Raw genomic sequence first — 72,089 nt, forward strand, 5'->3', positions numbered from 1 at the left:
GAGAGCCATAAAAGCCAAATATTTCTAAATATATTTCATTGAGAGCCATAGAGTATTTTTAACGTATAATACATTAAATATGTCTTACTTTTAATGCGACTTCTGGTGCTGCATGGTTTTGCTGATGGCCTTGTAGTCTGGTTCATACGTGGTGAGGTTGAGCTTCATGCAGGCGTTGAGGCTTCCATCAGTTAAACGTGAGCGTAGGTTGGTCTTAATGTTCCTCATATGCGAGAAAGACTGTTCACATGCATATGTAGAGCCAAACATGGTCAATACGGCAATACTCACACGCTGCATTGTGTGGTATGTCACAGGAAGCTCGTTCCAAGTTTTAAGAATCAGCTGGTCTTCAGGTTGAAGATTTTTAATTTCTGTCCACTTGTGTTCCCTCGCCAGCTCTGCTCGCTGTCGCGCAAGACTTTCCAACTCTCCATTAAGTGACTTGAACTTACTCATCCACATGTCTGATGCCTTCAGGTCAGCAACTTCCAGCTCAAAGTCTCCGATAGAGACCCCGGGGATGCATGTCAGGTCGATTTTGTCCACTGCACACTCATGTGGATGAGTGATGAACTTGAAAAGACCAGTGCGCGCACGAAATTCTCCAAAACGTGCTTTGAATGACTGCAGGAGATTGGACGTAAAGCCAGCTAGCTGCTGGAGATCCAGATGTTGAGTGGAGTCACTTGCTAAGCATGCATCTCTAAATTGTTGCAGTCTTTCAAAGTGCAGAAGACGACCTGTTTCAATGTCCCTGAGAAAGACTTCCAGCTTGCTTTCAAATACAAACACTGCTTGTTGAAGGGATGAGATTGTATTTCCAATACCTTGCATTTTCACATTGAGCTGGTTCAGATGGCCAGTTATGTCCACGAGATAGTGAAACTGCAGGAGCCAGTCAGTGTCGTCTAGCTCAGGATGCTTGACGCCTTTCATTTCAAGAAAAGTCCGGATTTCACTCAGGCAAGCTGCAAAACGGCGGGGCACCTTCCCCCTTGACAACCAACGCACGTTGCTGTGTAAAAGCAGACCGGGATAATGATTCCCAACTTCTTCTAACAGAGCTTTAAACTGGCGATCATTTAAAGCTCGGGCAACAATAAAGTTGACCACTCGAATGACCAGCGACATCACCTCGCCAAGCTCCTGGCCACACGTCTGAGCGCAAAGCGCCTCCTGGTGCAGGATGCAATGAAAACTTAGGATGGCTCTCTTTTCATGTTCACGGAGAAGCGCTACAAATCCTTTGTTCTTCCCCAACACACAGGGTGCACCATCAGTACAGACAGAAATAAGTTTATCCATCGGTAGTTTTTTTTCTTTAGCAAACTCCATGAAAGACATGAATACATCCTCTCCTCTTGTTGTCCCTTTCATTGGCAAAACAGCCAAGCTTTCCTCACGCAGTGTGTCACCTGCAGCATACCTGGCAATGATACTGCACTGAGATAGATGGCTAACGTCTGTTGACTCATCTAACGCGAGAGAAAAGTATGTCCCGGCGTTTATGTCCTTAATTTGTGTTTCCTCGACTTGATTTGCCATCATGATGCTACGATCGTGCACAGTTCTTGCTGACAGGGGCATGTCTTTTATTCGTTTGATTATCTTGTCTTTATTTGGGAAGTCATCAAACAGTTCATTGGCCACATCAAGCATGAATGTTTTGGCATACTCGCCATCTGTGAATGACTTTCCATTCCTTACTATTGCCAAAGCCCCCGCAAAGCTAGCGGAATTCCCGTCACCTTGCTTGGTCCACACACGTAGTTGCTGCTGACTCGTCTGCACTCTCCGCTGTAGCTCCTCGCATGCCCTTTTCCTGCTGTCCCCCGCTGGATATTTCCATGCAAATGAAGCATGGTGCGTATCGAAGTGCCGCTTTATATTTGACCGTTTCATCGATGCTATTTTATCATTGCATATTAGACATACCGCAGATCCTGCTCTCTCCACAAATGCAAATTCCTCTGTCCACGCAGCCTGGAATGCACGGTAATCATCGTCTTTTTTTCTTTTCGCCATCTTTTCCGTTACAAGGGTTGAAGCGGATAAACTAGTTGGCTATCTGATAAAATTGATTTCTTCACCTTTACAATGACCCGGACATGCTCGCGAGCCATTGGTTCCCGACCCGACCCACGGGTGACCCGTGAAATTTATCTTCAAAACTAATTTCTGTTTACTTTAAAATGACACAGTATTATTAAGAGATATCACAAGTATTTTAAAATCAGTTCCAAACTGATTTTTTTGAAAAAAAAAATAATTTTCAACTCAAAATTGTCTGGGAGCCATATGCCGTCACCGGAAGAGCCATATATGGCTCGCGAGCCATAGGTTCCCGACCGCTGCCTTAGAGACAAGTCTCTCTGCAGCCAGTGATTAAAGATTTTTTGGGACTTTTCTATAATAGGGCTGAAGTTTACAGAGCTTCTGGATTGCCTATCTTTAGTGATTTGAATACCGAGGTATGTTACAGAGTCTTTCACAGGAATCCCATGAATTGAGGTCGCCAAACAGTCTTTAACAGGCAAAAGTTCACATTTATTAAGATTAAGGAAAAGTCCAGAGGCTTTCGAGAAGGACTGGATACTGTTGATAGCGACAGAAACTTGCAACGCACACAGCAACGTTTACATGATGTGACGCAAAATGACGACGACGACGCCATGGCGTTGTTCTCCATCGGGCCAACGAACCGCCTAAAACGCGCAGTGTTTTGAGCATCGCACAAAGTAGTCCGTCCGCTCGTACGAACCATTGTGTGTAACTCGTTTTTTTTTTTAAAAGTAATAGGCTTTACAGAGGTCGGTTCTTAAGTATGGGCGTTTGTAAGTCGGGCGTTCGTAACCCGGGGACTACCTGTACCAACACTGAGCCTCATTTGGAAAATGCTCTTGTGCGCAAAGTTGTATTACACATGTGTAGTTTTGTAGCAGGAAGTAAATCCCGATGGTTAGTAATAACTATTTCTCCGACAACTATTTTCTACTTCTTGTGACTAACGATTTCCCAGACCTGCAAAGACATCAGTGCTCTGTTGATGTCTAGATTCAGGACTAGCCCAGGCTCTGCATCTTTTCAATGACAATGGGGGCTAAAAACCCCACAAGTTTTTATGGAAAAATTTGTGCGCAATATCAATTAATGAATGAGTCTTATTGTTCCTATGAAGTAGTTTTCCTTCTTATAGCTTATATAAATTATAGGTGAAGTTGATAGTTAATTTCATTTGACCAAGGGAGGCAAGTCTACTGTAAAAGGTATGGAATAGTATATCATTCAAAAAGGGGTAAACTTGTACATTTATGTTTGTATCTGGAACTAGTTTTCTAAACTTGAGCATTGAAGCTTGTATCTGTAGTTCTGTAAACTTGAGCATTTGGTTTCTGTCAAAAAAATTACATCCTCATCCGTTATCCAAACCTCCAAACTGCTTATCCTGCTCTCAGGTTCGCGGGGATGCTGGAGCCTATCCCAGCAGTCATTGGGCAGCAGGTATGGAGACACCCTGGACAGGCCGCCAGTCCATCACAGGGCTCCAGGTTGAAAAAAAAAAAGTTGAAAAGGTTTTGGCTGCTGTTGCTGTCTGAGCGGCATACAAACTTACTAGCCGATCTCATGACTGGTCCTTCCACATATTGAATGGTGTAATTTGACAGACACTAAGCATTATAAAGTGCCAGATAACAAGCATTAGATTATAAAAAGTGTGCTCTCTATTGCCTTGTACTATCGTTTGTATCTTTAAGAACATATGGAACAGAATACTGTGAAGTGCTAGTCATAGACCAATTTAAAACAGAGTTTGAAACAGTCCGCAGTCTGGTGCCAAAAAGATGGAAAACCCACATGCCGTATAGATGCAGATTGACCACCACGGCATCAATCACGGATACGTAACCATATTGCTAAACCCACAGTAGCCACTCAGACTTGTGAAACCCCTTTGAAATATAATATGCTATATTTTCTTACTGTTGTGTCGAAAAAAATGTTATTATAAGGCAAGCCCACATCCATGTATCACTTGTTTGTAGGGAAAGTAAGTTCTGTTCAGGAGAAGCTGTATCGCTTTGACGTGCAGTTTTACCAACTATTGGCTGGCCACAGCAAATGTAATCGTTGGCTAATAGCTTAAGACAAACTGTCGCTTTTGTGTATTCAACTGCAAATGGTGCATTAAAAAACCCACTTACATGGCGCATTGCTTTTTGGTGGCCGTAATGCAGAAACAGCACCCATTGTTTCAAACCCTCAACATGTAATTGTAAGGGGGATTTCTCGCTCCCCAAGGAATGCAATAAATGGCACCCCTTTTCTGTTTTGTTGGCCTCCAAATTCCCCAGATCTCCGTCCGATCAAGCATCTGTGGGATGCGCTGGGAAAACAAGCCCGATCCATGGAGGCCCCACCTTGCAACTTACAGGACATAAAGGATCTGCTGCTAACATCTTGATGCCAGATACCAGAGGACACCTTCAAAGGACTTGTGGAGTCCATGCTTCAACAGGTCAGAGCTGTTTTGGCAGCAAAAGGGGGGGGCCTATACACTATTAGGCAGGAGGTTTTAATGTTTTGGCGGATCGGTGTACAGCTCAATTTTATGGCGTATCACACAGCACTATTTGTCGATGAATGAAAGAGCATGGAATTACAAAAGTTTTGCACAAGTGTTTATATGCATGCAATCTAATACTACACCCCTGCATTTAATCCTACTGTTAAGAACTTGGTAATGCTCGTTTTTTAAACTGGCAGAGAGGGTAAGACAAAAAATGTTTAGGCTGTAGTCATGACGGTCATTCTTCATTTCAATTTCATAAGAGGTTCACCAAAATACTTAATGCATTCATAAATATGAACATATATATATATACATACATACACACACACACACACAAAATTAAAAATATAATGTAAGTAACATTGATAAAAAATGATCTAAACAGTTTCCTCCCACAGTCCAAAGACACGTAGGTCAGGTGAATAGGCCGTACTAAATTGTCCCTAGGTGTGAATGTGCGTGTGTGTGGGCCCTGTGATGGACTGTCCCCTGTCCAGGATGTCTCTCTGCCTGCCGCTCAGTGACTGCTGGGATAGGCTCCAGCTTCCCGTGACCCTGATTGGGATAAGCGGCTTGGATAATGGATGGCTGGATGGATATAAATATCTATAAATAAAATAGAAAATATAATAAAAAAATATAAATAAAGGAATAGTGACAAAATTAGAAATATTTTACTCAATACATAATCATACAGTATGCCCCCCCCTCTCTTTTTGGGTTGTTCCCTAGTGTCCTCCTCAAGTTCTAGACAGGATAGGAAATCACATCTTCAGATTTGAAAGTTGTGGTGGTAGACGGACATCTCCCCAGAGCATCGATTTGTTTCATGTTTCTTCATCTCCCAGAGCACTACTCTGTCTTTGCAGACTTCGGCAGGGCTCTGAAGGCATGCAGGCCTGTGACACTGGATTTGATGTAGTGTAAAGAAGTCTGTTAAACCCTTGAGTATTGTGCAAAAGTGTTGATTGTTCTTGACATTTTATCTTTCTGTCTGTGTTACATTTTTTATACAGTTGAGAGTTAATGGAACTTTTGTGTTTTTGCTTGAAAGTGTTGATTTACTTTGTTGCAAACAAGCTTTTTCACATTTTTTATGTCTATTCAGTGTCACTGTCGGTCTGTCAGTTGGGATGTTTTAATAGATACATCAAGTTTACTGTGAAGAACATATGCATGGACAGTAGGTTCATGCATTGTGTGACATAATATAGCTCTACTAAAGTGAATTAACCAACAGGTTCAGAGAAAATTGTATTCTGATTTAAATTTCATTCCAGCTTACTGTCACGTGCAATCCTTCAAAATGTTGTCACTTTTCCTCTACAACAAAGTCCTCATCCACCTTAGGGAACAAGATACCCATCTGATTAATAATGTAAAAATGGCCGGTCTACAACATCAACGTTCTGCTGGAGATGCTTGCAATTAGTTAAACCATTGACTTAAATGGAAAGGGCTCGCTCTGCTCTTTGAGGGAGCTATCAAACAGTTCATGCATCAATGAGAGTTCTGTTAAAACTCATCCACCAGCAAAGCAAAATATACTCTCATAGAGATACCAGGATAGATAGATGTAAACATACATGAAAATTGCATCTTAGCAAGGTCAGCCATACCAAGGCTTAAACACAATACAGTGAAGTTTGGGTGGTGGGGAGAGTTGCAGCACCAAAACAGGGTTTATATAAGATACCAGCATAGTTAAAGGTGGAAAGGCTGCAACATGTGCATGTGGGCAGAAAAGGTGTAATGCATAAATTATTGACTGATGTTGTGAATTTTGAATGACGTTAAGAATAGTATGCGTGAGTGTGGTTTAAGGATAGTATTTACATTAAATTTCAATGCAAAACGGCTTCCTGTATACCATGGCGCTCCTGCCAAAAACTGAGATTAGACTGCAGCGTTTTGTTACGCTGCCTGCTCTGGCAGACTTTCCAGACTGGGTGAAATTATTTTGAATGAGCCTAATGATACCAAGCATGCATCTGGCAGCAGATGGTAGAGTGAGTTCAATGCTCTGCTAAAAATAGCACTTCATGTATTCGCTATTATTACTATTAGCAATATTTATACTTGACTAGGCTCGTGCATCCTCAGTGGCTGGGTTGACTTGACTAGGCATGACTAAAAAAGATAATTTTCTAGCTGACCCCCCCACCCCACCCCCGCCTCATCATGATGTTGAAGATGGTGAAATCTTGTCCAGAGCTGCAAAGGTGACTGGTTCCTCTCTGTCCGCAGCTTATGATCATTCCACCCGTTTGAATAAGGCAAGATGCTTCTGAAGCTGGGGCAAGAAACTCCAGTGGAGAGCTTCAAGGTCAACCTCATCATCCGGGTCAAGTAGTTCCTCAGCTTCAAGATCATAGAATATGTAATGGAACCTATTCAGAACATTTTCATAAATATCCCTCCACAGCCTCCCTATTCTGTAAAAAGACAAAAAATAAGTTGTGAGTACATGTGCTTCACTTACGTGTTGAAGCAAGTAGGTGATTTGAGTGAGCATGTTTAAGAAACGTTATTTTGATATTTACTTAAAATCAAACTGCTTGTTTTTCAAAAGAATAATTTCATCTCAAAACAGAAATTTATTCAGAAATATAGCTTTTTAAAAAGATGTTTCTCGTATACCCTAGAACTGCTTGGGCCAACAGCTCATACAAATGAATGGAGAAGGAGAGTCATGTATTCAATCACTTCCACACGCTGCAATGTTAACTGAACTCAACAAATCTACTACTGAATGTTTTGTTGTTAAACAGTAACGTAGCAAAAAGTTAGTACAATTCCGACGATCCAGATTCGGGCGAACAAGGCCTCACATATACTTACGATTATTTGGGGCAATCTCCGTCAGCCCTGCTGCTTTTGAAATACAGGTAGTCCCCGTGTTACGAATGTAAACTACTAATAAGACACGTTAGTCCCTAGCTAACGAGTCTGACCCTTTAGCCGAGCGGTTAGTGATGTGGTGCAGTACACCTCGTATCGAATCGAGCAAGAAAATAACCGGTTACACGAACGTCGGATTTACGAATGCCCATACTTAAGAGCCGACAGCGGTAACGTCTATTATTTTAAAAAATCGAGTTACACACAATGGTTCATACTAACGAACGGATGGACTAATTTGCGCGATGCTCAAAACACGGAGCATTTTAGGCGGTTCATCAGCCCGAGGGAGAACAACGTCACGCCGTCGTCACCATTTTAAGGCGGACTGCATAAACACTGTGTGCGTTGTGTTTTCCCTCAACAATTTCATTCGTTTACCCTCGTAATCGTGGCTTCAACGAGTAATTCTGATACAAGCGATGGTGGTGCATTGAAGAAAAGGAAAATGATCACGGTTGAAGAGAAAGTGGACATAATAAAGCGTTCAGAGAGACGTGTAACGCTCGTCATTTTTTTTTCACTTACCCGGTGCGGTGAGGCGGGGAGGTGAGCTCCGAGCAGGCTCTCGTTTCCGGCGTCAAACGGCCGGCCTCCGCTAGTGAGACGCATCGGGCTGCAGACAAGATGGCGGCCCTCCGTAAGAGGCACCTCCGCAGTTGACAGGACCATCACGTGACCTCCGCGGTTGACAAAAAACCGGATGTTGGTCTTCTTCGTTTTGTTTTTAAAATTGCAATCCGCCATAAAACGGAAAGAAGCAGTAGAAGACACTGCGACAGCGGTAAGAAGATACTTTAAAAGGTTAGTTTTCTTTTCTAAGGTTTTATTCAATGTTGTCTATCAAACTTAATATATCGAAGAATCCTGCGAGCGTAGGTATAACTTACCGATATGGAGAAAATACATTCGAAATGTCAAGTGGCTCTAAGCATTTAACTAACGTTAGCTAGCGATGTTTTGTTGCGTAGTTGTTGCAGGTCATGTAGCTAGCTAAGCACTTTTTAAAATATTTGTGTAAATGAATTAGTTTAATTGAGCTTAAAATGGATACTGTTTGAGGGTCGACGGATTACCCTTCAAAGTCGATTCCAACTGAAACGACATGCAAGCTCTGTTCAGGCAATCCCAAATTGGAGGAAATCTCGCACATCACAGACAAAGCCAGAATAGTTGGCATGAATGGTGTAATCCAAAGTAAGTTAAATGCATCCTTTAGTTTAGTTTATTTAGTTTATAAAAGGACAGTGTGCATGTACATTAATCGTTTGATTAACCATATACAGCTGATTTAATGTCCTAATTTATATCCTTATGTCCATTACAGACATCTCTACTTACAATAGAAGGTGTACTGAATGCCACATGATCTACCGTTATCAGGAATGGACAGATGGTCTGCTTAATTTCAATGACCATGTCATTCTGCAGCTTTGCCTTTACCTGAGGCACAATCTTCAGGTGTGTAAAACTGTGTTAATGACAGACAACACAAGGTGTTATGACCTTCATTTATTCCATATTGACCCAGAAAGATTTCATCAATTGAAAATTGTTCAACTAACTATTGTCGCAAGATTTTCCAAATTCTCTGTAGCCCCTTTTCTGCTAGTACTGTGGTTTCTGCGACACTAATCAAAGTTAAATTGGCAGCCTATTCCACATCTGCAATTTATTTGCCCATTTTTAAAATAAATACATTACCAGGTACAGTGATTGCAGGGAATGATGTTACTAGTTACAGTAGTACTGTGTTTTCAGCATATTTATACCTTCCATTTCAAACCTTTTTCTGTCTTATTTTTTTAACCATAGAATCATGTGTCAATGTCTAGAGTCATCAGCTCTCTGGAGGCTTTGTGTAAACGGTTTCCAGCCACCAACTTAATTTTTCAAGCATACTTCCACTTTGAGGCACTTTGCAACAGAGAATACACATACTCATGTGTAAACTGTGGGTTCTACCCCCCTGCAATGGTTATGGACCTCCACAGAAAAGCAGTGTTCAACTTTGAGCGTAAGTTTTTCCTAAAAGTGCTATTTAGGTAAATCGCTTTTTAACTACCATTTTGTAGGTGCCACATAAACTACAGTGTACTTACTACTCATCCTCAAAGGATATTTTGTGTCTTATGTTGTATTTGGTGATTGCAGTTAGTGAGCTGAAACAACTGAGTGATGACTTCCAAGGTGAACACCACATAGAGGCATTTTGGGAATCGGTCCATCTACACATGATAAGCAGAGGATTTTTTGATGGTGAGTGTTGTGAGGCCAGGTCAGGCCACTCTCCATGGTGCCGAAGGTGGGTCAGCAGTCCAGTGGAGCGCCGATGGGAGATCGGGGCGCCACAGTGTATATAGTTTGGCAAAAGAGTAAAATACACCAGGTCCCATCGGATGTGACTACGTCTCCCCGGAATGAACTGTATTAGATATTTCAATATTTTTGAAATTATGTTTTTGATGCAGACTCTTCACAGAATCCATTTGTTGTCCAACCGGCATATGACAATTGGGCACCATGGATTGGGAGGGAGACGAGGAAAAGCAGCAAAGTACTCAACACGGAGTATGAAAAGGTCCCATTGCAGACATCGAACTAGACATCGAACTAGAATAGGGTCTAATTTGCTTTTCAGATTTCATGTTTTCACCTTTTCAAGGCATGGCAAGGTTTTTGCCCACTGGACAGAGCAGTCCAAAGCTCTACTGAGAGGTGACCTGCCTCCTGTCTTCAAGCTCCCAAGACTCCGGAAACGGACGTTTCAGAAGTCGTCCAGGTCAGATTGAAATTCAATTTAACTACCGGTATAATCGGAACCATTAATAACTAATACATTCAGGTGCTTCAAACACTTTATTAAGTAATGTTGAAAAGTGCATTGTTAAATAAATATATTTTTCAGTCATCATCTGTCTTGTTGCTCTCTTACATTACAGGAACATAATGAGGGCTTAGAACCAGAGGGGGGTAAGTGACATTTGACAAACTTTACAGGACAGCCACAACAAAAAATGACCATACATTGTCATTTGTGTGTTGTGTTTTTCCGATATTTGATGAATTACTCTGGGTTGGTTTAGAATTCACAAGTTGTCCTTTGCCACACATCCCTAGAGGTTCCTTTGCATTACCTGATGACCACTACAGCAAAGATGGCAAAATGTGCAAGAGAAGCCCGCAGCTCTGCCAATGAAAGATTGGTGGACTTCATCACGAAGCTGAAGGGGTCGGACAAACGGCCACTGGTATGATACCAATAATAATAATGCTTATACATAAAAACATTTCTAATAGCAAAAAAGATGATCGAAGCCTGATCTTCTGCAGTGCATTTATTTGACATGGTCTTTGTTTCTATAGGAAATAATCACAGGTGAAGGCAGCTCCAAGTGGCTGGTGAATTGCAGGTCTGCGAAACCAGACAGGGTCTTCACCTACCTGGAAGAAGACGACCAAATTGATGAAGTTTTTAAGCACATCAACTTGGTCCTCAAAGGAGCCACAAAATGTGCACCTTATGTCCCAACGACAGAGTTCCAGAGAGTCAGCTTCGTGTTGGATGTGCTGATGCCTGAGGTGAGGTTTAACTCAACCATCTAGTCTTAGTTACATTGATTTCAATAATTGTCTTGTTTATCCAGTCATCAAAGCCTGTATTAAAGGGCATTCCGCAATTTAGTGAATGGGTTATGCTCGCCCCACCACTAATTTGTATTGTGTTGTAAATATGGGACCCCTTTTAACTGGAGGTTATCTATCTCTACCAGGCCATTGTTCACGCTCTTGTGGCAGTGGACAACCTCTCTAGCTGAGGCAAAGAGAAAATTTAATGCGGGACTATTGTATGATGAAAGGTACAAATGTGTGAATCAGTCTACCACTTTGTGCCTAACATCCCCTAGCTGTGTTAATATTCATGATATACCATGAGTTCTCATGTCCGATCGATTGTATTTCTTATCTCTCCTTTTTTCTGTCTCTCTTCTTTTCCCAGTGTATTCTTTTGTGAAGTGCAAGAATTTAATGATGTTATCAAGATGCAGAAGAGGCAGTAGATCGAGGCCGAGCATTAATATTTTTATTTCTATTTTATTTTATTTATGTTTTGATGTTTTTGTTTATTATTATTATTATGTAAAACCTCAACCACATTCTGCAAAATGCTGAACCTGATGATAACACTGAAAAATAATAAAATAAATTACTTTAATAAAAAAAAAATGTGCGTCTGCCTTGGGGGCCCTCCACCTCGGGGACCCCCACCAAGCCTCTGGTCTCAGATGTTTACCATGTGAAGATGTCAAATGTTGCACACTGTCACATTAATAAAGATTATTGTTATATTTAACCATATTATCAAGATGCAGAAGAGGCAGTGGATCGAGGCCGAGCATAAAGGCAGGGGTGACTTACATGTGTAAATGTATCGTTTAGTGTGTTCATTTTATTCTTTGACATTAACTAGTTTAACAAGCCTGTTCATTGACCGTTATTCGCATCACATAAGCATACGTGAACGTGCTCTTTCACACAATAGCCTTGGTTAAGTTTAGTCTCTACACAATACTGAGGTGCTTTGATAACAACATGTACAAGTATGTGTACTGGTTTATTTACATGGATAGACAACATGAATGTAATGGTTAGAAATGTGCGTCTGCCTCGGGGGCCCTCCATCCAGCCCTCCACCCCGGGGACCCCCACCAAGCCCCTGGTCACAGATGTTTACCATGTGAAGATGTCAAATGTTGTGCGCAATGTCACATTAATAAGATTATTGTTATATTTAACCCAATTTATTCTGTTTGTACATGCATATTAACCCTTAATAGAGTGGGATATCCCACTGTTATTATGGCTAAAACAAATAGTCTCATTGTCATATGTATCTTAGACTGTGTGCACAACTGCACTGGTAATTGTAAGATTTGACTGTATGAGAGGAAATGCCAAATTTCTCAATTGAGTACACCACATTAGGGATCGGCTTGATAGGTTTTGAAGATATTCTACTTTTAGACATTGAATACTACAAGCCTATGTTGACTTAACTACTATTTCACCTAGGCCCTATACTACAAAGCGAGTTTGTGTGCGTTTGTAAGTTTCGGTAGATAGCCGCTTCAGTCTCATTTGTCCCAGTAGTAGATCGGATACAAAAAGTCACTGCCTGAGTGTGTAACAATTATGGTAAGATTTACAGAAGCCCATCGAGGACAAAATAACCTAGACTCTGGCAAACAGATGCCCCTTTGAGCAAACACAGTGAGCACAATACACGGGCTCTGATAACATGGTACCTTATCTAACCACAGTTTAAACACACCCATAAAACCTTCCATTATATATAATGACTGATTAACGAGGGTCGAGTCGTTAGAAAAATGGCCCACATTCTAACCATCCATAGCGAACGTTAGCTGGCATTCGCTAGTGTTGTTGGACGTCTAGCTAACGTAACGCAATTGCTAACATTGTTGGCTAACGTTATCTAGCTAACGTAATGCAATTGTTAGCTTCGTTGTGCCTCTTGCGCATGCTCCTATCAACTGCGGAGGTCACGTGATGGCCCTGTCAACTGCGGAGGTCCGCCATTTTGTCTGCAGCCAGCTACTCTTGGCGCTAGTCGCAACCCGCTTAGTCCATGGGCCAGAGCCCAAAATTTCCTATTTCGGTACACTCAAGGTGGCAAAACTTACTTGTAATTTTTGAAAGGATCCATGTCTGTAGATGATATTTTGGTATGATAACCATTCCTGAGTGGCAGCTGTATCACAGTTATCAGCTCATGAAGTTAACCACCCCCTAAACTAAATTGCATTTTAGATGCTGGTGCATATCCTGGTTTAGCCTCATGGTCAGGACATTTTTCAATGTCCTATAATATTGTCTTTGGTATCATTTTAAAGGGGACCTTCTTAGCTTTCATTCAAGCCCTGTTGTGGATATTTCTCACAAATATAGAGGTCACTTGAGCTCTTCAACCCGTCAATAACACACATCTTTCTGCAATGTTCGCCTAAACTATATACTTTCTTTTAGCCCTGTGGCATCTAGGAATATCAGGGACACAAAACACAAAAACTGGAATACTCACAGGACTGTAAAGATTCAGGAAATGTATAATATACCCATACTATTTCATTGTGTGAGGTGATTGTGAACCTTAAATTAGAAGGGCATTATTACTAAGAAACTAACTAGACCAAAGCCAGTTAGTCCATGGGTCAGACCAGATATCGATATCACCCAAGGTGACACAACTTCACTGGTGCCATTTTATTTGGTACACTAACAGAAGTAAAATAATACATGATAGCTTCCAGAACAGTGGCAGGTGGGAAGTTTGAAACGTAAGAAATGGTTCTTTAAATTTTTTTATACCTATACACATAGTCTCTTTCTCACTTATAAATAATATACTGTAGTTACATTTATGATTATTAATGCATTATTTTATTTATGTTTTAGGTAAAATATATACTACAAACATTTGACTAATAGACGCAAGACGTGAACTGTACATAACTGTTACGACTTACATGCAAATTCAATTTAAGAACAGACTCAAAAACGGAACTCGTTCATAACCCGGGGACTACCTGTAGCCATTATCCTTTCAAATGTTTATTTTTGAGTCTGATTGAAAGTAAACACAGAAACTAGCTGCCTGTAACAGCATTATGGCTAACTGCATAGGGAACTACACCCGAATCTGAATCTCGATAACGGAGCTGCAGAGCAAGCAAGCAAGTTTATTTACATAGCACATTTCATACACAGGGCAATCAGTGTGCTTTACACAAATGAAAACAGAAAAGGAACAAGCATATAAAATATAATTAAAAGAGAGTAAATAAAAAATAGGAACAATCATATATAAAATATAATTAAAGAGTACTACTACTACTACTACTTTCGGCTGCTCCCGTTAGGGGTCGCCACAGCGGATCATCTGTTTCCATTTCTTCCTGTCTTCTGCGTCTTCCTCTGTCACACCAGCCACCTGCATGTCTTCCCTCACCACATCCATAAACCTCCTCTTTGGCCTTCCTCTTCTCCTCTTCCCTGGCAGCTCCATATTCAGCATCCTTCTCCCAATCTACCCAGCATCTCTCCTCCACACATGCCCAAGCCATCTCAATCTTGCCTCTCTTGCTTTGTCTCCAAACCGTCCAACCTGAGCGGTCCCTCTCATATAATCGTTCCTAATCCTGTCCTTCTTCGTTACTCCCAGTGAAAATCTTAGCATCTTCAACTCTGCCACCTCCAGCTCCGCCTACTGTCTTTTCGTCAGTGCCACTGTCTCCAAACCATATAACATAGCTGGTCTCACAACCATCTTGTAAACTTTCCCTTTAACTCTTGCTGATACCTTCTGTCGCAAATCACTCCTGACACACTTCTCCACCCACTCCAACCTGCCTGCACTCTCTTTTTCACCTCTCTACTGCACTCCCCGTTACTTTGGACAGTTGACCCCAAGTATTTAAACTCAAATGCCTTTGTCACCTCCACTCCTTGCATCCTGACCATTCCACTGTCCTCTCTCTCATTCACGCATAGGTATTCCGTCTTGCTCCTACTGACTTTCATTCCTCTTCTCTCCAGTGCATACCTCCACCTCTCCAGGCGCTCCTCAACCTGCACCCTACTCTCGCTACAGATCACAATGTCATCCGCGAACATCATCGTCCATGGAGACTCCTGCCTGATCTTGTCCGTCAACCTGTCCATCACCATTGCAAACAAGAAAGGGCTAAGAGCCGATCCTTGATGTAATCCCACCTCCACCTTGAACCCATCTGTCATTCCAACTGCACACCTCACCATTGTCACACTTCCCTCATACGTATCCTGCACCACTCCTACATACTTCTCTGCAACTCCTGACTTCCTCATACAATACCACACCTCCTCTCTCGGCACTCTGTCATAAGCTTTCTCTAAATCTACAAAGACACAATGCAACTCTTTCTGGCCTTCTCTATACTTCTCAATCAACATTCTCAAAGCAAACATCGCATCTGTGGTGCTCTTTCGTGGCATGAAACCATACTGCTGCTCGCTGATCGTCACCTCTCCTCTTAACCTAGCTTCTATTACTCTTTCCCAAATCTTCATGCTGTGGCTGATCAACTTTATACCTCTGTAGTTGTTACAGTTCTGCACATCGCCCTTGTTCTTGAAAATCGGTACCAGTATGCTTCTTCTCCAGTCCTCAGGCATCCTCTCACTTTCCAGGATTGTGTTAAACAATCTAGTTAAAAACTCCACTGCCATCTCTCCTAAACATCTCCATGCCTCCACAGGTATGTCATCAGGACCAACTGCCTTTCCATTCTTCATCCTCTTCATAGCTGCCCTCACTTCCTCCTTGCTAATCCGCTGAACTTCCTGATTTACTATCCCTACATCATCCAACCTTCTCTCTCTCATTTTCTTCATTCATCAGCCCCTCAAAGTATTCCTTCCACCTTCTTAGCACACTCTCCTCGCTTGTCAGCACATTTCCATCTCTATCCTTGATCGCCCTAACTTGCTGCACATCCTTTGCAGCTTGGTCCCTCTGTCTAGCCAATCGGTACAAGTCCTTTTCTCCTTCCTTAGTGTCTAATCTGTCATACAACTCACCATACGCCTTTTCCTTTGCCTTTGCCACCTCTCTTTTTGCTTTACGCTGCATCTCCTTGTACTCCTGTCTACTTTCTTCATATCTCTTACTATCCCACTTCTTCTTTGCCAACCTTTTCCTCTGTATAATTTGCTGTACTTCCTCATTCCACCACCAAGTCTCCTTGTCTTCCTTCCTCTGTCCTGATGACACACCAAGTACCTTCCTAGCTGTCTCCCTCACTATTTCTGCAGTGGTTGTCCAGCCATCTGGCAACTCTTCACTACCACCCAGTGCCTGTCTTAACTCCTGCCTGAACTCCACACAACAGTCTTCCTTCTTCAACTTCCACCATTTGATCTTCGGCTGTGTCTTCACTCGCTTCCTCTTCTTGGTCTCCAAAGTCATCCTACAGACCACCATCCGATGCTGCCTAGCTACGTTCTCCCCTGTCAACACCTTGCAGTCTCCAATCCCTTTTAGATGGCGCCTTCTACATAAGATATAGTCCACCTGTGTGCACTTTCCTCCACTCTTGTACGTCACCCTGTGTTCCTCCCTCTTCTTGAAATATGTATTCACCACAGCCATTTCCATCCTTTTCGCAAAATCGACCACCATCTGTCCTTCCACATTTCTCTTCTTGACTCCATACCTTCCCATCACCTCCTCATCACCTCTGTTCCCTTCACCAACATGTCCATTTAAGTCGGCTCCAATCACCACTCTCTCCTCCTTGGGTACCCTCTCCACCATGTCGTCCAACTCACTCCAGAATTCTTCTTTTTCATCCATCTCACACCCAACTTGCGGGGCATATGCGCTGATAACATTCAGCAATAAACCTTCAATTTCCAGCTTCATACTCATCACTCTGTCTGACACTCTCTTCACCTCCAGCACGCTCTTGACATACTCTTCCTTCAGAATTACCCCTACCCCATTACTCCTCCCATTCACACCATGGTAGAAGAGTTTGAACCCACCTCCGATACTCCTGGCCTTACTCCCCTTCCACCTGGTCTCTTGCACACACATTATGCCTACCTTTCTTCTTTCCATCATGTCAGCCAGCTCTCTCCCTTTACCAGTCATAGTGCCAACATTCAAAGTTCCAACTCTCACCTCCACATACCTACCCTTCCTCCTCTCTAGCTGCCTCTGGACATGCTTTCCCCCTCTCCTTCTCCTTCGCCCAACAGTAGCATAGTTTCCACCGACACCCTGCTGGTTAACAGTACCGGTGGCGGTCGTTGGTAACCCGGGCCTCGACCGATCCGGTATTTAAGTCTTATTTATGATCCGCATATTTGATTTGGCAAAGATTTTACGCCGGATGCCCTTCCTGACGCAACCCTCCCCATTTGTCCGGGCTTGGGACCGGCACTAAGGATGCACTGGCTTGTGCATCCTCAGTGGCTGGGTTATAATTAAAAGAGTACAAAGTACATAAATGTACTTTGAAACAGTAATTAAAAGAGTAATATAATTAAAAGACAGGTTATATAAAAAGAAAATACAAAGTACAAAAAAAAAGAATAAAAACATAGTCACTTCCCCGCCAGGAGTGACTAGAAATCTACTTCCAGAATTAAAGTGCAGTAGGAATAAGGTGCAAGTTTTAATGCTCAATCATAGGCACAAGAAGAAAAAAAAAGGTTTTTTTTTATTTTTAAATTGCTATATTTGGGGCACATCTAAGATCATCTGGTAGTTTGTTCCCATTGCATGGAAAATGACAGCTAAATGCTGCTTCACCATGTTTGGTTTGGACTCGGCTGAACTAACAGACCTGAGTCCATGGATCTTAGAGCCCTACGCAGTTTATACTCTTCAAGCATGCCAGTGATGGTATTCTGGGCCTACACCATTCAGTTATTTTAGACAGGTAGCAGCACTTTCAAATCTGTTCTGTAACTAACTGGAAGCCAGTGTAGAGATTTCAGAACTGGAGTAATGTGCTCTGTTCTCTTGGTTCTGGTTATAACTCTAGCAGCAGCATTCTGAATAAGTTGCAGCTGTTTAATGGTCTTTTTTGGGAAGACCAGTTAAGAGACCGTCACAGTAATTAATTCTCCTGGAAATAAAAGCATGGATGTGATTCTCTTGATCATTTTGGGATACCAAACCCTTGATTCTAGAAGGCTGCTTTAGTGATTGCTTTGATATGGCTGGTGAATGTGAAATTTGAGTCTATTAAAATGCCAAGATTTCGGACTTGGTCTTTGTTTTTTGGAGCTCGAGACGTGAGTTGTCACTTTATAATAGTTATATTAGTTGCTAAACACAATAATCTCTGTTTTTTTTCCTTCCTTATTTAACTGAAGAAAGTTTTGTCTCATCCAATTATTTATCTGCTCCAAAAGTGACACAGTGAGTCTATTGGGCTGCGGTCATCAGGTGAGAAAGCCACATATATCCGATTATCACCTGCATAACTATGGTAATCCATGTTGTTGCTCTGAAGAATTTGGCCTAAAGGCAGCATATACAGATTAAACAGGAGAAGTCCAAGAACTGTTCCCTGGGGGATTCCGCATGTCACAGCCGCTCTATCAGATTCATAACTGCCAATGGTGACAAAGTAACTCTGGTCTTCTAAATAAGACCTGAACCAATTAAGGACTGCTCCAGAAAGTCCTACCCAATGTTCCAGCCTGTCCAACAGTATTCTGTGATCTACAGTGTCAAATGCTGCACTGAGATCAGGTAAAACCAGAATGGATATTTTACCTGCGTCAATATTCGGCTGTATATCATTATTCAAGCTGTATATCATTAACCAACTGTTACGCCCCTGTAAGGGGGAATATGAAAGGAATGACTACAGAGATGATGTTGCTGCTTCAAGTCCATGAGTTGTAATGGAAAAAAAAATCCAAATATATACTTTTTACATGTTCACCAAAATCCTCAATAAACATTGTATTTTCCCTTTCAGAAACTACACACTTAGAAAAATATAGTTTCTCCCTTTAATAAACTGCACATTTGGAAAATATGAGTATTGTCTCTTTAAGAAACTTCACAATAAGAAAAATCCCAATAGGAATCAATATCAATGTCTTTCGTCACCTTAAACTACACAAAGAAAACACATCAGAAAATATCTGCATTGTACCTTTAACTGAATTAGCAAATTGTCTAAATCTACCTCTTTACTAAGGCCTATGGTCTGCAGTCTTTTGATCTTTCTTTTAATCTTTATTTGTTCTTATCTAGTGTAAAGCATCAGTGGGTTCCTTGAAAGGTGCTATACAAAACTAAGGTGTTATTATTTCTGTCATATGCCAGTGTAAAGAATGAAGAAATAAATGTTAGAAATTGTGGTGAAAGCTGGCAAAAGGAGTGATGCAAGGAACTGTAATCTCAAGATTGTGATATTCCTCCTGTTTAGCAGAGATTTCAACAGTTAAAAATATGTCTCAGACAGATTTAATTAACATGCATTTTCTGGGTTTCTAATAAAGCAAGACTTTCATATTCCATTCATTCCATTATCCAAATCGCTTTTCCTGCTCTCAGGGTCGCAGGGATACTGGAGCCTGTGATGTTCAGTATTAGGGGAATACACTTTTAAGGACAAAGGGAGTTATGGGATAGTAAACAGAGCAGCCACGGGAGCGGGAAGGTAGACGAGAGTCAGTCGGATTATGTGCATGTTATGCATGGAGCGAAATAAACATGCCGAAGTTCCACGGCTAATTCAGAAACGGTGTGTTGAGATATGACACCAGCGTATTTGTATGACTATGTGTTACTGTGTACTATTATTTTGTTTACGACTTTGTTTGTCCACAAGTGGGCGGTGTTGCGCTTGCATGCGCGGATTGATTACGTCACTGAGACGCCGTTCATTTTCTTCATCTCCCCAAACTACCGAATAAACGGAGGCTGCATTTTTCCCTCCAGCAGAAGTTCGGTAGTCAGTACGATTCTTTATAACGGTTTAATAATCTACTTCATCTGCGCAGAGATAGACATAAAGTATTAGTCTAGTCTTCTAACAGGTTATGGGCCCAGATAACGTTGGATTATTTAGTAGTTTGATAAAAGAAGTACACGAAGTGTGATAACCTCGGATGGCGGGATGCGCGCAGGTTAGCAAGGAGTAGCAAGTTAGCAAGTGTGAAGCTAGTTAGCATCGAGAGAAGCTATCGGGAAGCTAACGGAACGCTAAGCTAAGCTAACGCTACCTAGGGAGATGGAGCGAAAGAAGAGCAGGTGGCCCACATTCAACGGACAGGCCGATGAGTATGAACTGTGGGAAGAGCGAATGCTCTGTTGCATGCATGGTGTGGGGCTGAAAACCACCATTCTTACCGAGCCCGCGGGACCTTTGACAGCGGAAGAGCAGGCCCTAGACGAGGAGCGGAACGCGGACGCCTACTGCGCATTGGCGCCTTTATTGGACAACACAAGCTTGGGACTGATCTTCAGAGAAACGAAGAACAACGGTAGAGAGAGTCTACGGGTGTTGCGGGAACATTACATTGGTAAGGGCAGACCCCGGATTGTCACTCTGTATGTAACATTGACTGGGCTAAAGAAAGCTGATAATGAGACGATCACCGAATACATTATCCGAGCTGAACAAATCATTACGGCTCTCAAAGGGGCGGGAGAAGCACCGAGTGAGGGACTAATGATGGCCATGGTGATGAGGGGGTTACCCGAGAGATATAAGCCATTCACTCTAATGGTGACACATGGCGACAGTGAGTTGACATTGGGACAATTTAAGGCCAAATTGAGAAACTTTGAGGCGGCAGAAGATGTAGCTAATGCTACAGCATCGGACGAGACGTCCGAGAGGGTGATGAAGGCCCACGCAGCGCCTAAGAAAAAGCCAGTGAAACGCTGTGAGGGAGAAGATGATCAAACGGTGTGCTGGCGATGCGGTGACAAAGGCCATCGGAAATCGGACTGTTCACCCAGCGTGTGGTGCAGCTTCTGCCGGATCAAGGGTCACACGGACAAAGTGTGCAAGAAGAAGGACCGCGCTGATGGAGCCAGATGTGCACGCGAGCAAGGTGGCGGCGGCGGCGATGGTCACGGAGCAGGTCGAGGTCAGGGACCGGGGAATACTGCGGAAGAAGAGAACTACATCTTCAGAGTGCAGGCTGGAGAGACCAGCTCAGCAGGACCAGGACGACGGCAACAGTTCAAACCAGGAATGATTGTGGACTGTGGGGCTTCTTCCCACATAGTCAATGATAAGAAGAAGTTCAAGAGCTTTGACAGCTCGTTCGAGCCAGAGAAACACTGCATGGAGCTGGGGGACGGTAAGCGCACCTTTGGTGTGGTGCAGGGCAGGGGAGATGCTACGGTATGTCTGCTCGACAGTGAGGGGCGACGGTGTAGAGTGACACTGCGGAACGCACTATATATTCCATCGTACCCCCAAGAGCTCTTCTCTGTGAAGTCTGCGACAGCACACGGAGCCAGTGTGTTCTTTGAAGAGGGCAGAGATGCCCTAATGTCACCGGATGGTACCAGGTTTGACATTTTTGTACAGGGGAAAATGTACTATTTGCACACTGAATGTGTTGTTGAAAAGTGCCATGGGAGCCATGATATAGAAACTTGGCATGAGATAATGGGCCACTGCAACTATGATGATATCATAAAGCTACAGGATATCACTGATGGTATGCATATAAAGGGTAAAGTGTGTAAACCTGACAAAGAGTGTGCAGTATGCATAGAAGGGAAGTTTACCCAAAACAGGAACAGGAAATCTACAGACAAAGCCAAGACACCACTGGAGTTGGTAAACACTGATTTAGCCCGTCCTGTGGCAAACGAGTCCATTAATGGTTTCAGGTACATGCAATCATTTACAGATGTGTGCACAGGGGCTGTGTGTGTTTATTTCTTAAAAACAAAGAGTGACACAGTGCAAGCGACCGAGAAATTTCTGGCAGATGTAGCTCCCTATGGGACAGTGAAATGCATAAGGTCGGATAATGGAACTGAGTTTACAGGCAAGGAGTTTCAAACCCTGTTGAGACGGAACAAAATAAGACATGAGACGTCCTGCCCATACTCTCCCCATCAAAATGGCGTTGCAGAGAGAGAAGGACGCACACTATTCGAGATGGCAAGGTGTATGCTAATAGATAGTGGTCTAACAAAGAGCCTCTGGCATTATGCTGTACAGGAGGCAGCCCACACCAGAAACAGATGCTTCAACAAGCACACAGGCACTACGCCATACACGGCAATGACAGGAAAAAAGTGCAACATGGCTAGAATGCAAAAGTTTGGGATAGAATGCTATGCTTACCAGCAAGACAAGGGAAAGTTAGATTCTAGATGTGAGAGGGGGCGTTTTGTAGGACATGACAAGAACAGCCCGGCCTACCTAGTCAACTACCCTGACCAAGAGAAAGTACAGAAACACAGACTAGTTAAGTTTATACACAAGGCAACTTTTGAAAATTATACTCAGACACCAGGTCTGCACCCAGAAGACTGGGTAAGAGAGAGAAAGTCTGTTGAGACAGCTGCAACTCAGCCTAGAGTACAGACTGACGGTACACAGTCAGCACCCGAGGATGATGACGAGGAGCACCCAAGGGTGACGTCACAAGCCTCAGCCAGTGGGAGGTACCCCCAAAGGGAACGCAACCCTCCGAGATACCTGATTGACTATAGTCAGGGCGACAGTGATGACAGCTCACTCACTACTATAGATTATGCATACAGGGCAGTGTGCGGTGTCCCTCTGACCTTTAAAGAGGCCATGGAATCGCCAGAATCAGAAAAGTGGTCCAGGGTAATGGACGAGGAAATGGAGTCTCTAAGAGACAACAAAACATTCACCCTTACGAAATTGCCAGAGGGCAAGAAAACAGTGGGAGGAAGGTGGGTGTATTCGATAAAGACAGATATAGACGGACACGACAAGTACAAGGCTAGATTTGTAGCAAAGGGATATAGCCAGAGAGCTGGGGTGGATTATGGGGAGACATTCTCGCCAACAGCCAACCTAACAGGTGTTCGAGTGCTTCTACAGAAGGCGGCTCAGTATGACTTGATTTTACACCAGATGGATGTAAAGACGGCCTATCTTCATGCCCCCATAGACTATGACATATACATAGAACAACCTGAGGGTTATATTGAGAAGGGAGAAAAACTAGTGTGTAAACTAGAGAAGTCAATCTATGGCCTCAAGCAGTCTGGCTGCAATTGGAACTTACTGTTACACGAGTGTTTGACAGGTGATGGTTTTACACAAAACCAATCAGACCATTGTGTGTACTCCAAGGAGTCAAAGGAAAGGATTTCATTGGTGTATTGCTCTACAGACGAAATGGTTGCGGATGTAATGATGAAGCCCGCATCCAAGGTAAAACTGAAGACATTTGCTAAGGCAATGTTTGGTGTGTGAAATGTGAGTGGTATGGGTTATACCAAGTTTTATTTTTATTTTTGTTCTATGAATAAGAAAAGGTATACAGTAAGCTCATGATTCATAAGTGGGAGTGTTGAGATATGACACCAGCGTATTTGTATGACTATGTGTTACTGTGTACTATTATTTTGTTTACGACTTTGTTTGTCCACAAGTGGGCGGTGTTGCGCTTGCATGCGCGGATTGATTACGTCACTGAGACGCCGTTCATTTTCTTCATCTCCCCAAACTACCGAATAAACGGAGGCTGCATTTTTCCCTCCAGCAGAAGTTCGGTAGTCAGTACGATTCTTTATAGCGGTTTAATAATCTACTTCATCTGCGCAGAGATAGACATAAAGTATTAGTTTAGTCTTCTAACACGGTGTTATATGTGAGAGTGAAAAGTAGGTCATTACAATGGCGACGAGGACTTTGTGGATTGACGGAACCTGCACTGCGGAATTGAATTATGAACTCTAATCAGTAGTAACAAAAGGGTAGTAACGTTCAGCTAACTGCATTAGCTGAGCTAGCAAGCACGAATCAACAAGTTCACCCAAGTCATCCGCCATCTCATCATGGCAAAGTTTTTCGCGTCGGGCGACGCATTCCCGGTGTTTGATATCCATGGAGGTGCCCCGGGGACGTTGGGACCTAGATGGGAGAAATGGAAGGCTCGTTTTGAAAATTTCTTGTTGGCCATGGCCATCAAAGACAATACTAGGAAACGTGCCATGCTACTTCATTATGCGGGCGAACAGGTATATGACATTTTTGTGATGCTGTCTGATAAGGGAGACGCTAAAGACTTTGATAAAGCCGTTAAGGCACTTGAGACTTATTTTTCACCAAAGAGGAATGTGGATTTTGAGGTGTAGAAGTTTAGGCAATCTACACAGTCTGAAAATGAAACCGTTGGGGAATACTATGTCCGCTTATGCACACTTACAGTATCCTGTGAGTTCTCTGATGTTGACGAAGAAATAAGACGCCACATTGTGCAAACCTGCGTATCGCACAAGCTTAGGAGAAAAGCTCTCACTGATCCCACGGTGAATCTGACAAAACTCCTGGAACTAGCCAGGCTGGAAGAAGCGTCTGAACAACAAGCACGTGAAATGGAGAAACGATCAGACACCGTTTCGGATGGTATTTTGGCTCTGCGCCACCGGGAGCGCAGGAATCAGCGGGCTAGGCAACCTGCTGATTCTGCCCGGCAGCCTGCACATACGACCCCAGGCGCGCACGGACGTGAGCGCTTCAACTGCGGTGGCTCATTCCCTCATCAAGGTGACTGCCCAGCACGTGGGCTTGCATGTCGCAATTGTGGCAAACAAAATCATATCTCAGCTATCACAGCGCCAAAAACAGACCATTCAGATAAATGGGTCGCCTCTCGAAGTGCTGGTAGATACAGGAGCCTCAGTCAATGTAATGGACTATTGCACATTTCAATTACTCCCAGCCCGCCCAGTACTGCAGAAGACGTCAGTCCAGATTTTTGCTTATGGCTCCCGCATGCCTCTGCCAATGCGCGAGCAATTCTGCTCACAACTCAGCTTCCGAGACAGAATTGTCAGAGAAACATTCTTCGTGGTCGACAAGCCAGCGATTCCTGTAGTAAGCTGCCAGACAGCAGTTGCCCTCGACCTAGTCCGCCTGGTTAACAGTGTACGTGTGCTGCTCATGCTCCAAAAAAAATTCCCCACCGTTTTTCAAGGCATTGGAAAGCTCAAGGATCACCAAGTGAAAATCCACATTGACACTACAATGCAACCAGTGGCTCAACAACACAGGCGCATCCCCTTCCATATGAGACAGCTAGTGGAACAGGAGCTGGAGAAACTAGAGGCGCTAGACATCATCGAACATGTTGAAGGCCCCACGCCATGGGTCTCTCCAGTGGTAGTAGCTCCAAAGCCCAAACAACCAGGAAAAATCAGACTGTGTTGACATGAGACGCCCAAACGAAGCCATCAAGCGTGAGAGGCATCTCACTCCCACAGTGGACGACATTCTAGCAGACCTCAATGGGGCAAAAGTGTTTTCCACACTTGATCTGACAGCTGGCTACTGCCAGATTGAACTCATCCTGACTCCCGCTACATAACAACCTTCACAACACATGTGGGCCTGAGGCGCTACAAACGACTCAACTTTGGGATATCTTCAGCGGCAGAGATTTTCCAAAACACCATTAGAGAGACACTGTCTGACATCCCGGGTGCTCTGAACGTCAGTGATGACATGCTGGTGTATGGCACTAGCCAAGAAGAACATGACAAGAGCGTAGAGGCGGTCCTTACGCGTCTCAGTGAATGTAACCTCACACTCAATGCTGACAAATGTGACTTCAACAAGACCAAGGTGGAGTTTTTCAGATATGTATTCTCAGATCAAGGCATCTCAGTAGACCCCAAGAAGGTGGCTGCAGTCAAGGAGACCCCAGCCCCACGGAACCCAGGAGAGGTCAGAAGTTTCCTTGGCCTTGTCACATACTGTGGTCGTTTCATTCCAGGTCTAGCCACCCTGACATAGCCTCTCAGAGAGCTCACAAAGAAAGACCAGCTGTGGGACTGGTCCCCAAACCACCAGACAGCTTTTGACAAACTCAAAAATGCATTGAGCAGCGACACAGTCATGGCCTATTTTGACCAATCGAAACACACAGAAGTTGTTGTGGACGCAAGCCCTGTAGACCTAGGGGCTGTTCTTACCCAAACTGACTCTGATGGTACACTGCACACACTTGCCTATATGCCAGCAAAACACTGTCACCTATAGAACAGCGATACTCACAGACTGAGAGGGAGGCTTTAGCTATAATCTGGGGCTGCCTTCATTTCCAGCTATATCTACTCGGATGCCCATTCACAGTGGTTACTGACCACAAGCTGCTGGTGCCCATGTTTAACAAACCATCTTCCTCTCCCCCTCCCAGAATTGAACGCTGGCTACTAAAGCTACAGAACTTCAACTTCTCTGTGACCTACAAGGCAGGTGTTGGTAACCCAGCAGACTACTTCTCCAGACACCCAGTGCCCACACACGAGTCAAATAGCACACATGCCACTGAGCTGGCTGAAGCACACGTGCGTTTCATCATTGACCATGATGTTCCCCGCGCTATGACACTGCAGGAGATCCACACTGCCACACAGTCTGACCCATGCCTCCAGTGGGTCATAGCTGCGGCCAGAACAGGACAGTGGCACACTCTTCTGGAACAGACAGCAGACATGTCTCCAGCCCAAAAATCACTCCTCCGATGTTTTCATGCACAGAGGTCAGAGCTCATGGTGTCCACAGCTGATCTCCTTCTCAGAGGTAACAAGCTGGTAATACCCTCATCCCTGCATAACCGAGTGATTGACATTGCTCACGAAGGCCACCAGGGGTTGGTAAAGACAAAGAAACTTTTGAGGGAAAAAGTGTGGTTCCCTGGTATAGACCAAAAGACAGAAGACTGCGTCAAAACCTGTCTTGCTTGCCAAGCAGTGACAAACGCAACACAATCTCAGGCACCACTCCAGATGACTCCCCTTCCAGCTGCACCCTGGACTGAGGTGAGTGTGGATTTCTGCTCATTGCCAAATGGAGAGTACTTACTTGTAGTGACGGATGATTATTCAAGGTTCCCGGTAGTGGAGAAGGTGTCCACCACATCTGCAAAAGCTGTTATACCAAAGCTAGACAGCATGTTCTCATTACTTGGCATCCCAGAAGTTGTCAAGAGTGACAATGGTCCTCCTTTCAATTCTGAGGACTTCTCCAGGTTTGCTTCATACCTAGGCTTCCGCCACAGAAAGATAACCCCTTATTGGCCCCAAGCAAATGGGGAGGTTGAGCGCTTTATGAAAACGTTAAAAAAAACGATCCAGATTGCCACACTTGAATGCAAAAACACTCAACAAGCACTGAATCGCTTCCTGAGAGCATACAGAACAACCCCACACAGCACCACTGGGAAACCACCTGCCACAGCCATCTTTAGCAGGCAGGTGCGCACAACACTACCCAATGTCCAAAACACAGTTCCAGACAAGCTCATGAGAGCCAGAGACACACAAGAAAAAGAGAAGATGAAAGGGCATCACGACAAACACTTCTGTCGCCCATCCCCTGCTCTGAAAGTGGGTGACCATGTGCTGGTGAAAAGACTGCGACCAGAGAACAAATTCCAGTCCTTTTTCTATCCGGAGCCGTTTCAAGTCACTGCAGCAAAAGGAACAATGATCACTGCTCAACGGGGGCAGCAGGTGGTGAAAAGAAATGCGTCACACTTCAAACGAGTGTCCCCCACACTTGGTCCAACTGGTACACTGGGAGAGGACAACAGCACGCGGAGTGAGACTGACCCAAATGACTTTGTTTATAATGATGAACCCAACCCAACGTCAGGCCCAGTGACCTCAGGCGCCCCTCGCTACCCAAGAAGGGTTGCCGTGAAGCGGCCAGAGTACCTTAACGATTTTGTGCCATAACATAACACCTTGGACTGTGTTGTAGTGGAGCATTAGTTTGGTTTTTGTATGCCGTTAATTAAAAAAAATGTTTATGTTGTGATACCTCTAGGGGGATTTGTTACAAAGAAACTTCAACCCCTATCCTATAGCAGGAATGTAATGTTTAAACTTCAACCCCTATCCTATAGCAGGAATGTAATGTTTACTTTCTTGGGAATGTTGGAGGGATGTGATGTTCAGTATTAGGGGAATACACCTTTAAGGACACAGGGAGTTATAGGATAGTAAACAGAGCAGCCACAGGAGTGGGAAGGTAGACGAGAGTCAGTCGGATTATGTGCACGTTACGCATGGAGCGAAATAAAAATGCCGAAGTTCCACAGCTAATTCAGAAACAGTGTTATCATCTGTGAGAGTGAAAAGTAGGTCATTACAGAGCCTATCCCAGCAGTCATTGGTCGGCAGGCGGGGAGTCACCCTGGACAGGCCGCCAGACCATCACAGGGCTTATGCAGACTATATGTAGACTATGCAGGGACTTCTTATTCCAATTCCACATGATAACTATGTTTTTAAAGACAACAGTATACACATACATCTGTGTAAATATGTAGTTACAATCAGGTACAAATTATACATTCAATGAAAGGGAAAACTTTCAATGAAGTCCATGAAAGGACTCCAGGTCAAGGTGAAGTTTTTGTGGGTTTTACATATTTTATATCGGAGCTTTTCTAAAGGTAGAAAGCACAGCACCTCCCTTAACCACTGCTTTATTCAACGAGGACAAACCCTGTGTCTGGGAATTACTTCCTCTCACAGCTCAGGAAAACCCCACTGGCCTGAGGATACAGTTGAGGAAATGTGAAGCTCCATGCTCCACTCCCAACACACAATCCCATCCTGAGGAAAAACCCAACCAGGCTGCCCCGACTCCATACCACCCTGCAGGGGGAACCCTTCAGAATGTGGTCCAGACAAACCCTCGGTAGTGCATCATGAGGGGAGTGTTTATCAGAATCAAAACCAGAATCAGAAAAACTTTATTCATCCCTGAGGAGAAATTGGATATGGGTACATCTGTGCCCGAGTGGGTCAGAAACCTCTGCACCATTCTGAAACAAAGAAAGCAGCAGGGCCAAAAACCAGAAAAAACACCGGTTTGTTCAACAGCTGCTGCTGGGAGGGGAATGAAGAGACCTGCCAGCCAGATGGAGGGTGACCTACCGTCTACCAAACGTCCCCGTTGTCTGTTATATGGGAACATGGACCCAGACAATTATGTGTAACTCCCACGTCTTAAAATATTCTGTTCAGATTTAGATTTTCATTTGTCAACTTAAATAAATCATTAAACAGCATGTTCAAAAAGATAAACTCTTAAGTTATGGTTATCCCTTTCTTCATCAATGGTGTGTAAGGAACATAAAAGTCCCATGTTAAAGCTGACTTCTTAAGTGCCTAAAGTAAAACATAAAATATATATAACACAAGCACTGTTTCAGTTTACTTGGGAGTTTACCTTTGATTGACTTCTGGCTGTCTGGCAACCTTAAAATAATGATGTAAACATATCCAGAGGGGGGAAAAGTAATCAAGAATTCATTGGACGTGGTGATATTGTTAGAAAGGACAAAGTTGTGTACTAAACTACAGCATGCTAAGAAGGAAAGGTACACAGTAAACAAAAAAAAATACAGCTGTAACTGTGATTGTAAAGCCCCCTGGGACTAGATTGTGATTTAGAGCTATACAAATAAATCTGACTTGACTAATCACACAGCTATTATCAGCTATTTTACCACGCCAGCATTTTTTGAGTAAAATACGGCTTTGCAATTTTGGAGCCAAAAATGACAGAAAACGTTTTTCCACCGTTTCAAAGTTTGTTCCATCAAATCCACCATCTGTTCCCCAGTTATTTCTGCCTGCTGGGATGCAGTAGGCCTAGGCTCTTCTTACTGAATTAAACTTCACATTTAATGTGTCATTAGCCTGTCAGTGTGTTAAAAGCACAATACAGACACACAAGTTGCCACGTCACATTGTTGAGGCCATCCCTGTAAACATTTTGTCAAATTTAATGTTGCATGTTTTTCAGTTAATAAATCTGGAAATCATGACCAACAGAACAACAGGGCTCCTTAGTGCTTTTAAGTAAATGATTTACAGATAAGAGTACTTTTAGTGCACTTGAACTTACAATTTCATTTAGCAGATGCGGATCACACTATTCCTCCCAGTTCCCCCTCCCCCGAACAGGCGCCCTGACTGATCAGAGGAAGCGCTAGTGCAGCAACCAGGACACATCTGGTTTCCCACCCGCAGACATAGCTAATTGTGTCTGTTGGGACGCCCGACCAGGCCGGAGGTAACACGGGGATTCGAACCGATGATCCCTATGTTGGTAGGCAATGGAATAGACCGCTACGCCACCCGCATGCCCCTCTACTACTACATAATTTTGAAACATGCATTGTCGAGTCAGAAAGGGAGGGTGTGGGTTAGGAAGGTGTGCCCTGGTGATGGGGACACTACAGGGCAGTGTGAAGATGCTTTTCTAGCTGCTTTTTTTCTGCTGTATGATATCGTTTTAGAGATGTTGAATGATGACATGGATTAAGTCAAGTCAATTTTATTTGTATAGCCCAATATCACAAATTTGCCTCTGTGGGCTTTACAGCAACACAACATCCTGTCCTTAGACCCTCGCATCGGATAAGGAATAACCCCCTAAATAAACTTTTTAACAAGGAGAAAAAATAGGAAGAAACCTCAGGGAGAGCAAAAGAGGAGGGATCGCTCTCTGAACACAGACAGATGTGCACTGGATGTTGTGTGTACAGAATAAAACCCAATTTACAGAATACAACACTGAAAGAAGATAACAGAATTATAATGGAATTATAAGATATATGAAGAACATGATGAGGAGGATGCCAAGCAGTGTCCAGATGCCACTGGAACAGCCCAGGACCTGAGCCACTCGACCACCATCACCATGTAGACCTGATAGGAGGACAGACTACACATGCTCACAGGAGACTAACATCACATCATCCACATACACGGGAGAAGAGACAAGAAAAAACATTGGTCACACATCGGAGTGAGAGAAGGATATAACACTGAACAGGATAACAAAATGATATGAATTTATAAAATATAAAAAACGTGATGAGAAGGATGCCAAGCGGTGTCTAGGTGGCGACCACCATCACCAAGAAGAACTGGGAGGACACGAGGGAGACTCACATCACCCCATTCACATACACAGAAGAGAAAAGAGAAGATATTCAGAGAGAGAAAAGAAATGCGAGAGAAAAGATAGTTTGCAGTAGTCAATAATCTATACACTATAATCTCATCGGCAGAAGCGTGCTTGGTAAATTCATTGAGACAGAAGCCGACCTGCCATGCACTACAGTCATGAAATATTCAATTTAAAGGCAACTAATTGTAGATTAAGGCAAAAAGACGAGTTTTAAGTTTGGATTTAAAGGACTCAACAGACTTGGATTTTTGGACGTCAGCAGGCAGGTTATTCCACAAGAACCGGGCCAGATAAGAAAAGGCCCTGCCACCAGCTGACTTCTTTTTAACTTTGGGTACACACAGGAGCCCTGTATTTTGAGAGAGGGGAGCTCGAGATGGAATACACTGTTTAAGGAGATAAGACAGGTATGATGGGGCAAGTCCATTTAGGATTTTATAAGTCAGTCTCTGCCCAACACATTATTGTGAGGGCTCGCTCCCTCTACGGATCCTCCACCCCACGGGCCCGGTGCAACCACACTGCCTGCACTGTCCCATTGATTGTAATTCAAATGTTGCATGCACTGAATTTATCCAGTTTTTGTATTATGGATAAATGCATGACAGTGAGATTCATCAAGAGTGTAAATAATTACCAAATTTGAAAGTAATTTTGCCCGAGTTGCAGTTAAGTATAGGTAATCCATCTTCACATGCAGATGAACCTTGAAAATGACTTTGCACCATAGTTATGTAAAGATGACGGAAACAAACACGTTACGCATTGTTAGTGTTAAATTGAGCCTAGCTTTGGCACTCCTCTCACTGTCGCTCCCTCTTTTTCCCCCTCACTCAAACACATACACAAATTCTCACTTGGCTATAATGAGCAGTTGAAAAATGATATACGATCATGATGATAACAAAAGGAGGATTTCAAGTGGCACCAAGTATACCTGGCTGCAGTCTTCTGAATGTTTAATCCCACCCACCATGAGTTGATTGTGATGAATTTGGGTGGGGTTAAACACTGATTTCATTGGTTTGGACTTGGGTTAGGGTGGGGTTAAACATTGATTTCAGGGCATCTGGGTGGTGTGCCGGTCTATTCTGTGCCTACCAACACGGGGATCACTGGTTCGAATCCCCTTGTTACCTCCAGCTTGGTCGGGTGTCTCTACAGACACAATTGGCCATGTCTACGGGTGGGAAGCCGGATGTAGGTATGAGACCTGGTCGCTGCACCAGTGCCTGCTCTGGTCGGTCGGGGCGCCTGTTCGGGGGGAGGGGGAACTGGGGGGAATAGCGTGATCCTCCCACGTGCTACGTCCCCCTGGTGTAACTCCTCACTGTCAGGTGAAAAGAAGTGGCTGGCGACTCCACATGTATCAGAGGAGGCATGGAGGAGTCTGCAGCCCTCCCCATAATGGCACAGGGGGTGGAGCAGCGATAGCTCGGAAGAGTGGGGTAATTGGCCGAATACAATTGGGGAGAAAAAATCCCGCCCCCCCCAAAAGAAAAAACAAAACAAAAAAACATTGATTTCATTAGTTTGGACTTGGGTTTGGGCGGGGTTAAACAACACAGTCAGGTCATAAAATGAATACGACCTAACGGTATCCGTTACTTAGCTAACAATGTCATGAGGGGAACTGCTCTTCTGTAAACTCTCTGTTTCGTATTTTAAACATAATGAGTACTTTGAACAATGGGTTGACAAGTTAAACATCGATAACATACACCTCATAAAACAAGCATGGTGTCGCTACTTGTCCTCCATAGGGTTCCAGTCATTTTTACAGCTTTGTTTTCATCCAAAGGGGAGCATGGCCGCAATGTGGTGGAATGTAACTTAAGTAGATTTACTTAAGTACTGTACTTAAGTACAAATTTGAAGTTCTTGTACTTTACTCGAGATTTCAATTTTATGCAAATTTATAATTCTACTCCACTACATTCAGAAGGAAATAGTGCACATTTTTAAGCCACTACATCTATCTGACAGCTATAAGTTACAAGTTACTTCTCAAATTACAATGTTTCATACACTTCCTGTCCAGTGAAAACTATGTAGCTCCAATTTTGGTGATTTTGAATGTTTATGATAAACTGAAGGATTAAGTTTTCTTTTATGGGCTGAGAAAATTCTCCTACTTCTTAAGATAATAAACAATTTTTTTAAAATTGATTAGCTAGGAAAAAGCATTGTCAAAGTTGAAAACAGGCTGTTTTTGTTATGAAAAGTTAACTTTTTAGATATGTGGTTCTCACAACAGTGATGCTACAAACATATGATGATCTTATAGAATATGATGCATTGCTGTAGATTAAACTACCCAACAGTATACAAAGTAGATGAAATTAGCACAACCTTAAACATCTACAGTAGTAAAACACAACATAGACATTAATGCAGCATTCATATTAAAAACATCATGTATGATAGTAAAACACTGACAGGGACAATTGTTCGGCAGGAATGAGTACTTATTTTTCATACTTAAAGGAAATTGTGCTGATTGACTTAACTAAGGTTTTAAATGCATGACTTTTACTTGTATCCGAATCAGATTCAGAATCATGTTTGCTGGCCATGTAGGTTTACACTACATGGAAATTGTACTCCGGTTTTGTGGCTCTCTCAGTGTAGAATAACAACACTACAACCCAACAATATTCATATATGACTGATATATACACAAGGATTGACTTATAAAGGCAAAATAAGAGGTGATAAAGTGCAATGGTGCAGAGAATATACCAGAGATGCTGAAATAGATGTTAGCAGGTTACTTACATACATGCCTAAGGTAGATGGACATGACAGAGCGTACCAGTATATGTACAATGTACAGTACAGTATATACAAAATGGTTAGATTTATTTGACAGTGCTGAGTGTTCATTTGAATGACAGCCCACGGAAAGAAGCTGTTTTTATATCTGGTTGTTTTGGGGTATAGTGCTCTGTAGCGCCTACCAGAGGAGAGGAGTTGGAACAGGTTGTGACCAGAGTGTGATGGGTCTGCAGTGATGTTGCCTGCCCATTTGCTGACTCTGGAGGTGTACAAGTCCTGAATGGAGGGCAGGTTGGCACCAGTGATTTCCTCTACAGATTTAACTGTCCGTTGTAGTCTGTCCCTGTCCTGTTTGGTGGCCGATCCAAACCAGACAGTGATGGATGTGCAGAGGACAGACTGGATTACTGCAGTGTGGAACTGAATCAGCAGTTCCCGAGGCAGGATGAATTTCTTGTGCTGGCAGAGAAAGTACATCCTCTGCAGGGCCTTTTTGATGATTGTGTATCTGTTGGATGCTCGCCTTAGGTCCTGGGAGATTGTGCAACCCAGAAATCTGTCGGCTTTCACCGCAGACACTGTGCTGTTGAGTATAGTGAGAGGAGGCAGTGATGGGGGGCTTCTCCTGAAGTCCACTGTCATCACCACTGTTTTGAGCATGTTCAGCTCCAGGTTGGTATGGCCACACCAAAGGGCCAGCTGATCAACCTTCAGACTCGTCACCATCCCGCATAAGGCCAATGAACTTTGTCTTGTCCGCAAACTTCAGAGGTTTAACAGACGAGTCTCCTGAGGTGCAGTCATTTGTGTAGATGTAGAAGAGGAGAGGGGAGTTCACACATTTCTGGCGGGGTGCCAGTGCTGATTGTTCCAGTGCTGGATGTGGTTTTCCCCAGCCTCACCAGTTGCCTCCCGTCTGTCAGGAAGTTTTTAATCCACTGGCAGATGGGGGTTGGTACAGTGAGCCAGGTGAGTTTGGAGTGCAGGATATCAGGGACGATGGTGTTGAACACCGAGCTGAAGTTCACAAACAGGACTTGCGTATGTCCTTGGGAAGTCGAGGTGTTGGAAAATGTAGTGCAATCCCATGTTGACTGCATCCTCCACTGACCTGTTTGCTTGGTAGGCAAACTGCAGGGGGTCGAGCAGGGGGCCTGTGATTTCCTTCAGTTGGGCCAACACCAGTCTCTCGATGGACTTCATGGAAGGAAGTGAGTGAGAACAGACCATGTGCTTGGTGGCTGGTGCCTTCCGTGATACTTAGGGGCTTCCTTCTGCAATGGGTGGTGTACATATCCTGAAGCTATGGCAGTGCTGTTACTATGATTTTCAAAGCAATTTTTACTACACTTCTCGGCTGTTTTTGGTCCTGTTCAGTCGCGTTGCCAAACCACACCAGTATGCTTCTAGTAAGGATGATCTCTATGGCCGTCTGATAGAAATTGACCAGGGTTTTTGTGGATATTTTGAATTTTTTAAGCCATCTCAGAAAGTACAGTCTCTGTTGAGCCTTCTTAATGACACAGCTGGTGTTTAGAGACCAAGAAAGGGAGTCTGAGATCTGAATGCCTAGAAATCTGAAGTTCTTCACAATTTGAACAGGGACATCGTTGGTGTAAACTACTAGTGTCTGAACGGTTTTGGGCTTCCTAAAATCAACAATTATCTCCTTTGTTTCCTCAATATTTAGGGAGAGGTTGTTATCTTGACACCATATGGATATAAGTCCCTCACCTCCTTCCTATAGGCATCTTTATTGTTGTAATTTATCAGTCCAATTACTGTGGTGTCAACTGAGAATTTCACTATGCTGTTATGATATTTGGCAACACAGTCATGTGTTAACAGACTGTCGAAAAAGGGACTAAGGCAACAACCCTGCGGTGCTCTTGTGTGGAGAACTATGGTAGATGAGTAGCTGGTATCTGCTCTCACTGTCTGTGGTCTACCTGTCAGAAAGTCATATAACCACTCACAGATGGAATTACAAAGACCAAGGTCCCTAACCTTTAACACCAATTTAGATTGTACAGTTGTGTTCAAAATAATAGCAGTGTGTGTAAAAAAAGTGAGTAAACCTCAAAATCCTTATAATAGCTTTTATTTCCATACACGTAAATGCATTGGGAACACTGCACATTCTATTCCAAATCAAAACATGAACAAAAAAATTATCAAATTTGTTATTCCTTTACAGAAAGGAAGAAAAAGGAATATTAGGCTGTTCAAAAAAAATAGCAGTGTCTGCATTTTTCTATACAAACTCAAACATTTACTGTATAAACTGAAAAATGCTTGAAGATTTAGCTTTCCTGTGAATCACTGAACTAATATTTAGTTGTATAACCAGATTTTGAGAACTGCTTCAAATCTGTGTTGCATGGAGTCGACCAACTTCTGGCACCTGTGACCAGGTTTTCCAGCCCAGGACGATTGGACTACATTTCACAATCCCTCTGCATTTCTTGGTTTTGCCTCAGAAACAGCATTTTTGATGTCACCCCACAAGTTTTCTATTGGATTAAGGTCCGAGGATTGTGCTGGCCACTCCATAACATTAATCTTGTTGGTCTGGAACCAAGATGCTGCTCGCTTACTGGTGTGTTTGGGGTCATTGTCTTGTTGAAACGCCTATTGCATTCAAGAGCATTCAAGGGCATTTCCTCTTCGGCATAAGGCAACATGACTACTTCAAGTATTTTGATGTATTTAAACTGATCCATGATCCCTGTTATGCGATAAATAGGCCTGACACCATAGTATGAGAAACATCCCCATATCATGATGCTTGCGCCACCATGCTTCACTGTCTTCACAGTGTACTGTGGCTTGAATTCAGTGTTTGGGGGTCATCTGACAAACTGTCTGCAGCACCTAGACCCAAAAAGAACAATCTTGCTGTCATCAGTCCACAAAATGTTGCTCCATTTCTCTTTAGGTCAGTCAATGTGTTCTTTGGCAAATTGTAACCTCTTCAGCACATGTCGTTTTTTCAACAATAGGACTTTGCGGGGGCTTCTTGCCAAAAGCTTGGCTTCACATAGGCGTCTTCTAATTGTTACAGTACTCACAGGTAACTTTAGACCGTCTTTGATCTCCCTGGAGCTGATCACTGGCTGAGTCTTTGCCATTTTGGCTATTCTTCGATCCTTTCGAATGGTAGTTTTCCATTTTCTTTCACATCTTTCAGATTTTGGTTGCCATTTTAAAGCATTTGAGATCATTTTAGCTAAGCAGCCTATCATTTTCTGCACTTCTTTATATGTTTTCCCCTCTCCAATCAACTTTTTAATCAAAGTACGCTGTTTTTCTGAACAATGTCTGGAACGACCCATTTTACTCAGATTTTCAGAGAGAAATGCACTAGAACCAGCAAGTACAACATTTGCTGCCTTTGTCCTTAAATAAGTGCCACCTGTTTGACACCTATTTTTTCAACGCTGAATGACCTCCCTGATTGAACTCCACACTGCTATTATTTTTGAACACGCCCCTTTCAATTAATGATTCAATTACACAGAATCAGCAGCATGCATGTCATGATTGTTGGGTCTGTTGGTTTTCTATTACTCTACTACACCTACTAGTAAGTTATTTGCCATGTAGAAATATAATATCTACCAAAAACAATGCTTGATCTGCTTAGTGATGTTGGACTGCTATTATTTTGAACACAACTGTACATTGGTATTAAATGCAGAGCTACAGTTAACAACATTCTGACATAGGTGTTTTTTTCCTTCAAGAGTTTTTAACACAACTTGAAGGAAAATACACCTTTTTTATGAAGAGCCAATGACACAGCATCTTCCACAGATCTTTTTTTTCTTTTTGGAAGGAGGATTTCCCCTCTTTTTTTTTCTCCTTCTCCCAATTATATTCGGCCAATTACCCCACTCTTCCAAGCCATCCCGGTCACTGCTCGACCCCTTCTGCCAATCCGGGGAGGGTTGCAGACAACATGTGAAGTTGCCACATGCTTCTGCTGCTTCTTTTCACCTGACAGTGGAGTTTTACCCTGGGGATGTAGCGCGTGGGAGGATCACGCTATTCACCCCAGTCCCCGCCCCGAACAGGTGCACTGACGATCAGAGGAGGCGCTAATACAGCGACCAGGACACATATGTACCCACATCTGGCATCCCACCCGCAGACACAGCCAATCGTGTCTGTAGGGACGCCCGACCAAGCCGGAGGTAACACGGGGATTTGAACCCGAGATCCCCGTGTTGGTAGGCAACGGAACAGACCGTTACGCTACCCGGACGCCCAGATCTATTTGACCGATAAGCAAACTGTAGCGTATCAAGGTTGGCAGAAATGTTAAGATCTATGTATGTCTTAACTAATTTTTCAAAGGATTTCATTATTACTGAGGTGAAAGCAACAGGTTTGTAGTCATTACTATATGATGCAGGTAATTATTTGGGTACAGGCACAATAAGGGTATTCTCAAAGTACTAGGGTTGGGTATTCGCGAACCTCACGATACAATACATGGGTCACGATTCGATTGTATCACAATGCATTGCGATACATTGCAATACTCTACGTAATTTACTGAAAACTTAAAAATATAACTGAAAATACAACTTGCTGTGTACCACCTGGGTAGTCTAATATTTACATCATATTGTAATTTGTAACTCAGCAGACAAATTGAGTCAAAACTGACTGACACTACAATGTCATAACCATGACATGACATCAGCCATTAACATGGAGTCTTTGTGAATGTTTATGACTGTTGTCATTAAGTGTCACTCGATCAATTATGTCATTTTTAATGCAAAGTTTACATTGTTTGATATGCCTGTTTTTGAGCTACAGACACATAAAATATATCAAATTCAGCAGCTCGGTCCCACTCGTGTTGCTACAACAAAGACATCTCAAAAAATGTCAGCTTTAAATTAAAAATGACATAATTGACCAAATGACACTAAATGTCAAGAGTCATTAACATTCATAAAGATTCCTTCATGTTGTGTGACCCAGAGCAGAAATTTCTATGGGCAGGACTACACTGATGTGTAAACATGCTTCCTGGCTATTGTCAATAGATTAATCTGTCTTGTTCTGTCCTGTAAACTTAGTCAGCTTTGTCAATATAATAGTTGATAATGGGAGCAAGCAACAGGCGTTAATGTAAGATGTTATGTAATAACCATGTTGTAACATTCCAGGGACTCCTGAGCACACCAGGCAACTAAAATTCCGAGCAGCAGATGTAATGATAATGGTGATGATGTAACGAGTGTCGTCCCATTTCTCAGGTAGAGATTTTAAACCCTACCCAGTGTAGCTCCATTCTGAAGGGCCACTACCAAGTACAGGGCACTCCAAAACTAGGGGAAGGGCCAGGGGAGAAGAATTGGGATTTGGCTTAAGTATTCTTGTTGTTTCACGGAACACACTGAACTCAACTGCAATGTAGATACCATATCACCATAAAATAAAGTACATATCAAGTATTCTTATTGTGTCACTGAACACACTGAACTGAAATCCATTTAAAACATGAACTTTTTTTAATGCATTGATACAAGGGGCTGGAAAATTGCTAAAGTATCATGAAAAAAAATATTGCAATACTGAGCTCTATCAATTTTTTGCGCAGCCCTAATAGTGACAATGACAGGTTAAAAAATGTCTACAAACATTTGATAGCTGACTAGAGCAGGTCTTTATCCCTGTTTTTAAAAGTGGCAGTCCTTTCCTTTAGTCTCAGCTGAATGTCGCTGTTAATCCAAGGTTTTTGATTCGGATAGGAGCGGATGTTACAAGTGGTAATACAGGTTTCTACACAGAATATAAAAATAGTAACTGTATCGGTGTATTCGTTAAGGTTCAGAGGGTTCCTAAAAACCTATCAATCTGTTGAATCAAAACAAAGTTTGAGTTAATTTTCTGCCGACCAGCACTGTACTCTCCTCAATGTGGGTTCTCATCTTAACTTTCTGCTTGTAAACAGGCAGCAAGAGCACGGATGAATGGTCTGATTTCCTAAAATGAGGCCATGGATTAGACCTGTATGCTCTCTTGATAGTGGAGTAGCAGTGACCCAAGACCTTGTCGCCCCCGCTTGGACAGCTGACATGCTGGAAATATTTAGGTAGCACCAATTTGAGGCTGCAGTGACTCAAGTACTGGGCCACAATGGAAATAGCCTGGGAATGTTGATCCTCATAGCTGCTGACTGCGTTATAGAGCTCTTCCAGAGCTACTGCAATGTTGGATTGCGGTGGAATGTAACCAGCAGTTAACAGGACAGGAGGTAATTCCCTTGGTAGATAAAATGGTTGACACTTGGTGAACAGGACTATGAGATTATTTCCTCATCAGTGCCCCACAAGTTGTTAACAAGAAAGCATCCCCCACCTTTTTACCTTGCCGGTCGTTTCACACAAGGGGTCCAGTCGGTGCACGCGCCATCTTGTTTTGAGCACCTGCAACTGCAACAATTAAGTGTCTGCAGAATTACAGACTGTAAAGTATATCGTGTTTTCATCTAACGGGCCGAAGCCTGCCTTACTTTACAAAAGCTTGATCTCCAGAATACGAATCTGTATATGCTAAACCAACGGTTTCAATAACACATATCATCTCATGTATTGATAAAAAAAATCTAAATCACATTCTTCTCGTGTATCAGGTACTCCTTTGCTTATCTTTCTAAAATTAACTACCAGTAAAGCAAATTCATATTACAAAATGACTGACAGGTGGACTGAACTGAACTCTATATTTTAGATAGCTAGCGGGATGTTTCAAAGGATGTGGACAAACCATGACATTAAGTCTATACATGTAATTTGATACCACTATACCACTTCAACGAAAAGATTATAATAAAAACATAATCTGGCGATTAGGATACTTTTAGGTCTCCATACCGGCGATTACAACTTCAGTAAGAAATGGCGGGCTTCTCTGAGGGTACAGGCGCTGCTGTGTCTCCAGGCTAACTTGTCAAACATCAGCTAGAGTTTCACGGGCGATGCCCGTGTTGGTAGGCAACGGGATAGACCGCCACGCTACCCGGACGCCACATTTCCTCCCCTTTTAATATGAACAGCTGTTTCCGTGTGCTCTGTTGATCAATATAATTCGGCAAATATGTCTGAAATAAAGATTGCCTGGTTCACTTCTCTGTTAGTTACTTCAACACCAAGCTACAACTATTATAGTACTAGTTGGCTATTAGTGCATCCCAGCTAGCTAGTGTGAAGTAAAACGGTTAAAACTGTAGATAATAGCCTATAGTCAGATCTAAATTAGCCTAAATCTAAATGTGTAATCTGACCATAACGTTATAACAAAAATATGTGACACTTACAATTTGCTCTCCATAGCAGCGTTTGTTCTCCATACACCCATTACCGATGTGACGCTCGACAGCTACACGTCTAGAGCGTCACAGCTAGCATCCAATCACAATCAACGTCTAACCCCACCCATATTCGACGTTTAAACCAATCCCATTTAATCCCACCACAGTGGGTGGGATTAAATGTTTGACGTAAAACCCTGCCCCCATTCTGCAGGCTGCAGCCAGGTACTCCTCGGTGGCACTGATGCAACTGATTATAAATCGCAGTCACATTATTAAAAAATTTAAAAAAAAACAGTGCGACCAATCATTGGAATCTGGAGCTCTAAACGTATTTTGAAGCCAAATTCAAATGAAAAATATCCTACCTATTAAGGCTTTAAGTCTTAGGGAAACGCTACATGAAACATGTGGTCCTAATTCAATTTAAATGCATTTTAACATGCACAGCTGCCAACGTAACGGGTTAACGTTTGGTTCGTGATTCACAATTTCCAAGTTCTGTGTGCAAAATGGAAAGTCATCCGGCAATGAGCGTGGTTTCCCATGTATTCAGCTCATTTATGTGTGTGTGTGCGCGCGCGCGTGCATGCGCGCGTGCGCAAGAGTTTGACCTGCATGCGTGGTCCTACTCAGATGTTTTGGGTGCTCGGTGAGTGTGTAACTCACTGGCCTATTTGGTGCTGGCAGAGCATTGTTTGGGTTGTAATGAAAAACATTATTTTGCGGTCAATATCTCATTTTCCTGTTTTGCCAGGTAGAACAAAAGGGTGGGAATAGTCTGGTTTCCTGAAAGTCTACTAGAAACCACTTCTGTTCCATCGTCTTTACTCTCTCTCTCTCTCCCTCTCTTTCTCACTCTCTCTCTCTCTCTCTCACACACACACACACACACACACACACACACACACACACACATACATACGTGTGTCTTCTTTAACAGATAGACCCCATCAGATACAACTCGGAGTTAGAGACAGTGCATCAAAAGAGTTTCCACTCGATTTACTAGGATCGTAAACTCAATTTCAATTGAACTTTTATTCCACACTCACCTTGGTCAAGGTCAATATCAAAAAGAAAAGCAAATAAACAGTGCAGGAGGGGGACGTGTGCATAGAACATAATATTACAGGGGCAAAAAAACATTTGTCCATCTAACAGTTTACATAGATTCTTGCACCAGTGTCTCCACATATTTGATGAGAAGCGAGTATAACTCTTTACACAATAACATTATTCTCCGGCTTGTCTAGATGGCACATGAATTTATACAATGTTTCTTAACAATGCCTTACAGGTAGGTATACCAATATTAACAAGCATCTGGCTGGCACAGTGGTATCTTAGCACACAAAGCAATAACAGCATAGCATCATTATGCACCACTTTAAGTCTCTGTGTAATGCCTTTGCTGTAATTACCCCATAAGAGAGCAGTATACAGAGGTGTACAAAAAGCTCTGAACAATGAGGCTTTGACATCGATGGTGCACATATGAAACTTATGTGTATCAACATGTTAGCCTGGGTATACAACTTGCAGCATTGTCTGTGGATATCTCTGTCATCTGTTAGATCTGTAATATTTAAAGTGACCAAGGAATTTAATATCATTACACACCTTCAGAGCATTATTACCCAGATAAAAATCGGGAATTTTTCTATCCTTTTTACATCTTACAATTATGATATTGCTATTTTTGGCATTGTATTGAATGTTAATGCCCTGTGATGGCCTGGCAGCCTGTCCAGCGTGTCTCCCCGCCTGCTGCCCAATGACTGCTGGGATAGGCTCCAGCACCCTGAGAGCAGGATAAGCAGTTTGGATAATGGATGGATGTCAATTCTACACCATACTGGGACCATATCTTCAATAACTGGTGTAACCCAGCACTGTAAAGAAAAGCCACTTAATTTGGTCATTGTATTCTTACAATGAGATCTTGTTCTCTGCATTTAACCTATCCTGTTGTATAGCAGCAGTGGGCAGCTGCAGCACCCGGGGACCAACTCCAGTTCTTCTTCCCATTGCCTTGCTCAGGGGCACAGACAGGAGTATTAACCCTAACATGCATGTCTTTTTGATGGTGGGAGGAAACCGGAGCACCCAGAGGAAATCCATGCAGACACGGGGAGAACATACAAACTCCACACAGAAAGGAGCTGGGACAGCCTGGGTTTCGAACTCAGGACCTTCATGCTGTGAGACAACAGTGCTAACCACTGGGCCACTGTCCCGTCCCGCCCATATATGAAGAAAAAACAACCAAATCATCTGCATACATAAGATGCTTACCAACTATTTCTGAAAACATAGCCAATTTTATACCATTCAGCTGCTTCGACAAGTCAAGTCACCTTTATTTACATAGCACATTTCGTACACAGGCAATACAAAGTGCTTTACATAAAGTGACGATACAATCGAAACGATCATAAAAGTGCAAATGTAGAAAATAAATATGAACTTCAACAGGCGTTAGTGCAGTTATCCAGGAATCGGAGCAGAATATACAAATATTAGAATATACAAATCACACACACACACACACACACCAAGAACTTAGCCGTAAGCTGTTGTGAAAAGTAAGGATTTTAAAAATGTGAAAATGTCCAGTGTGGGGGCCTCTCTCAGGTCCTCAGGCAGGGTGTTCCATCAACTTGGGGCATAAAAACAACAGGCAGCTTCCCCCGCTTTAGAGTTGATATGAGGGATGGTTAAAAGACCACTGGTGATACACCTCTTTGGCACATTTTGTTAAATAATTTCTCATGATTGAGTCTACTGAATGCCTCAGAGGTGTCTATAAAACACATAAAGATAGTAGTTTTGGTTTTTGCATTTAGGTACTATTTCCTTTAGGGATAAAAGTACACATATCTGTGCCATGTTTATGCTTAAAACCAAACACATTGTCATTGGTAAGACTGTACATTTCTAGCCGGTTCTTCAAACATTGTCTCCAACACTTCAGAAAGGATGCTTGCTAGAGTAATAGGTCTGTAATTATCCTTGCTTTTTATTTTACTAGCTTTTTCTTTGACAACCGGCACAAGTAACACTGATAGCATGGAAATTGGTAACATGCCATGACTATAAAAACCCAGTAAGACGTAAACAGCAAGAAGGAGAACAAGCTGACTGGCATGTTTTGAATGTTCAGCAGTGACATAATCCACACCACATGCCTTATGGACATCTAACTCCGTAACAGCATGGTGTACTTCCCCCCAGCCCAACTACCATGTGCTCAATGGAGTCAACATTATCAACCACAGAAGGTATCACTTTTTTCCCTATCCTTTTCTCCCCAACTTTATCCGACCAATTACCCCACCCTTCCGAGCCATCCCTATGGCTGCTCCACCCCCTCTGCCAATCCAGGCGGGGCTGCAGACCACCACATGCCTCCACCGCTACATGTGGAGTCGCCAGCCGCTTCTTTTCACCTGACAGTGAGGCGTTTCACTGGGGGGGTACGACGTAGCGCGTGGGACGTTCACGCTATTCCCCCTCCCTCCTGAACAAGCGCACCGACCGACCAGAGGAGGCACTAATGCACCGACCAGGACACATACCCACATCCAGCTTCCCACCCGCAGACAAGGCCAATTGTGTCTGTAGGGACGCCCGACCAAGTTGGAGGCAACACGGGGATTCGAACCAGAGATCCCTGTGTTGGAAGGCAACGGAATAGACCACCATGCCACCCGGACACCCCCAAAGGTATCACGTTTAACACAGTTGAATAGATCATATTAGTGCTGTCACCACAATTCAGCATTGTTATCTGAGCAACATACTCCATCAGTTTTAGATGGTAAGGAAGTTTTACAGTTGTTTATAACGCTAACCTCTTTCCAGAAGTCATAGCAGCTATTGTTTCGCAGCTTCCTAGCAAGTGAATCAACCATCATTGTCGCCTCATTACTTTCAATGAAGTGGAGAGCATATTTAAATCTACCATTAGTACATTGTTCTGTGTTCAAACAAGAGCCCCTGTCTCATCTCTCCTGACTCTGCCCATATTTTCAAGGCTTCTCTAGCTGCAGCATGGAGTAGCTCAGCCACATATTCATGCCTGCCAGTGTTAATATTATGCTCCTTGTTCTTAGATTTATAAAAAGGCTTACTAGCGACACTGAGAGATTCAACAATAGTATACATAGAGTATAGGTCTTTACCATGTTGTTCGTTTTTACAGTTCGTTTTTACAGTTATGTCACAACATGACATTGTATCTCTTGGCAATTCAATAGAATCTAGAAGTTTGTGCAGTATAATTGTTAATATCATTCGTAGTTAAGCTAAACCAATTCAACTTCCCTGGATATGAATTATTGCCAACAATAGATACGTAGCTCTGGTACAGTCACAACATCTAAGGACATAACTATTGGCATGTGATCTATAGTGGCCAATCCATAGCAAATCTCCATGCTATCTAGAGAGTCATGTGCATCTGCTGTACATACACAATGATCAAGCCATGACAATGTACGTCATCCTTCACTAACGTATAGCTTTCCTCAGGCAACAGAATTTTACCAGGAAAAAAATAAGATTATTATCATGGCGGAACTGCATTAGATTTTTTGCAAACAGAGAGTGATTGTTCAAAATGTCAGCATTCATATCCCCAAATAAACAAAAGTTGCATTATTCTTCTCAATATCTGCGTTGATAAATGCTAATCTATCGCTGTATTCATTTTCATTTTGGTACGGCTCAGGAGGTGTTTATATATATCCATAATTGTGAATTTCCTGTCATTATACTCGATCTCTATTCCAATAGCCCAGTCAACATCCAGTCTTACCACCTTCACCAGTGGATCGGGGTTGCTATTCCAGAGTATAGCCAGTCCCCCCGGCTGGCCACAGCTGCGGGCCATACATTTCTGCTGCTTCATTACATTCAGCAATGGTACAGGCTATGTTATGTGAAAAACCATTCCCCAGCCCTAAATATGTTAATTTTATTTTCCCACGACACTGTGGAACTGCCACCATGGGCTATGCGTCGCAAATTGTGGTCACTCACGCGCGAGCACATCGGACTCCACCTGCTATTAGTCTGCTGTTGTCCTCGCTGTCCTTCCATTTTCTCGACCGACAACCACTGGATCCCAGCGCTCTCTTAAGAAGCTGATGCTTAAAATGCATCCCTATTATCTGCACAGAAGTTGTTATTGCTGATGTCTTCAGGTGAATCATCCATCCTTCCATTATCCAAACCACTTATCCCAATTGGGGTAGCGGGATGCTGGAGCCTATCCCATCAGTCATTGGGTGGCAGGCGGGGAGACACCCTAGACAAGCCGCCAGTCCACCACAGGTGAATCATATGACAATAAATTGAATGCATTTTTAAAGGAGGCAGATATTTATGTTCAATTTCTATAACATTCAATGCCTGCCATGTTTATTATGCTGATTCTGATATGAAGAATGATTATTATTATTATCCACTACATGTGCAGAGGTTTAGTACTGTATTGGTCTCTCAAAGAGGTACTGGGGGTCAGCGCAAGAGCGCACTGCCTGATGGCACAGCAATTAAAGAGACAGAGACTATATTTCGCATCAGGTGCGCCGTGGGTCTGGACGGTTTTGTGCTTTTTTTCCCTCCACAACCATCAGGTGACCCCGGGAAATTATCTTCAGACCCCCTTGGGGGTCTCGAGCCCCACGTTGAGAACAAATGACTTAGAGTATCAGCTTCCATGTGTGGGGCAAATGTAGTGGCAAATACACTCACCAACTTGTTATTGAGTGATGTTCCAGTGATGCCTGCTTTCTCCCTCTCTCGTTTCAATGGCGCTTTTATGTCCCAAGGTTTTTGTTGAGCGGCAGTATATTCAGGTACCGACTTTAGTCAGTACCCTTCCCTCACAACGCGACTCCATTTGGGTGGCTGTGGTGGTTGTGGTGTGGATGACGCTGAATCCATTAACCCCCTTGGGCTGGCGGTGTTCCTTCCGGGCGTTGCTGTTTCCTGGTCAACATTCTTAGCACCTGGGTTCTGGCTAGCAGGACTACGGGGATTCCCGACTGCGGACACACGGTATTCAATAGCTCCGGTCACCACCCGCCAACCTTCGCAGGCGTTTGTTTTGGGCTTCAAGCATTATCTTCATACAGCAAATGTCCTTATTTAATTGTTCCATCCTCCCCAGCAACGCTGAGACATCACCGTGAGCGTACGAGACTGGTGGAAGGTCATCTACGAGGCGCGAGACGAAGCTTGGTATATCCTCCCCGCATTCATCCAACAACTTCAAGCATATTGTAACGTGCATGGATAAGTACACACGTTGGTTCTTGACTAACGGGTCGGACCCTTTAGTCGACTGGTTAACGTTGTCGCTTGCGGTGTGGGAAATACGGGTTCGCGTCCCGCTGGTGGAGGTTCCCGAACTGCCCCCTGAATTCGCTACAATATTGTCATGTTGTCCTTCTGCGGTCCTTTGTGAGAAACACAGCATTGTGAGGTTTAAGGGCAGACCTCAAACAAAAGTGTATTTGAAGTTTCTATCCATTTTGTGCTAAAGTTATTCGCAGCAAGCAGAATGATTTCATCCTCGCTCAAAGTTCCCATCTTGATGACAAGGAAATTCTAAGGGTTGCCTATTCGTGCGGCACGGTGGCCCAGCGGTTAGCACTGTTGGCTCACACTCACAGCAAGAAGGTCCTGGGTTCGAACCCCAGGCTGTCCCAGGTCCTTTCTGTGTAGAGTTTGCATGTTCTCCCCATGTCTGCGTGGGTTTCCTCCAGGTGCTCTGGTTTCCTCCCACCATCAAAAAAGACATGCACGTTAGAGTTAATACTCCTGCCTGTGCCCCTGAGCAAAGCAATGGAAAGAAGAACTGGAGTTGGCCCCCGGGCGCTGCAGCTGCAGCTGCCCACTGCTCCTATACAATAGGACTGGTTAAGTGCTGAGAGCACATTCACTGTAACCAAACAACTCTACAATGACAAAATAAAGCGGCTTTCTTCTTCTTCTCCTTTCTTCTTCTGTAATCACCTTGCCGTCAGTAGTTCTATAAATGTCTGGTTTGGTTCGGGATGAAACACCGGCAGCACCATGCCATATTGCTGCCGGCAGCAAGTAGTCAAGTCTTGGCTTTCACCTACTTTGCTCAGTTTGTACTCAAATGGGTCAAAACAATGGCCCTGGGGTTCATCAATGTGCAAATGAGCAGACAACATCAACACGTTTAGTGTCCAAGCTTAGATGAAAATATGTCTCCCTGCGGTTTTTGCATTTACTTTACCAAGACAAATACCTGCGAATGACAAGAGTAGATAAAGTGTGTGTGTGTGTGTGTGTGTGTGTGTGTGTGTGTGTGTGTGCACACAGTTGTAGAGGGAAAGGCTTCCAGCCTTGTGTTCCCCGCTGTGTGCTTCTGTCTCTGTACATGTGTGACTCTCTTTGTTGTTGTGTCCAAGAATTCATACTTCTCTGCTTGCTTATGTTTGTGTGTGCAGGTGTGTGTGTGTGTGTGTGTGTGTGTGTGTGTGTGTGTGTGTGTGTGGCAAAGCAGCAACTTATAAATTATAGAGAGTGAAAGAAAATATGTATTGAGGTGGAATGGATCGCTGAGGCGAGACATTAGTATTTTTGCCCTACTTTCCCTCCAGCTTGTTAAAAGCAATTGTCTGGACAATCTGTCACCCAGCCTGTAACGGCTCCCCTAGCTAGGCCTGAGAAACACACGTGATGTCAAATACACACACACACACACACACACACACACACACACACACACACACACACACACACACGAAGATACATGAATATATAGATGTATGTAAAAACAAACCCCAATAAGGGCATTTAGACACACCTGAGGACAAAAACATGCACCAGACCCCCCCCCCCCCACACACACACACACGCACAAATGTACGCGAATCCTCTGTTGCTAAATCTGTGAAGCAAACGAAGGCATCTCGCAGAAGATAAATGTGTCCCCTGACCCCCAGGTGTCTACCCAGTGGTCCCTTAGCAGATCATAAAAAAAGACTTGAGCCCGAACATTTTGCAAGGAGGTCAGATGTATAGTGGGGGGCACGATCAACAAACAAGGGATGGATTGAAGGAAAGCATACCCAGTGGTTGTACAATGTTGTGTGTGTGTGTGTGTGTGTGTGTACTTGCTTGTTAACTTGGATGGTCTGTCACTGTGGCAGGGTAACCCCATTTGTCTTACTACCAGAACTCTGAGTATTATCCCCTAGCTTGATGTTTATGATAGTAGCTGTCTTATCCATCTTCATCGTGTATCTCTGGCCGCTCGACTGATTACCGGTTGCCAGGTTTGCTGGCAACCCCCCACTATGAAAGGGTAATGAGTAGCCTCAGCCTCAAGGTTATTCCAATGAGGAGTCGCTGATTATTGAGAACAGCGTCATGGAAAATAAAGTCGTGTGGACTGGGGACAAGGTGGTTAAAAATAGAGGATGTCATCGACGGTAATAAAGTGGCAACGGAATAACAAAAACACACGCTTCTTTAGTCTCATCAGTACACAAACACACACATTTGCTGCAGACATACGCACACTCACACATGCACATTCATGCTAACACAGAGAAACCATACAGATGTGCATACACCGGCACACACACGCACGCACACACACGTACATACACACTAATTATCCAACACAGGGTTAAAAACAAAAATCACACATATATGTACACACGCACGCGCACACGCGCTATTGAGAAGCGGAGAGAGAGAGAGGAGAGAGAGAGAGAGAGAGGGGGAGAGAGAGAGAGAGAGAGAGAGAGAGAGAGAGAGAGAGAGAGAGAGAGAGAGAGAGAGAGAGAGAGAGAGAGAAATAATGATTATAAAGAAGGTTTGAAAAACGGCAGGCCTGGGTGAATCCCCCCCCCCACACACACACACACACACACACCCTTATAGTTATAAATGATCTGCAGTCCGATGCCGCATAACACTTGTGGCTACATATGGATGTAATGGAAAGTATATATCACAACAGGTTACGGCGAACACGAGGCCATAGATCAAGCTTGTGTCTGACACATTCTGCAACAAAAAGTTGTTTGGACGTTTTGTTGTTTTCCTCCTTTAACGGCGTAACACGGGGGAACAGATTTGAATATGAAAGCAAATGCAAATGCTTTGTCGTGCGTGTTTGTCGTGTACGTTGGGGGGGGGGGGATAGTGTAACCATCGCTTTTTTTACTTTGAAAGCTGTGAATATGGAGCGCTCCCTCTGAAGTGTCAGATGTTATCAATGGGCACGAGAGCGAGATGTAACATTTAGATTTGTGGCTTTTACAAGAAAATTAGATAAGACAAAGTTCACAAATATTGCTTTAAATCTGGTATAAAAAAAGTGTCTACAAAATGCACACCACTTTTTTTCAATGTTGTTTAGGATGAAGCTCCGCTCTGTTACAGACTGGGCATCTTACTCTGCCGCCCCCCATCTCTGGAACACCTCTCGGACCACCTAATGGCTCCCCAGACTCTGGCCTCCTTTAAAATGGGCCTTAAGACACTTTTTTTTCAGAAAAGCTTTTAATTTTGTCATTGTCTGTTTTAATGCACTGTCAAGCACTTTGATATTGTCTCTGAAGATGAAAGGTGCTATATAAATAACATTTATTATTATTATTTGACTTTTACTTAAGTGCATTTTGTAAGACAACAAAACAATGTAGCCTTAGAAAGGACAATTAAGCATCAAAACATGTATCAAACATGTATCAAACAGGCAAACAGACGATGCCGTTTTAGTTTGATACATAGATTAAAGGCACCCACACCCACCCTCTCTTAGGCCTGCTGCAGGAAATAAGAGTACCCACAGTGGTTTGTTTCTTTTAATCATCAAATCAGGTGAAAAAAGAACATCATAAAATAAATTCAGGCAGTAGGCCGATGGGATTTCACATTACAGTACAGGCTACACCTACGCGTGTCCCACATTGTCCCACATTTGGGTTGTTGGCATCTGGTCGCCCTACATGCAAGCCAGAGTAAAAGAAGGTGCCACAGAGACACATTAGGGCAGCCCTTAGCTCAGACATAAGGGACACTTAACCCTATCTAGGCTCCCACGGCCAGCTACCCAGGCCCCATGACCCCTACCACAAAAAGGCTGCTTCTTTTTTTTAATCAATAACAATTTCACGCATTTAGATGCATTTTTTTTTACACCAGTCACTCGCGCCTCTCACGGAACAGATGTGCTTCCATTTTATTAAGCGTATCAATCCACACGAACGCCCATGTTTTCTACGCTTTGAGTCTACTTTTGTTGGGTTTGGTGAAGCGTCATCTGCAGACAGCTGTTTAAATCACACTGTACATGTGTTTTGAACTTACTGACCCAATCTACATTGTTTGATCAAGGCTCCCAGTCTGTCTGTGAGCTTGCCTGTTTCACTAGAGGCAGATTTTCCTCACTGGACAAGGTGGGCGTGCAAATTAAATCAACGAATCAATACAGTCAAACGCTGTTGAGCTCTTCCCATCGCCGACATGAAAAACTATTTTGGCTCAGTAAATGTCTGCTGTCAGTCAGCCTGGTGGAGGCAGGTTAGCTGGCCGCAGTCCACTCAGCTCCGCAGCACCTGCTGCTGACAGACGGCTGAGATGGGCAGAGACGCCCAGACGCACACAGCAGTCAGTATGGACTGGATGACAGAACACCCACACGCCATTCACGTCTTGCTTATTATGTCGCGCTCCCAATGGGGATTCCTGGTAATCGTCCCTACTAAGCATCCCTCTCAGGTCGTCCATGAGTGTGTGATTGAGTGAGTGACCAAAATTTGCGACACAGAGCCCAGGGGTAGTCCAACCTTGCGGGCCGTCCCGGGTCATCCTCTGTGTGGGGTTTGCAAGTTCTCCACGTGTCTGCTTGGGTTTCCTCCGGGGGCTCTGGTTTCCTCCCACAGTCCAAAGGCATGTAGGTCAGGTGAATCGGCCGTACTAAATTGTTGCTCGGTGTGAATGTGTGTGTGTGTGTGTGTGTGTGTGTGTGTGTGTGTGTGTGTGTGTGTGTGTGTGTGTGTGTGTGTGTGTGTGTGTGTGAGGGTGGGGGTGTGGGTGTGCGGGCCCTATGATGACCTGGCGGCCTGTACAGGGTGTCTCCCCGCCTACCGCCCAATGACTGCTGAGATACTGGGATAAGCTCCAGCATCCCGCGGTTGGGATAAGTGGCTTGGATAATGGATGGACGGATGGATGGATGGAGGGATAGCCCATGGCGGCAGTTGAGTGACAGTGTGGGAAAAACATTTGTTTTATATCATTTTTAAAATGTAATCCTGAAAAATAATCCCCATATTTAAAAATTGTATCGGTAATCTGATTATGCCTTTTTCTTTGTAACTGTATTGGAACACAGTTACATTTTTTTGTATCCTGATTACACAACACCCATTACTGTACTCTGTTACTCCCCATGCCTGCCCATAGTAAACTATAACTGCTGTTAGTGTCACAGAGGGGAACTGTGTCTCTCAATCTCGACCCAGCACAGGATCTCATCTCTGACGCCATTGATGAAATACACAACAGTATGGCGGTTAAGGTTTGAGTCATTGATTCAGGTAATGTAATCTGTCTTTTCTCCGTCTCTCCCTCGCATTCTCAAGCCACTGACACAAATAGGATAGGCTACATTAATGTACACACAAAGGTAGATTTGCACTTGCTGGTTGTCCATCGTGCCCGATGATGACCATCTTCTTCTATTTGTGGGTCCTTTGAGGACTCAGATAGCAGAAGATACCTGCGCAGAGATGGTTTTTAAAGTGGCATGGGGGGTGCGCTTCTCCCAACGCCACATGACTTGATTGTAGAGGAGATGGTTCCGATCGCAAGGGGGATCCCTAGACGACCCGCACCTCCACACAACTGCAGGGGGCTGCCGGAAATCCAGTTTTTCGGAAACCGCCTCGAAGCGTGCCGCCACAGCTTGCTTTTCTGTTGGGGTAAGCTCCCTTAGTCTTATGTCTTCCAGACTCACCCACAAGGCAGCGGGGCAGTGGTTGATAGGTGCCAGGGCCTGCACACCATATCTCTGGAGCCCACTGCTGCTCTGAGATCCCCTGCCAAGTTACCATGTGTGGCCACAGGGAGGCCTGGCAGGAGTCTTGGTGAAGGAGAGGCTATGTACTGGCAAGGGAAGGGTTACACGCTAGGATGCTTCCCTATTCGCCACAAAGGCTAGCCAGCGGCAGCAAGCTAAGGGCAGGAAGGACACAAGCGGGTTGGAAGAACACATGCACCTTCCCTCCAACTACACACTGCTGCACTAGACGCATCACAACACCCTGTGTGTATGTACACACACACACACAGATTTGCACACACACACACACACACACACACACACACACAAATACCCAGTTTCTCACACACTTGCATCCCCAGGTTACATGTTCACACACACCCCCCACAAAAGCCACACATTGGCACATACAGTATTCCTCGTGTGTATTCATCTTAGTTAATGAACTGGATCTCTCTTCCTCATTGCTTTTGGTGACTAATTATGCTCCATAAGCTCTATTGAGACGAATGATTATCTAAGCAGCGCCACATCTCTGGCTCTGTTCATCTGATGCTCCGCCTGCCAGCTGGTTTTCCAACAAGCACAGAGGAAAATCACCATGACTCCAGCTAGCCTGCATGTTGGCCTTTGTGTGAGTATGTGAGTTAATGGGAAGGTGGCGGGGGTGCTTGTGTGTTAGTAGCCCAACAATATCTCAAGTCCTACTCCACTGTGTGTGTGTGTGTGTGTGTGTGTGTGTGTGTGTGTATATGACTGTAGGTCTGTCTTTATAATCGAATCCAAAAGCCTTAGTGGTATGGCTTTTATTTTTATTTTTTTTCTCTTTTCGTTTTAATCGACCCTCTTTGCTCTTATTTCTTCTGACTTGTAAAGCTCGCCACTTTGCCGTGGTGGAGAAGCATCGCAAGAGCTATGCCGTCCAAAGCTTGGCTTGGCTCCTGGCAGAGTCACCCAAGGCGGATAGGTCAAAGGGGAGGTTCCAGACGAAGCACGATCCAAAAAAGACCTCAATGGCGGAACTGGTGGAAGATGTCTCCAGGTCACAATGGCAGTGAAGGCTGCAACAGAGGGTGGTCCCCAATCGTCTTGGTCCTCTATGCCATTGGACTCTGCCCTGCCAAGGACCGTGCGGTGGCTGCAGGCCCATCAGCCACTCCACGTAAAAAAGCTGTCACGTGCAGGCGTCCTCTCATTATGCGGCTCCAGGATCAGTCTCTACACCCGCCTGAAGTCCCAGAGGGAGGATGGTCATACTAGACCCAGAGTGACCGCCGATGATGATGATGGTGGTGGTGGTGGTGGTGTGTGAGTGTGTGTGTGTGTGTCACAGAGAGAGAGAGAGAGAGCGAGAGAGAGACAGACAGACAGAGAGAGAGATGTGGTTACAGTTCTCTTTTGAATGTGTTTTGCAGTGGGATACAGATGGAGGGCCTGTACAGGCCTGGTGTTTTTGTATATCCAGATTGTGTGTAGATGTAGTAAAGACAGAATGCTGTTCTCACCTGGCATCACAATACATCTCAGATGCGTCTTGAATGGCCACCTCTGATCGGATCTCGGGTCCACATGCAAATAACAACATGCATATGGCTTCCAATTTATGTATTAAACCCACAACACAAACCGGTGTCCATGCTATTCTTGGTTTACATCAAGCAAACCAACGGGCTCAAAGTGTTTGGCGCCCTGGTAATGCTCAGATATCGTGCACAAGGTCGCAGGGTTTCTCCCATTCTGTCTGTAACACATAAAAACACTCCCGTCTTGTCTTGGCCCAACTGAAGTTACAAACATGATTTCGTCCCACCCACTGTGATTATAAATAATATTACTCATATTATTTTAAGGGAGTAGACTAGACTTATTATGTAATGCAATGGTTTTGATTTGAGGTTCTGCCCTTCCCCTCCTGCTCTCTGGACTTTTCTCCCACCCCCCCCCCCCTCACTAACACGAATACAACACATACTGCTGGTGGTGAACGAAACCAGAGCAAATAAAGAAAGGAGGGAATTGTAAACAACAGAGGATCCCCAAAACGTCGTTAAGAGTGAAGACAGGGGGCGTCCCGGTGGCGTGACAGTCTATTCCTGTTGCCTGCCAGCATCGGGATCGCCGGTTCAAATCCCCGTGTTACCTCCGGCTTGATCGGGCGTCCCTACAAGCACAATTGGCCGTGTCTGCAGGTGGGAAGCCGGTGTGGGTGTGTGTCCTGGTCGCTGAACTAGCACCTCCTCTGGTCAGTTGGGGCGCCTGTTCGGTGGGGAGGTGGAACTTGGGGGGAATAGCGTGAGCCTCTCACGTGCTACGTCCCCCTGGCGAAACTCCTCAATGTCAGGTGAAAAGAAACGGCTGGCGACTCCACATGTATGGGAGGATGCATGTGGTAGTCTGCAGCCCTCCCCGGATCTGCAGAGGGAGTGGAGCAGCGACCGGGACGGCTCGGAAGAGTGAGGTAACTGGCCGGATTCAATTGGGGAGAAAAAGGGGGGGGTGAAAACAGAAAACATCACCGCCCGCCATTTTACTGCGTGCCAATAAGCGGTCTTGTTATAAGAAAACAATTCATTTCATAGCTAAATAATGGTAATTGAATTTTATAATAAAAACAAAAAGACTCACAACAAAAGTTTCTGTAGCGCATGTGTGCTAGTTAAATCATTCAGATTAGATCTTGGAACTTGGGGACTGTCAAATCTGAGTTCGCCATGACGGAAGTGATGCAGCTAATCAAGCTCACGTGTATGCAGAATACTGGAAGCCTTGAGACGTTGTATAAATTGAGGTGCTATGAAGAACTTGTTTAATTTTAGCAAAAGACAGAAGTTCAGGTTCAGCCAGCTGAACTAACCCTTGGGTAATGGAGGCTTTTCCAAATGTGGCTAACGTTAAGCAAATGTAATTTTTAAATGCCAAATCAAGACTGGATGTGAACATTTTACAACAGCATCATTAAATACCACATTCAAAACAATTGCTCTCATTGTAGGAGCTGATTGGCTGTCGTGCAGGTGCAGTGACGTCAGACTTTGAGAATCACAGGAGATGCCAGGAAGTAGCAGAAAAATTGGCTTCGCTGACCTCTCTGGTCAACGAGCTGGTTGGCTGTGAGTCGTTCATTTGTATGTCAGCGCATCACAATACAAGCTAGATCTTGGAGCGTACAGACTTTGCAGTTAATGCGTCCTGGCACGATTGCAAGACAAAAATCATATTGAAAAGACAAGTTTAACCGTGGCCAGAGACAGAAACGGATGAAAATCTATATTTGCTGGCAGAAAAGCACTTTTATCCTGTCCATTCATAGATCTATCAACCCACCCATTGACCTATAGTAAGAGAGGGAGCGAAAGAGGGGAGGGAGAGAGCACAAAAGTGACGGCATGTAAAGTTATTTGCACAATTTACCCATTGTATCAAAGCCGGAATATATAATTTCCTAAACTCAATTTGAGAGGAGGGCTGTGTCAGCATTTTGCCTGTCATCTCAAGCAATGGATAGAGACATGGATGGATGTGAATGCCTGCCCTTATTTAAACAATCTTCTTCTCCTCTTGCCAACACTTTCAATCCCCCCCCGCCCCACCCACCCACCCACATACACACACACACACACACACACACACACACACACACACACACACACATAAACCATCACGCACATACACACATTATGGCTAGCACAAAAGTGTGCTCACCTAAGTGCAGACTTGCAAGCGTGTACATAAACACACACACACACACACACACACACACACACACACACACACACACACACACACAATTTCGACTTGACTGTGGGGGATTCTTAACCTAATCCTGGCATTGACATTTGGGAAATAAGCTGCCCTGCAGCCTGCGCTATGGAATGAAACAATTGCATAAAGTATGAGAGAGAAAAATATTTCCCACCTGACAAACTGAACACTTTAAATAACTGATTTTCAAATAATGCCTGCTGCCACTAACTCCTTACCCATTCTAACATCTTGATTTTTTTCCACGCCCAGGGTTTTTACTGCCTTAATATCATACCTACATATACATAATACAGACATAGTGTATCGTACTTTCGCTGAATTAAATAAAGGCCTGCACATGCAGACAGAGCAACCATTAGATGATAATGAAACAGTCAGATTCTTGCTATCGGATGTACCACATGACAGCATACTTCAGTGTGTTTATGTGAACAAGCCTGCCAGTCTTCTTTTCACTTACAAATTTTGACTCTTCCTCCGTGGAGGGGGGGGGGAGAGAGAGAGAGAGAGAGAGAGAGAGAGAGAGAGAGAGAGAGAGAGAGAGAGAGAGAGAGAGAGAGAGAGAGAGAGAGCGAGATGAGATTAGATGAGAGGGAAAGCACGCTGGGCTTTCTATGCCATAAAAAATATACAAACAGAAATACCAGGTAGAATTTGGTTAAAATCAATAGAGTGTGTTATTGAACCAATTGCACTCTATGGCAGTGAGATGTGGGGTCCACTTACAAAACAAGACTTTACTCAATGGGATAAACACCCCATTGAGACCCTGCATGCAGAGTTCTGTAAGATCCTCCTACATGTCCGGAGGAAAGCTACAAACAATGCATCCCGGGCAGAATTAGGCCAATACCCACTCATACTAAAAATACAAAAAAAAGAGCAATTAACTTTTGGACACATCTAAAACTAAGTGACCCCCTCTCGTATCATCTCCAAGCCCTGCAATGCCAAGAGCTGAACAGTAATAGGAACCCCCTTACCCAACTGTTCCTGAGGCTGAGAGCACAAACCTTCTCTATTAACACACCTCAGGAACACAACACATCACCAATCGGACCCAATCAAATTACCAAACAGTTAAAACAAAACTACATCACACATCGGCAAACACAAACAAAAACACAGAGCAAAATGTGGCTCTATCTGGCTGTAAACCGACAGTACACCATAGCAGATTATGTGAGCATGGTGACTGATCAACGGCTAAAAACAACCTTGACAAAGTGCAGACTGAGTGAGCACAGCCTTGCTATTGAGAAGGGGAGACGGAAAAACCTGCTCCCTGCAGAGCAAAGGCTGTGGTGCCACTACACCCTCAGTGAGCCTGAAACAGACCTAAACCTCCTCACCACATGTGGACAATATAAACATCTTAGAGAAGCACATTTTAAACAATTCCAACTAATAACAAAAGGTTTTCTAAACCTATCAGATGAAGAAAAACTACCAGTCTTACTAGGGGAAGACCCAAAGAGCTGTAAGTTAGCAGCAGTCTATGTTGCTGCCTGCCATAAAGTGAGGGACAGTGAGTGACAGTCAGCTGACACACGTTGTTGCTGCCATATTCAATGACAGTATGTTCTTTTGTCTTGTATTACGTTTCTTTGTTGTATTATGCTTCTTTTGTGTAGTGTGTTTGTTTTCAATGGTGTTTGGCTTTTTTTCTTTTCTTTTTCTTTTCTCAATATTTGGACACTTGCTTTGGCAATATGTACATTGTTACGTCATGCCAATAAAGCCATTTGAATTGAATTGAAATTGAGAGAGAGCGAGCGAGGGGGGGTCGGTAGCGCAGGGGGATTGGATGGGAGTTTGAAGAGGAGGTAGAGAAAAATGTGCGAGATCATATTGCACTCAAACCTTGTGGGCATTTCACTGACACTGATATTGAGAGTGGCTTGCCAAAACCAGCTCAACAATGAGCAGGAAACACAAGCAAGGAAGGACTCCAGCAACAAGGTTATTGAGCTGAACTTAGAAATATGCACAAAGAAAATTATCAATCACCAAATATTTGAGGGTCATTTTTTTGTTTGTTTGTTGTTGTTTTTTTCCTTGAGCAGGGTGGTATAGCCAGACATCTTCTATTTGTGACAGAAAATGACACTCTGCAGTCTTGGGGATGACAGGAGGCTTGTTTCATGACATAAAGCCCAGGAGGGAGGAAAGTCTTGACTGAGTGGAATGATAGCCAGGTAGCCACAGGGAAGAGTGCACCGAGTGCTTATTAACTACAGAGCTTAAAGCATGAATCGGGATATGGGGCTGAGCCGTAGCCTGGAGGTAGGAGGTTTCAGTTACCATTTTAGACTTGTACATCAGCACCAAGGTGACAAGTGTGAAATCAGTGAGGTTGAAGAAAAGTTGGGCAGTGCAGTGAACCATGGTTATGTTTCAGGGCCTAGATAAAACAAACCAGGCTTTCCGCCAATGAGAAGTCTAGTCTAGGAAATGACTAAGGCTTGGGCGAGGAGTTGAGTTAAATCCATAGTGAGAGAGGACTGGATTTTACAGATGTTGTAAATCCTCTGGATTGTGTCCTGGTAAAGTGAGCTTCTAAAGGTTGCCGGGGGTCATACAGAGGTTCCTTGTGGTGAATGGCAGGTGTTGAGGGATTGGGATAGTATTATTAGCAGTACTATCAAGGTCTTAGAGTGGATAGGATTTGCAAGACTGGAGCAGCAGCTAAACTTTGAGGGTTACACTTGAGCTAGGGAGGGAAAATCCAGAAGTGGCTGGCTGTCCGCCAGACCTAATTACGCACAGAGGAAAGTGATGGAAGTGAGTGGACTTATGGATGAACAATAGATGCAGGACCTGAGAGAAAGCAGGAGAGGAAGCGTGACTAAGATAGAGACCTCTTTTCTATAACATGTAGTATCTTGTGCAAAAAGGATGGCAAATGCATTCTTAGCACTGCTTAAATGGACAACTGAGTTACATGTCAAATGCCACAAAGATATAAGGGTGGAAACAGAACAGAAGGTGGATAAAGCTTACCTTGAGTCATAGACCATTGGGGACTTACTATGAATACATTTTCACATATGCAGTGCCTTAAAAGGCAACAATGTCCTTGTCATACAAGGTTGAATTTTAGTCTGGATTTATGCATAACATGTATACATGCAAACACTACTGTCAAACAAGCATTACATTTTGTTTGTTTTTTGTTTTTGTTTTTTAAGTCCCCTGTGCCATCATATATCTCTCAGAGTGAAATCATTGCTTTGGGCAGTTTACGCAATGTCTTGCATTTGTCCTAAACATCTCCTTTCATCTAAAAGCTGACACGCAGCAGAAAAACTCCAAAACTCATATTTTGTTGGCTGAACACAACCTTCGAAAGCTCCCAATTGCTGAGGTGATCTCTCAATCTGAACTTTGTCAACAAACTTCTCACACGCCGCACCCACCAGAGCATAAGCCAGCATCTAGATTGGACCTTACCGATTGCCATTCATTGAGGCAAGTCATAACTGCTTAAGAGCACTCGTTGAAGGCAGAGGCAAGGAAATGTGCTCATATATATGCAAAATCTAAATGTGTGAAGAGCATGTAAATGACAGAAGATGCAGGTTTTGCCCTTGTAAACACAGTAAACCCTGGTGATTGCTAATAGAGTGAGCCTGTGGTCAGTGCTGTGGGGAGGAAACCAGCAGCTGGGCAGCCACTAATGATACGGTTAGGGTCACATTATCTGGCCCTGATTAGAAATGCTGAGAATAAATTATTGCTTGGAGGGTTGTCAAAATGAAGTTGGGGTTAAGTGTCTTGGTGGTCACTTGTGTATGTGCATGTGGGATGAAAATGGTCACACATATGGAAGGAAGCATGTCATTGTTTATGTTTGTTGTTGTATTTTCTTGTGTGAAAGTAAATGTGTAGGTGTGAGTGAAAACGTATGAATATTTGTGGGTAAGCACTTGTGGACACATTAGTGTATGAGTGTTAGTGTGTCCTGGGATGTGCCAGTTTCACCCTTTGCAGGTCAAAACTGTGTTCAGTCAGGGTGGATGATATATTGTGTGGATATTGTTATTGTGATATGGACATTTACAATATTTTATTACCTGGGGTTGCTGTTTAAGTGCAGCAATGCATGGCATTTTCCCAGAAAAGAGTTCTTTGGAAAGACAAGTTGACAAGATGAGCATAGGAAAGAGTCAGAAAGAGGTAAGTGTGACAGATTAACTTTAAAAAAATACAAGGCAACATCAGTTGTTTGGGAATATTTTGGATACAGAGGACCATGAGCAAGTGAGCAGCCACTTCTCAGCCAGCAGCTGGGCGCACGTTGAACTTACGGTTGTTGCTTCTTATCCTGTTTGTGATCACTTGTCAGGACGAAATATGTAATCAATGGTTATATGGTATTAGGTTAGAGATGGTTAATAGACATATGATCCGTGTGTTAAGGTATGGACAGTGTTCAAAACACCCGTGGCCCCCCTCCACGCAAACACACACACACACACACACACACACACACACACACACACACACACACACACACACACACACACACGAGCACTGAAATGGATGTACAGGTCATCCATATTAAACATCCTATACAAATGAAACTTTTGATCCTCTGTGGAATAAGGTTTATTCATTTTAAGAAACTTCCTTATATCATTCAGAGTAACTGACCATTCTCACTCTGGAAATCCAAAGGATTTTTTTTTTATCACAAAGAAAGCACTCATATAGGCATATACACCCACACCAAACATCCAATTAAACGGAAACATAATAAGATTTATAAATAAACACAGTAAGATTTATTATACTAATCACACCCTTTTCCACAGTCTTTGACAATATGTAATATTTTTCACTGTGGAAATTCAAAGTGACAGGGCTGTGTATTGCAGCACTTATACGAGAATATACCGGTCAACCACCATTTAAATAGTTTTATTTATTTCTAGAAGTGCTGTAGTTCAAAATAACAGAGAAAGCTGTTTGAGGAGAAATAATTCAAAGCCCAAAGGGGGTCAGCCCTAGGTTCCCTCAGCCCTGTGGGTTAGCTATGGAATAGGTTAACTATCAGTTAAGTTAGGTTAAGGTAAGTGTTGGGTTAAGGTCAGGGTTATGTAGGGGTTGAGCTAGGTTAAGGTGGGTTAAGTTAAGTTCAGGTAAATTCAATGAAAACGGGTTGAGGGAACATATGATTGAGGGAACATAGACACGCTACCTAAAGAAGTTGCAAGGAAACAGCTATAAATATTAATATATCAATATTTCATCAATATACTATTAAAAGTAAACCTGTTGTTTCTGTCTTTTCAGAATGTATGTATGATAGATAGATAGATAGATAGATAGATAGATAGATAGATAGATAGATAGATAGATAGATAGATAGATAGATAGATAGATAGATAGATAGATAGATAGATAGATAGATAGATAGATAGATAGATAGATAGATAGATAGATAGATAGATAGATAGATAGATAGATAGATAGATAGATAGATGGATGGATAGCTAGCTCACTTGGTAAGAACACCAGGCTTTCCTGTCAGAGATTGGGAGTTCAAAACCCAGTTGGGACAAGTCTTCAGTAAGAGTCTGTGGCTTAGACTCCTAATGCTATACAAGCTAACTGCCTCAGATAGAAGTGAGAGTAACACGAATAGAATCATACCAGCTTGGACGTTGCCCAGGTTAACAAGGTCCACGTCAGGTGTTGGGGAACCAGGGCAACCTGATGAGAAATGGGCTATTGGAACAATACAGTCATGGACAAGGGCCAAGCACCTGGCTCTGATGGAATGCTACTTTAACAGCAGAACCCAGGAGAGGCTGTATGAAGCTTATGTGGGAACTGTGGACCAGTAGGAGACCTATTTCCACACTGACTCAGAAGCAGCTAGTGGCTACTGTCCCAGCTCTCACAGTAGCTAGAAGCTACTGTCACAACTTGAGATGGAGAGGCTCAAACAGCATGACTGCATAACTCCTGTCTGCTAGGCATCCACCCTGATTGGACGCCTAGTAGACAGGAGATAAATGAGGACAAACTTCAACCAGCTGAAACAATCCTACCAGCCATGACATTTGAAGCAACTGAGGTTCAAATGAGAATCATGGCCAGACTAAAGACAGTCAATCCCTGTGATCAGCTTCCATGACTCAGTGACAAAGTACCATCAAAAAGCCTGCTTACGGATGTGAACACAGCCTTATGCAATATCTCGACTGACACCATAACAAGCGTCCAACGAGCTTGTATATGCCATTGCAACCATAATCCCGGAGATGCTTGGGTGCAGGATTTAGAGCACAGACAATCAAACTCTCATGGAAGAGAAGGCTGGAAGCTAAGATCAAAGCAGCACAGAGAGGTATTAGCCAGTTAACAGAGGTGCCGAACAGAGTGATGAAAGACATGCCCTGGTTGAAGAAGTACAGCAAGATGTCCATAAGTGAGGCCCTGGAAACTGCCAACCAAAGGCTCACAGCTCTAGAGAAGCAGAGGCCAAAAGAGTAAATGGTCTGTTCCTCAAAGACCCATTTAAAGTGTACTCCCAGCTGCAGAGTAACAAGGGAACAACATCAGACGAACTAAGAGCAGAGACCGAGTGATACTTGAAGGATATATGGGAAAAGGAGGCATCACATAACACCTGGGATAGTGTACACGTTCACACACTGGTGGACTTAAGAGTAGACCACAGCAACATCCCAGAACAAGAACCCGTTATCATCACAGTGGCCAACATCCAACGACTAATCTCAAACATGAAATGCTGAATTGTACCAGGCCCTGACATGATTCACGCCTACTGGCTGAAGAAGCTAACGGCACTCCATGAACTACTGGCAACACAGATGAACCAAATGCCAACATCAGGGTCTCACCCTGATTGGCTAACATGGGGGAGAACAATACTGATCATGAAGAATCCCCACAAGGGTACAACACCTTCAAACTACCAGGCATCATAGCAGCTAAGCTGAATGGGCACATGAGTCAATACATGAGTGAAACTCAGAAAGGAATTAGGAACAACACCAGAGAGTCAAAGCATCAGCTACTGGTTGATAGAGCAGGCACCCAAAACTCTAAGAGCAGGCACCTGAGACTCTAAGACCAGACAGATCAACCTGAGCACACAGCCTGGATTGACTACAAGAAAAGCTACGATTCAATGCCCCACACATGGTTACTGGAGTGCTTGGCACTATACAAAGCCAACAGAACACTTATAGCCTTCATCAAGAAATCTGCAGCAGTGGAAATCAATACTAGAGGCCAACTCAAAGACAATCACACAGGTAATCATCAAATGTGGCATATACCAAGTTGGTGTACTATCCCCAGCTGCTGTTCTGCATAGGCCAGAGCCCCCTCAATCAGATCATCACAAAGAGTGAGTTTATTTCTCATTAGCTGGTTTTCTCAAATTAATATAACATTATTCACCTTGCATGGGGTAGAAATAACCTGAATTGTTGAAGTTACACATGTGGTAAAGTGGCTGCTGTCCAGCATCACTTATTAATAGTCTCATAAACCAAGCAAACACATCATGTTCATGTGTAAATCTACAAACTAAATCTAGGGCATTATCCAGTGTAAGGTCAGTTGCTGTTGGAGGCCATGGGAGCTTTGGTGAATTTTTTGTTGTCTTATAGATTATGTCCTTAAGTGTGAGAGTTGCATGATATAATAGCCGAGAACCATCTCCTGTGATGGTGGCATTATTAAGCTGTCCTTGACTTGTAACTGGTGTTTCTCCTTCTTCAGATGAGGAGGAAGAGGAGGAGGTGGCAACTTCATGAATGATCTTCTCAGCTGTCAGATTGTCAACATACACTAAGTATGTTGTAGATGCTTTTTGAAAATTTAGGAAAAGATGTGACTTTTGAATTTTTGCCTTTATTGAGTGAACCTTGTATTTTGCAATGTTAACTCCCTCCCTTTCTTGTGCAATGTCTTTAAAAAGCATATTCAGCTTTGAAGGTCAAAGCACCTCCCGTTTTTTAAAAGCTTCTCTTCTGTCACTGTTTCACATAAATACTTGTGTCCATTTTCATATAGTTTGCTTTCTGTTTTCTTATTTTTGTTTTTGGACAGATACCAAGTGTAGTCTCTGAAGCAGGTGAAGTGTTAATGTGCTTCACTGGCCACTAAGTCCCTGTCTCGAATATGTAGAAACAGACTCTCATCTTTTCTCCCTTGAGCTGCAAGAAGCAACTTCCCTGCAGTGATTGTTTCACACCGAATCAGTTTTTATTTTATTCTTTTCTGGCTGTATGTCTTATATTTGCATTTTTCATGTTTGCAAATTATGCATTGTATTGGAAGCAGGTGTGGTTCTCGTTTGGATGTGTAGAAGTCAGTGGTGGGTAACCTTAGAGCCCGTGTCTTAGACGGAGGTTCCTCACCATCCGCTGTCTCTGTTTCTACCTCTAGCACTAAAAAACAAGCAGCAGAAAACCACAGATTTAGGCTTCAACTTCTTTTGAGGCTGTGCTCCCCTCTCTCACTCCATTACATCATCACTAATTGAAGAAATCAGGTTAGTGACACTACAGTTATTGTATGTCAAGACTCTTACCCATACTCTATAGCTTTTAGTTTGGACATGCAGTGCTTCCCCCATATATACATATCATCCCCGAAACTACTGATGGTATCATGGGGAGGTGCTGTCTCAAATGAGTTGTTGCAGAGGACATCGTGCACCACACAAGCAGAAGTTATACTACCACCATTATTCTTCCCTATTTTTTCTGCTATCTTCTGTTATTGTCTTAATCACAGATCACCCACTTTATTTAATATATGAAATTTTTACAATTTGGCTTAGTACTTCTGTGTCAGAAATAAGGGATAGTAATGCGTGCACGTTTTTCTTCAATAGGTCCCACAGATCATCTACTCTGTCCCACCACCTATCAGGAAAAGAAGCAAGTGTGTAAAAATTGAATTTTGCTTTTGTGTTTGTCAATTGAGTAGATCATCTGAGATGAAATTGAGCCAACAAACCAGGGTCTTTTCCCTGGCTGTTTTTAATTGATGTAATTTTAATATTACTGAGTACTTCATTGGACATTGAACTTAAGGAATAATGTGAATGCATAAGGGGCTTAATTATGTTGTGCTTCTCTTCATCTCAACAGTTTCCACAGCAGCTCGGTTAGCACATGCCTCTCCTGTGATAGAATCAGATGGGTGGGAATTCAGTGAGGTGAGTCATCAAATAGGTTACCTTCACAATCCTTCAAATTTAGCTCTTTCACTGGACAAGGGTGCAAGAGTACAGCTGGGGATTTATATTGCTAATCTGAGGAGAATGGAATAGGAAACATGTGTCATAACAGTGAGTTACACACGATAAATGTTGGTTCTCAAAATTGTAATGTGCAAAATTGTGACTTGCTCCTAATTTCCATTCCATGTTTTCTCTACAGATTGAAAGTTCGAGATTCAAAGTTGAAGTTCAAGATCCACATTCACACTCATTCATATGCATGGCATGTTTGATACCAACCTTTTTTCATAGTCTCCTTTTGAATAAAACCTGCCTTCTCTCTTCAGTTCTGGGTTTGTTTTTGTCTTTGTGCTGTTAGTAAAATGGGTGTAGCTCTCCCTCTGATAGCCAGTGTTAGCTGGTATAGCAGCAGGTTCCTGGGTTTCTACGTTGAATCTTCGCATTGCCTTTTCAGCTGCAAGGCTCTCTCTGATTTCAAGATCCAAGATCCTTTATTTGTTATGTCTCATTATACAAGTACAAGAGAGTAAAATTATTGTGTTTCAGCTCCTCAACACTGCAGCAACAAGAAAATAACAAAACAAAACAAAAAAGCAGTAATAATATAAATAGTGTGCGGTTTATGTAAGGCGCTGTGTGTATGTAGGCTCTGCCTTAATAAATGTGCATGTGTGTGTAGTTGTTTGCATATTTGTGTGTGTTTGTATATGCCAGGCTACATCTGTGTGTGTGTTGGCGGGGGGGGGGGGGTAAACTGGTGAGCCGCTGAAAACCATAGGTCAGTACCAGTCAGTCCGGCAACAGGCTTAGTGTCTTTAATGTTCTTTGTTCAAAAGCCTGGTTGCTTGGTGGAAAAAGCTGTTCTGAAGCCTACTGGTCCAGGCTTTGAGGCTGTGGTACCACTTGCCTGACAGTAGCAACTGGAACAGTCCATAGTTGGGGTGGCTGGGGTCTTTGATAATCCTATGGGCTTTGCTGACACAACGTCTGTTGTATATGTCCTGGATGGAAGGAAACACACATCCACTGATGTCCTGGGCTGTCCGCACAACCCTCTGCAGTGTTTTGGGGTTGTGGGCAGTACAGTTCCAATGCCAGGCGGTGATGCGTCCAGTCAGGATGCTCTCGGTTGTGCCTCTGTAGAAGGCCCATAGAATCCACACTTTTCTAAGCACACTATTTGATGATAGCTACAAATATATGTCATGCATGTCAGACCCCAAACACAGCTGCCCGCTCTCTTTGCCGGAAAAAGTAATTTGGACAAAGTTACAGATAAACAAAAAATGTGCAAGAAGTACAAGTGGCAACATTTTTTTGTTCTCCATTTGTTGAAAACTAGAAGCTGTTGACAAAAAATTCGGTCCTCCCTCGATAAGGATCATCTAAATACAAGAAATCTTCTGTTGACCCACCGCTTAAAGTGTTTTGTTATACCATAAACTATATATTGTGTCGCGAGGACTCTCTCTCTCTCTCTCTCTCTCTCTCTCTCTCTCTCTCTCTCTCTCTCTCTCTCTCTCTCTCTCTCTCTCTCTCTCTCTCTCTCTCTCTCTCTCTCTCTCTATCTCCCTCCTTGAGAACTCAACCAGAGATAACTAACCAGAGTGTTTCAATTGGGTTGGCAGAGCGACCTCCTCTAAACCTCACATGGAGGTGCAAAATTGACATCAACCAGACAGTAGGCTTATCAGAGAAGCCATGCTTTTGACATGATTATCAGATTCACAGCAAGGCAAGGGACTACTTAATGACCTTCCTAGGTTATCGTCACCATTGATCACAGGAAGAATATTTAGGGCCCTATTTAAATGATCTACAGGGCATGGTCTAAAGTGCATGGTGCAAGTGCATTTAGAGCATGTCAAAATCCACCTTTGCTAGCTAAATGAGGAAAGAAGAAGAAAGCCACTTTATTTTACATCGTATTCTTACAATTTGTTCTCTGCATTTAACCCATCCTGTTGTGTAGGAGCAGCGCGCAGCTGCAGCATCCAGGGACCAGCTCCAATTCTTCTGTCCATTGCCTTGGTCAGGGGCACAGGCAGGTATTAACCTTAACATGCATGTCTTTTTGATGGTGGGAGGAAACCGGAGTACCGGGAGGAAACCCATGCAGACACGGAGAGAACATGAACTGAGGCCCTTCTTGCTGCGAGGCAACAGTGCTAACCACTAGGCCACCGTGCCGCCCGCTGCATTATCTGGGTGCAAAGTAAGGCACAAGGTGCGAAGGAGTGTCTTTTAATTAATCATAGGTGGGTTTGAGGTGTAACATGAATTAAACCAATCAGAGTGTCATCTCTCATTCCCTTTAAAAGCCAGGTGTGTTTGCATCTTGGCAAATTGCTATTTAAATGGCAGATTTGGCAAATTGGAGAAACTAATTACTTTCTGCTGAGGAAACGGATCTGCTCATGCGCTTTCACTTCGTGCATGAGCAGACCATCTACAGGAGCAGCAGGACTCCACTAAAGCTAGGATTCCATTTCACATTTACTTTTTAATTATCGTGATGTACACAATAATAATCTTTCACATTGTAATGTTTTTAGTTGTCATCTTTTGTTTGTGCACTGCTGCGCGTCCCTGTGTGTGTGTATCAAGCACTCTATGCGCGTTGTGCACCCACCTATATGTATGTAGGTGCATCTTACTATCTGAAAAATGTGCCCTTTAAATAGCAGCAAAATACTGCACCATTGGCTTTAGACCAAGTTTTTCTTGGTCAATGGTGCAATCACTTTCTTCTGCCTCAAGATAGCAATGCGCTAACAATGTGCCTGGCCAGACCTCATTTTAAAACCAACACGCCCATGGGTGCACAGACAGGTGCAAGTACATTTGCTATTTAAACAACATGGGTGCTGAGCAGAAAATGACAACTGTGTCGGTCTGAAACTACCAATTATACTCAAGTTGCGCTTTGCGCTGGGTGTAAGACAGAGCCCTTAATCTCATCTCGACAAGATAGAAACTCTCATCTCACCATATGATAGAGACAGGACAATGACTTGAATTGATTGATTCAAATATCTCTCTCTCTCTCTCTCTCTCTCTCTCTCTCTCTCTCTCTCTCTCTCTCTCTCTCTCTCTCTCTCTCTCTCTCTCTCACACACACACACACACACAACCCCCCCTCTATACTTTGCCATATGCTGATAACTTGTTTTAAATCATAATTTGTAACTCTCCTTGTCTCTGTATGTCTGAATTAATGTGAATTAACCATTTAACCATCTGGTAAGCCAGCTAATATTACTCTGCAGACAATTTCATGGACAATGATCTGACTCACATGACCGTATCACTCAAATTGACTGAAATACTAATTTAAGGTTTTAAGCGCTGACATGTAGCTATACTGCCATTTAGTGACCATATGTGGTCAGGTCTCCCTGGTCAAACTATAGTCTGTTAACTGTATTTTGTTATTTTATTTTATTACTTTCTTTTTTCTTTTCTTTTCTTGATGTTATTTTGTAGTCATCTCATATAAGATTGTTGTTAGTTAACTTTTGTCCATCTACTAATATTAAAAGAATTCCTCCCACTAGTTAGTTGGGAATAACATTTTGGATGAATTGGATTTTGATAGGATGATTAATGTTTGAGCATATGTTTTCTTGGTGTTTTATGCAATATACTGTAATATACTTTCCAGGTTTAGAGCCACTACTGGTAGTTAGACCACGGTGTTATGTTGGGAATGTGATATATGCGTGTATAGTCTAGATTAAATAATCCTCTCTCCTGAAGTCATGAAAGGAATATCAGTGAGGAGATGGATCTTGACTCCGACATAAAAGTCCTTCATCCTGCCTCTGAAACGCCCAGGTCAGGAAGACTCATAAAAAGCGAGTCGGCCTTTGTTCAACAGTCTTTTTTGTCTTTTGTAAGGCGTCTTCATTTCTCAAGCCTTCTTTTTTTAATTTTCGAGTCTTTCCTTTCTAAAGGTCTTGAGTCTTGGGTCCTTTGTCTTATTAGTTTATCTAGTCTTGCCTATTTTCAAATACTTCTAATATTCTTCTACTTCGGTTATATTTAGTATTTTTACATTTTGCTCTCACCAATTTATGCATGTCTCAATTTTATTTTTGAAACAAATCACAGCCTTGCTTCTCTTTGCAACCGAGTAAGTCAAGCTTTGATAATTTTTGTATCACAAGGAAAGTGTCGCGTGTGATAATTTTGGGAGTTTTATCATCCTGCGCGAATGGAATTACTTTCAGATTATTTCAACTGAATCGAATCAGTTAAATTCAGTGTACTATTCCCAAGGCTGGATAAGTACCCCCAGGGGCCCCTGGGCACTGAAGCTCATACCCCACCACACACACACCCATGCACACACCAAGCCCACCCCCACACCCCAGCCTTTAAACCCACCTTAATTATTTTGAGCGTCCAGTCAAGCTGGCATGTCAAATACACCAGACCATAATCACACACCTATTGGTCAAAGGCTGAATAACCAGTCCAGCAGAGCAGATATGCCTATAGAGTTCAACAGGCCAAGTACTGCCATTTCACTCACAAATCACAAGACAAGGAAACAATGGATTAAATCATCCCAAGGCAGTGTATGACTCTAGACTATGGCAATATTTGATTCATGGAAAACCACCCAAGCAGACAGCACACCAGTTATTACTGATACATAGAATTGTGACTGACGAGGAATAGGCTTACAACAATGCCATCCTAAGGTAACACAGCACAGCTGAATGCAGGTTTCAAAATAAGGCTCACAAAGTGAGCTAGGCAACTTCACACAGAACTGCAAAAACCAATGTATTCTAACGTGCATGGATAAGAAGACACGCTGGCCGCTGGCTGGTGGGTCTGACCCTTTAGTCGAGCGGTTAGCGATGTCTCCTGCGGTGCGGGCGATACGGTTTCGCGTCCCGGCCGTGGCAGTTCCTGTGGTTGCGTTGTCCCCCGAATTCGCTACAGTATAATGAACTTGACAAACTGACTCCAACACACTATAGCTGCATCACACCACAGTGATGCAATACACGTTATGCAAACAGCATATCAAATAAACTCATCCACAAAATATACAGCAACACACAACCGCAACAGATAGTACTGCTCAATGCACAGACAACATAATCAAATGGTTCTTACCTTTAGAAGTTCTTTCTTGGCGTTTTCTTTGCACACTGTGATCAAGTCCTCAAAAATCAGCTCTCTCCCTCTCTCCCGTTTTTTCGCCGTTTTCCCTATATTATCGTAACCCTATCAGAGGCAGTGTGTCGTTGCTGGAGCTAAAGACTTCCAGGCTAACGTTTTCGTTGCTAGCTAGCTAAGGCTGTGCATTGCTGCAACCGATGGTAGACGCTCCCAGGCTATCGTTACTACTTGCTAGCTCGACATCCTCCGTCGGGATGCCCTCTTCTTCACTATGTTTAACTTTTCTTCTTTTTTTTAAAGCTACTTATTAGCGGGACTTTTTATTAATATTATCATTTTGGCCGCTTCTTTCACTTCTTTTTCCTTTTTTTTCTTTCTTTTGGCAGCCCCGCTTGGCTTTTGGCTAACGCCGTCCATTTTCTGCTGCTTCGCAAATTTTCCCGTACACTTCTCAACGATACAAGCTAACTGATCAGGTAAAAAAATAATTCCACTGTTTTTAACTTTGACTCGGCTTAAGAAAAACTGATCTT

The sequence above is a fragment of the Lampris incognitus genome, chromosome 19 (assembly GCF_029633865.1).
Source record: "Lampris incognitus isolate fLamInc1 chromosome 19, fLamInc1.hap2, whole genome shotgun sequence".
Taxonomy (NCBI): Eukaryota; Metazoa; Chordata; class Actinopteri; order Lampriformes; family Lampridae; genus Lampris; species Lampris incognitus.